Source organism: Leucoraja erinacea, unplaced genomic scaffold, assembly GCF_028641065.1.
Source record: "Leucoraja erinacea ecotype New England unplaced genomic scaffold, Leri_hhj_1 Leri_230S, whole genome shotgun sequence".
NCBI lineage: Eukaryota > Metazoa > Chordata > Chondrichthyes > Rajiformes > Rajidae > Leucoraja > Leucoraja erinaceus.
In genome coordinates, this window is record NW_026576131.1 from 35,062 (window position 1) to 107,150 (window position 72,089).

The 72,089-nt window shown below is 48.8% G+C and overlaps 2 protein-coding genes across 2 annotated transcripts in view; one reads left to right on the forward strand and one right to left on the reverse strand.

Annotated features, from left to right (window-relative positions):
• The window catches only part of LOC129716414 (olfactomedin-like protein 2B), a 12,276-nt gene extending 10,013 nt beyond the window's left edge, over nt 1-2,263 (forward strand). The window contains exon 6 of the mRNA XM_055666287.1: nt 1,429-2,263. Within this exon, the coding sequence (XP_055522262.1) occupies nt 1,429-2,030 (602 nt within the window). The 3' untranslated portion in view covers nt 2,031-2,263. The remainder of the gene's footprint in view (nt 1-1,428) is intronic.
• An 8,993-nt stretch (nt 2,264-11,256) lies between these two features.
• On the reverse strand, nt 11,257-58,414 carry atf6b (activating transcription factor 6 beta). Its single transcript, XM_055666288.1, is given in 16 exon segments — nt 11,257-16,300; nt 17,840-17,924; nt 18,776-18,887; nt 22,132-22,199; nt 28,700-28,799; nt 31,614-31,724; nt 36,824-36,970; nt 41,119-41,210; nt 42,939-43,124; nt 46,504-46,703; nt 49,156-49,350; nt 52,499-52,667; nt 55,244-55,338; nt 56,358-56,433; nt 58,332-58,366; nt 58,369-58,414. Coding segments are annotated over 16 exon segments (1,977 nt in total). The 3' UTR covers nt 11,257-16,040.
• Nucleotides 58,415-72,089: the final 13,675 nt, after the last annotated feature.

Genomic DNA, 72,089 nt, shown 5'->3' on the forward strand with positions numbered 1-72,089 from the left:
CCTGTTATCAGGCAACTGAATCATCCTACCACAATCAGAAAGCAGTTGTGAACTACTGAGTTGGATGATCAGCCATGATCATATTGAATGGCGGTGCAGGCTCGAAGGGCCGAATGGCCTCCTCCTGTACCTATTTTCTATGTTTCTATGTTTACTGTCTACCTCATTGGTGACCCTCAGACTATCCTTAGTTTGAGAAAGAACTGCAGATGCTGGAAAAACCTCTCTACATCGGTGAGATCAAGCACAGGTTCGGCGATCGCTCAACTCCCCCTCCCATTCCCAATCCCACCTTTCTGTCCTGGGTCTCCCCCATGGCCAGAGTGAGTCCCACCGTAAATTGGAGGAGCAGCACCTCATATTCCGCTTGGGTAGTTTACACCCCAGCGGTATGAACATTGACTTCTCCAGTTTCAGGTAGTCCCTGTTTTCTCCCTCTTTCCCCTCCCCTTCCCAGCTCTCCCACAGCCCACTGTCTCCGCCTCTTCCTTCCTTTCCACCGCCACCGCCCCAACCCCCCCGCTCCCCCCCCCCCCCCCCCCACATCAGTCTCGACCCAAAACGGCGCCTATTCCTACTCTCCATAGATGCTGCCTCACCTGCTGAGTTTCTCCAGCATTTTTGTCTCCCTCAGACTATCCTTGATCGGACTTTGCTGGCATTACCTTGGACAATAGACAATAGACAATAGATGCAGGAGTAGACCATTTGGCCCTTCGAGCCAGCACCGCCATTCAATGTGATCATGACTGATCATCCCTAATCAGTACCCCGTTCCTGCCTTCTCCCCATATCCCCTGACTCCGCTATCTTTAAGAGCCGTATCTAGCTCTCTCTTGAAAGTATCCAGAGAACCTGCCTCCACTGCCCTCTGAGGCAGAGAATTCCACAGACTCACCACTCTCTGTGAGCAAAAGTGTTTCCTCGTCTCCGTTCTAAATGGCTTACCCCTTATTCTTAAACTGTGTGTGGCCCCTGGTTCTGGACTCCCCCAACATCGGGAACATAATTCCTGCCTCTAGCGTGTCCAAACCCTTAACAATCTTATATGTTTCAATGAGATCTCTCATCCTTCTAAACTCCAGAGTGTACAAGCCCAGCTGCTCCATTCTCTCAGCATATGACAGTCCCGCCATCCCGGGAATTAACCTGGTGAAGCTACGCTGCACTCCCTCAATAGCAAGAATGTCCTTCCCCAAATTAGAGGACCAGAACTGCACACAATAATCCAGGGGTGGTCTCACTAGGGCTCTGTACAACTGCAGAAGGACCTCTTTGCTCCTATATTCGATTCCTCTTGTTATAAAGGCCGACATGCCATTCGCTTTCTTCACTGCCTGCTGTACCTGCATGCATAGCTCGATTGTAATGATGTATTGTCTTTCTGCTGACTGGAACACATGCAATGTATATGTGCTGTCCTTACAGGTCGCTGGTTACACTGCTACAAACTGCCCTACAGCTGGACAGGGACAGGCCACGCGGTCTACAATGGCTCCTTCTACTACAACCAGGCATACACACACAACATCATCCGCTATGACCTGGCCAAGCGGGCTGTAGCCAGCTGGGGCTTGCTGGACGACCTGACCATCGGCTCAATGGCGCTGGCCGGCTGGAAGGGCTACTCCGAGGTGGACTTCTTGGCTGATGAGGGTGGGCTTTGGGTCACCTACTTCTCCGATGACTTTGGCTACCTGCACGAGGAGGTCCTGGTCCTCAGCCGCCTGGATCCCGTCGATCTGACCATCAGGCAGGAAACCACTTGGAAGACCAGACTCCACCGGGCTTCCTACGGGAGATCCTTCCTCATCTGCGGGGTCTTCTACGCCATGGACCGGCAGAGGCAGGGGGATGGCATCGTCACGTACGCCTTCGACACGCACACGGGCTTCCAGTCAAACCCAGGGCTCTCGATCCAGATCCAGTACAATCTCCTCACTCAGTTAGACTACAATCCAACTGATAGGCTACTGTATGCCTGGGATAATGGACATCAAGTTACCTACAACATAAGGTTCGCCAACTGACTCGCTGCTTCCTGCCCATCCCTTCCCATCTCCATCTCCTCGTGTGGAGGCAAGGAACTGCAGCTGCTGCTTTACCAAAAAAAACAAAGGAACGGGTGGTGGTTTGGAGGATCTTCAAACATACACAGAGTGCTGGAGTCACTCAGCGAGTCAGGCAGCAACTAACCCTGACCCTAACCCATGGATAGGTGATGTTTCACAGAGTGCTGGAGTAACTCAGCGGGTCAGGCAGCATCTGTGGAGAACATGGATAGGTGATGTTTCACAGAGTGCTGGAGTCAACGGGTCAGGCAGCATCTGTGGGGTCAGGCAGCATCTGTGGAGAACATGGATAGGTGATGTTTACGAGGTTGTGGGGGGGGGGGGGAGCTGGATAGGGGAATGAGCAGTATGAAGACTGGTGGATATTACTGGTGAATACAAGGAGCTGGAGCAACTTAGCGGGTTTGTGGGTTAATTGGCTTCTGTAAAAATTTGTAAATTGTCCTCGGTATCATAAGGTCATAAGTAATAGGAGCGGAATTAGGCCATTCGGCCCATCACGTCTACTCCGCCATTCAATCATGGCTGATTTATCTCTCCCTCCAAACCCCATTCTCCTGCCTTCTTCTCATAACCTGTTACAACCACACTAATTAAGAATCTATCTATCTCTGCCTTAAATATATCCACTGACTTGTGGCCTCCACAGCCATCTGTGGCAATGAATTCCACAGATTCACCACCCTCCGACTAAAGAAATTCCTCCTCATCTCCTTCCTTAAGGAACGTCCTTTAATTCTGAGGCTGTGACCGCTAGTCCTAGACTCTCCCACTAGTGGAAACATCCTCTCCACATCGACTCTATTCAAGGCTTTCACTATTCTCGACGTTTCAATGAGGTCCCCTCCCCCCTCATTCTTCTAAACTCCAGCGAGTACAGGCCCAGTGCCGACAAACGCTCATCATAGGTTAACCCACTCATTCCTGGGATCATTCTTGCAAACCTCCTCTGGACCCTCTCCAGAGCCGGCACATCCTTCCTCCGATACGGGGCCCAGAATTGCTCACAATACTCCAAATGCGGCCTGACCAGCGCCTTGTAGAGCTTCAGTGTGTAGGATAGTGCGAGTGTACGGGGTGATCGCTGGTCGGCTTACGTGCTAATTCTGTGGAAGAAATTAATTCAGAGGGAAATTAAAAGAAAATGAAAAGCTGGACAAGACTTCATTACACGATACCATGGAGAGATGGCGGCTGTCAACTGCCCACCAGTTCTCTGGATTCACCACAGAATTAGCCGACAGTTATACTGTTTGTTAGATACTACTCTACGAAAATATTCTATCAACTACAGGGGCACCAATTATTTCATTAGTCATAACATACTTTTCGCTTATGTTAATCTTATTCAACAACAGACGGTTATTACAAGTCAAACACATTACGAAGGCATCTTGACATTATTCTATCTCACCTTTTAGGCAGCCATCCCCTCTCCGAGCCAGTCGCAAGTCCCCCGCACATTTACAGCAACATTCCTATGCCACTAGCGGTAGGGGGCGTGGGTGGTGGACTGTAACTTCTCACAATGGAAAAACAAGCTTTGTTATCTCCTCTACAATTTCATGTTTGTAGTTACAATCCACCCTTCAACACATTCCCAGACAATAGACAACAGGTGCAGGAATAGGCCATTCGGCCCTTCGAGTCAGCACCGCCATTCAATGTGATCATGGCTGATCATCCCCAAATCAGTACCCTGTTCCTGCCTTCTCCCCATATCCCCTGACTCCGCTATCTTTAAGAGCCCTATCTAGTTCTCTCTTGAAAGTATCCAAAGAACCCGCCTCCACCGCCCTCGGAGGAAGAGAATTCCACAGACTCACAACTTACTGTTTCCTCGTCTCCGTTCTAAATGGCTTACTCCTTATTCTTAAACTGTGGCCCCTGGTTCTGGACTCCCCCCTACGTCAGGAACATGTTTCCTGCCTCTAGCGTGTCCAAACCCTTAACAATCTTTTATGTTTAAATGAGACCTCTCTCATTCTTCTAAACTCCAGAGTGTACAAGCCCAGCCGCTCCATTCTCTCAGCATATGACAGTCCCGCCATCCCGGGAATTAACCTGATGAACCTACGCTGCACTCCTTCAATAGCAAGAAAGTCCTTCCTCAAATTAGGGGACCAAAACTGCACACAATACTCCAGGTGTGGTCTCACTAGGGCTCTGTACAACTGCAGAAGGACCTCTTTGCTCCTATATTTGATTCCTCTTGTTATAAAGGCCAACATGCCATTGGCTTTCTTCACTGCCTGCTGTACCTGCATGCTTACTTTAATAGACTGATGTATAAGGGCCCCCAGATCCTGTTGTACTTCCCCTTTTCCCAACTTGGTGCCATTTAGATAGTAGGTGATGCAGCTAATCTTACTTTGCCGATTCACACGAACCACTTCTGCACCTGGTCAAGCGAGAGATGGCGATTGTCACATCCAAAACCACCCTTCCGTTACCTTGTTCACGTCAAAATTAAGTAAGGAAGGATATTAATTTTTCTTCCACAGTATACTCTAAAGTATAATAGTCTAAAAGAGAGCTGGGGATGAGATTGGCTATATACTCAATATAGACAAAATATCAAAGAGAGATACAAAGTGCTGGAGTAACTCAGTGTGTCAGGCAGCATCTTTGGAGAAAAAGGAATAGGTGACATTTCTGGTCGAGACCCTTCTTCAGATTGAGAGTCTAAATGTCCACATCTTGTCTGCAATAGAGAATATATCTCAGGGATTTCCAGAGGTGGTGTTTAATATTTTTTTTCAGATCAGAACTGGTTTCTAATTTTACATTTATAAAATAAATATACTCTAGTGTGAATTGAATGCCTGTGAACAGAATGGTTGTTTGTAGATCTTTGGAGTCCAAGACTGGACATTTCAACTAAGGTTAGTTCCAACTTGCACCCACCTAGTCATGGGGCTTCCATATGCGTTATCCGCATTGAATTTAGATAATAGTCAATAGGTGCAGGAGTAGGCCGTTCGGCCCTTCGAGCCAGCACCGCCATTCACTGTGATCATGGCTGATCATCCCCAATCAGTACCCCGTTCCTGCCTTCTCCCCATATCCCCCGACTCCGCTATCTTTAAGAGCTCTTGTGCCCCGGTCCCACTTAATAAACCTGAACGTAAACCTTTGGAGACTTTGCGCCCCACTCAAGGTTTCCGTGCAGTTCCCGGAGGTTTTTGTCAGTCTCCCTACCTGCTTCCACTACCTGCAACCTCCGGGAACCACCTGCAATCTCTGGGAACCGCACGGAAACCTTGGGTGGGGCGCAATGTCTCCAGAGGTTTCCGTTCAGGTTTCCTAAATGGGACAGGGGCATTTTTAATCTCTCTTGAAAGCATCCAGAGAATCAGCCTCCACCCTTCTGTGGGAGAGAATTCCACAGATTGACAACTCTCTGGGTGAAAAAGTTTTTCCTCATCTCCGTTCTAAATGGCCAACCCTTTATTCTTAAACTGTGGCCCCTGGTTCTGGACTCCCCCAACATCTGGAATTATTAATAACATCCAGGAATTATTTACTGGTACATAATGAAAAGGAACTACAGATGTTGGTGTAAGCCAAAGATAGACACCAAATGCTGGAGTAATTTGTGTACAAAATCACGAGAGGAATAGATCGGGTAGATGCACAGAGTCTCTTGCCCAGAGTGGGGGAATCGAGGACCAGAGGACATAGGTTGAAGGTGACAGGGGAAAAGATTTAATAGGAATTTAATAAGGGCAACTTTTTCCACACAAAATAGTGGTGAGTGTATGAAACAGCTTTCTGGAGAAACATAGAAAATAGGTGCAAGAGTAGGCTATTCAGCCCATCGAGCCAGCACCGCCATTCAATATGATCAAGATTTAATGTAATTGTCACATATACCAATTAGGTAAAATTTGAGTTGCCATAATTACGGGCCTTCCCACTGAGGCGATATTTCAGCGGACTGCTGAACACACACACGCACACACACACCGCACACACATGCACGCACGCACACACGCACACGCAACGCACACACAGCAAAGGCGGGGGACAGGGCAAGCGGGGGGAGCGCTGTCTGAAATACACACGGTGCAAAGACAAGGTGATACCGACACACACCGCGATGAACAGGAAGGTTAAGATGGCTAGCACAGTGTACGATAAGTCCTTTAAGAGAGGAGAAGAGGGGAGAAGGGGGGAGAAGGAGTGGAGACACTTTTAAGAAGCCAGCCACTATTTAATAAGCCAGAGATACACAGCTGTGAAGTTCGGCGGACATTTAACATTACCGGTCGGTTATCCTTGGTTCTGAAAACTCGTGCTTACGTTTTTTTCCCCCAATGAGCCAATGAAAATGCAAAGTCTATTAACTAAAAAGTACCGACGACTACAGGATTATAGATTTTCTCCATGAGGACCAATTTTTGGCCGCAGAATATCTTTTGGCATGTTGAAAAATTAGCGGCGACCTTACTGAGGCCGTGACTAGTTCCCAGAATGCGGGAACTCTTCGCGACCATGAAGGAGACTCACCAGAGACCACGTGGCGATCGCAGAGTCTCCCGTACTCGCTTAAAAAGTCGCCTAAGTGGGACAAGCCCTTAAGTGAGAAAAGCAACACCACACAATCCAGCCGCATAAAATTAAATTTAACATAAACATCCACCACAGTGGAATCCAACATTCCCCACTGTGATGGAAGGCAATAAAGTTCAATCATCTTCCTCCATTGTTCACCTGTGGTCGGGGCTGTTGAACCCGCCGCAGCCGACGGCCCGCTGTTCAAGCCCTCTCGTCGGGATGATGGAAACTCCGGCATCGGGACGGATCGGGAACAGGGAACTCCCGAGTCGGCCTCTTCCTAACGGGGACCGCGGGCTTCACGGTGTGCAAGTCCACAGGCACCTTCGGTCGGAGCTCCTACACTGGCGATCCATGGCAAAAGATCCCAGGCTCCGCGACGGTAAGTCCGTACCGTGCCCACGACTTGATAGAAACATAGACAATAGGTGCAGGAGAGGGCCATTCGGCCCTTCGAGCCTGCACCGCCATTCAATATGATCATGGATGATCATCCAACTCAGTATCCTGTACCTGCCTTCTTTCCATACCCCCTGATCCCTTTAGCCACAAGGGCCACATCTAACTCCCTCTTAAATATAGCCAATAAACTGTGGCCTCAACTACCTTCTGTGGCAGAGAATTCCACAGATTCACCACTCTCTGTGTGGACATTTTTTTCTCATCTCGGTCCTATAAGATTTCCCCCTTATCCTTAAACTGTGACCCCTTGTTCTGGACTTCCCCAACATCGGGAACAATCTTCCTGCATCTAGCCTGTCCAACCCCTTAGGAATTTTGTAAGTTTCTATAAGGTCCCCCCTAAATCTTCTAAATTCTAGCGAGTACAAGCCGAGTCTATTCAGTCTTTCTTCAAGTGAAAGTCCTGCCATCCCAGGAATCAGTCTGGTGAACCTTCTCTGTACTCCCTCTATGGCAAGAAATTCCTTCCTCAGATTAGGAGACCAGAACTGTACGCAATACTCCAGGTGTGGTCTCACCAAGGCCCTTGAAGCTCCGGGCCGGTCTCCAGATTCAGATTCAATTTTAATTGTCATTGTCAGTGTACAGTACAGAGACAACGAAATGCATTAGGAACTCCAGGAAAGGCCGCACCATTCAAAGTCAATTTTATTCATCACATGCAACCGAAGGTGCAGTGAAATGAATTTGCCAGCAGCGATACACGTTGTAGGCCGCAGGGGGGTGGGGGAAATGGAGATGCGACATGGAGAAAAATCGCAATCTCCGTCGAGGTAAATGATCGGAAAAGGTCCCCCCCCCCCCCCCCCCCCGTACCCACCACATAAAACGTACCGAGAGACATTAAAACAAACATAGAAACATAGAGACATAGAAAATAGGTGCAGGAGTAGGCCATATGCAATACTCCAGGTGTGGTCTCATCAAGACCCTGTACAACTGCAGTAGAACCTCCCTGCTCCTATACTCAAATCCTTTTGCTATGAATGCTAACATACCATTCACCATCACGACATATTTCAAATAATGAAAACAAGAGTAGGGAGATGGCTGACGAGGCGGCCATTACAGGAATCACCTCGTGGTTCAAATTTTCCTGCATCATCCATCATCCTGTTTTCTCCCCATATCCCTTGATTCCTTTAGCCCTTACAACTAAATCTGACTAAATCTATTGAAAACATCCAGTGAATTGGCCTCCACTGCCTTCGGAGTCAGAGAATTCCACAGACTCACAACTCTCTTGTTGAAAAAGCTTTCCCTCATCTCCGTTCTAAATGGCCGACCCCTTATTCTTAACCTGTGTGATCCCTGGTCCTGGATTCCCCCAACATGGGGAACATTTTTCCTGCATCTAGCCTGTCCAATCCTTTAAGAATTGTATATGTTTCAATAAGAATCCCTCTCATCCTTCTAAATTCCAGGAGGATCCAGAACATTTGGACAGGCACATGGATAGGACAGGTTTAGAGGGAGATGGGCCAAACGCAGGCAGGTGGGACTAGTGTAGATGGGACATGTTGGTCGGTGTGGGCAAGTTGGGCCGAAGGGCCTGTTAACACTCTGTGACGATCAACTCAGTGGATAGGGCAGCTTATCTGGAGAAAATGGATAGTGAAGAAAGTCCCCAATAAAGGTGGTTGATGCAGGGACTATTGTGACGTTTAAGAAACAATTAGACAGGTACATGGATAGTATAGGTTTAGAGGGATATGGACCATATGCTGTAAGACTATGATTCTATGCTGTTTAAACTACATAAGGTCACAGAGTGCTGGAGTAACTCAGCAGGTCAGGCAGCATCTGTGGAGAACATGGATAGGTGACGTTTCACAGAGTTTATGCATCTTTAAGTCATCAACAACAGCATGGCATAAGGATGCAGTGTCCTCAGCTGCTCCAAGCTGTGGTTACCCACAGACCCGCATGTTGAATCCAAAAACCCACTCTTGAAAGAGCAGAAATATTTTCAGAAAAGACGGCAGGGAAGCAGATGCCTTGGCAGGACGGAGGTGAGGTTATAAACATTGAGGCTGTCGCGAGAACCAGCTATCACAGTTGGAGCATGGTTATGGACCCAGAGCTGGGAATACCGGAATCAAATCCGGCAAAGGGCACAGTTGTAATCAAAAGAAAATAGGTGCGGGAGTAGGCCATTCGGCCCTTCAAGCCAGCACCACCATTCAATGTGATCATGGCTGATCATCCACAATCAGTACCCCCGTTCCTGCCTTCTCCCCATAGCCCCTGACTCTGCAATCTTTAAGAGCCCGATGTAGCATGGCTCTCCCATGTCCATATCCCTAGTTACATCCTCAAACAATTCCTTAAAATTAAATCCAACTCTCTCTTGAAAGCATCCAAAGAATTGGCCAGATTCACAACTGTCTGGGTGAAAAAGTTTTTCCTCGTCTCCGTTCTAAATGGCATATCCCTTGTTCTGGACTCCCCCAACATCGGGAACATGTTTCCTGCCTCTAGCGTTTCTAAACCCTTATTAATCTTATATGTTTCAATAAGATCCTCTATCATCCTTCTAAACTATACAAGCCCAGACGCTCCATTCTCTCAGCATATGACAGTCCCGCCACCCCGGGAATTAACCTAGTAAATCTACGCTGTACTCCCTCAATGGCAAGAATGTCCTTCCTCAACTTAGGGGACCAAAACTGCACACAATTCAGTGAGCTTTGACATTAGGTTTGCCTCCCTAGTGCCACGTGTGCACGATGACAGCCTCGCCAACAGTCTATCTGTCTTTTTTGTTATTTTTATTGTGTTTTTAAACTTTGTGTTAAAGTTCTCTGGTTTGTTTTATGTGGGTTGGCGGTCGTGGGGAAACTATTTTTCAATCTCTTACCTTGCTGGAGATGCGGTTGTTTTCCGGGTCGTATCTCCGGTCGCTCTGCGGCCTACCATCGATGGATCTGGAAGCCTCGCTCGGGACTGGCTTTGAGCCCCACCGCGGGGCGTGGACTTAACATCGGAGCTGATTCCTTGCCTGGGATCGCTCCGACAGCAGTCTGCAGATTTCACCATCAAGAGCTCGCAGTCTCGGGAGAGGCCGAGTCTGGCAGCTCCAATGATGCAGAGGTTCGACAAGCCCCGACGCGGAGTCCAATCGCCCAGCATGGGGGAGTTGACATCCCCCCGATGCAGGAGCGGAGGGCCCAAACGCCACTGGCAACCGGAGCCAAGATCGCCCCATCAACGGAGGGCTTGTGGCCCCCGATGGCGGGAGAACAAAGTAGGGGAGAGATTTAACTTTTTTTCGCCTTCCATCACAGTGAGGAATGTGGAGGAGTTGGTGGTGCAGCGTAGAGTTGCTGCCTTACAGCGAATGCAGCACCGGAGACCAGGGTTCGATCCTGACTACGGGTGCTGTCCGTAACGGAGTTTGCACATTCTCCCTGTGAACTGCGTGGGTTTTCTCCGAGATATTCAGTTTCTTCCCACACTCCAAAGATGTACAGGTCTATAGGCTAATTGACTTTTTAAAATGTAAAAATTGTCCCCATTGTGTGTAGGATAGTGTTAGTGTGCGGGGATCGCTGGTCGGCGCGGACCCGGTGGGCCGAAGGGCCTGTTTCCGCGCTGTATCTCTAAACTAAACTGAAAACAAGTCACTGTCGTGGATGTTTATGTTAAAATGGTTTTTGTGTATATTTTAATGTACATGTTGCATTTTATTTGTGTCACTGACTTGGCAAATGAAATTCCTCGTATGTTGCAAGACGTACTTGGCTAATAAAGCATGATTGTGATTGTATTTTTCTTTCCCAGATGTAGGAATCAGCAGCCCGGCCAGTAGTCCGACTTTCGCTTACCGCTGACACCACCACCACCCCACCCTCTCGTGGCCGATCATCAGTTCATGAGTTGGATGCACGGCCCCCGTGTCAAAACTCCTCAGCTGGCCCGCCACCCGGTCCAACTGATCATTCACCCAGCCACTGCCGAGTCGGTCAATGAATTGCTGTGGGGAATTTGTCCCTTATTTTGACCTCTTGTCCCTTATTTGGGAGTGGGAAAGTTGGCAAGCCTACTCCCGGCACACCCGCGACCCCCCTCCACCTCCCCACACCGACCCAAACACAATGGGGTCGGAGAGCAACCACATTCCCTTCAGACGGGGGAAGGCGAGGATCGAGAAGCCATCTGATCTCTCCCATACTTTTATTACAAACAGCAATGCAATCCATGGCAATGAAAACATAATTACTATGGATAAAAATAACCCCCAACAGAACATATGGATGTTGGATCAGAAAGAAACTGTGGTGGTCTTGGCAACTCTCTCACACGCACACACATACACTCACGCACCTAACCCAAACCCACCACCCTTCCCAATATCTAGTTAGACACAGAGAGCTGGAGTAACTTAGCAGGTCAAACAGCATCTCTGGAGAGAAGGAATAGGTGACGTCTCGGGTCGAGTGAAGAAAGCAAATGGCATGTTGGCCTTCATAACAAGAGGAGTTGCATATCGGAGCAGAGGTCCTTCTGCAGTTGTACAGGGCCCTGGTGAGACCACACCTGGAGTATTGCAGGTTTGGTCTCCAAATTTGAGGAAGGACATTCTTGCTATTGAGTGAGTACAGCGTAGGTTCACCAGGTTAATTCCAGGGTTGGCGGGATTGTCATTTTTTTTTTTATACAATAGGTGCAGGATTAGGTCATTCGGCCCTTCGAGCCAGCACAGTTATTCAATGTGATCACGTTGATAGAATGGAGCAACTGGGCTTGTACACTCTGGAATTTAGGATGAGAGGGTATCTTATTGAAACATAAGGGTTAAGATTATTAATAAGATTATTAAGGGTTTGGACACACTAGAGGCAGGAAAAATGTTCCCGATGTTGGGGGAGTCCAGAACCAGGGGACCCAGTTCAAGAATAAGGGGTAAGCCATTTAGAACGGATATGAGGAAAAACTTTTTCACACAGAGAGTTGTGAGTCTGTGGAATTCTCTGCCTCAGAGGGCGGTGGAGGCCGGTTCCTGTATGCTTTCAAGAGAGAGCTAGATGGAGCTCTTAAAGATAGCGGAGTCAGGGGATATGGGGAGAAGGCAGGAACGGGGTACAGATTGTGGATGATCAGCCATGATCACAATGAATGGCGGTGCTGGATCGAAGGGCAGAATGGCCTCCTCCTGCACCCATTGTCCACTACAGTGTAGGAAGAAACTGCAGATGCTGTTTTATAATCAAAGACAGACACAAAGGGACTTTATCCAGCAGTAAATGTTATTCACTTTTCCCCCTTTATCATGTATCTGTACACTGTGGGCTGGTTAGCACGCAACAAAAGCGATTCACTGTACCTCGGTACGTGTGACAACGAACTAAACTCAAAGTGCTGGAGAAACTCAGCGGGTGAGGCAGTATCGATGGAAAATAAGAATGGGTGACATTTTCGGAGCCGGTCCCACCTGTTCCTTCTCTCCAGACATGCTGCCCATCTCGCCAAGTTACTCCAGCTCTTTGTGTCTATCTTCGGTGTAAACCAGCATCTGCAGTTCCTTCCTGCACATCTCAAAAGCAACAACAGCCCTGGTTTGTAAACTCCTCACCATCCAGAGGTCTACAAGTTGTTGAGGAATTTGGAATGGCAACCAAAGTGACCCAATTAGCGACGTGAAACACTTCAACAAGATTACAACTCCAAACCCAATATTGAATCTCAACTTTGGAGTTTAGAAGTATGCGAGGGCATCTTATTGAAACATATAAGATTATTAAGGGTTTGGACACTTAAGAGGCAGAAAACATGTTCCCGATGTTGGGGAAATCCAGAACCAAGGGCCACAGTTTAAGAATAAGGGGTAAGCCATTTAGAACGGAGATGAGGAAACACTTTTTCACCCAGAGAGATGCGAGTCTGTGGAATTCTCTGCCTCAGAGGGCGGTGGAGGCCGGTTCTCTGGATACTTTCAAGAGAGAGCTCGATAGGGCTTTTAAAAATAGCAGAGTCAGGGGATATGGGGAGAAGGCAGGAACGGGGTACTGATTGTGGATGATCAGCCATAATCACATTGAATGGCGGTGCTGGCTCGTAGGGCTGAATGGCCTCCTCCTGCACCTATTGTCTATTGTCTATTGTCACACCCTCATAAATAAGACCGTACAAATAAGGGCCTTGTATAGGAAGGGCAAGTTTGGTTTAAGTGCATGAATACAACATCTTCAATATTACCTCCATGGTCAAGTGGACCTGAGGTGCACCCTGCACTGTCATTCCACACTTCACGCACATCTTAAGAAAGAAAACTCATTGGATTGATCCCAAGTCAGGCTTCAGAATTGTGAGCAATTTTGGATGCTGGATCTGGAGAGGGTGCAGAGGAGGTTTACGAGAATGATCCCAGGAATGAGTGGGTTAACCTATGATGAGCGTTTGTCAGCACTGGGCCTGTACTCGCTGGAGTTTAGAAGAATGAGGGCGGACTTCATTGAAATGTACAGAATAGTGAAAAGCCTGGATAGAGTGGATGTGGAGAGGATGTTTCCACTGGTGGGAGAGTCTAGGACCAGAGGTCACAGCCTCAGAATTAAAAAGCGCTCTTTTAGAAAGGAGGTGAGGAGGAACTTCTTTAATCAGAGGGTGGTGAATCTGTGGAGCTCATTGCCACAGAGGGCTGTGGAGGCCAAATCAGTGGATATTTTTAAGGCAGAGATAGATAAATTCTTGATTAGAGTGGGTGTCAAGGGTTATGGGGAGAAGGCAGGAGAATGGGGTTAGGAGACAGAGATCAGCCATGATTGAATGGCGGAGTAGACTCGATGTGTGGTCTAGGCCTCTGGTTACAGAGTCTTTTACCCAGAGTAGGGGAATCGAGGACCAGAGGACATCGGTTCAAGGTGAAGGGGAAAAGATTGAATAGGAAGCCGAGAGGTCATTTCTCCACACAGAGGGTGGTGGGTGTATGGAACAAGCTGCCGGAGGAGGTAGTTGAGGCTGGGACTATCCCATAGTTTAAGAAACAGTTGGACAGGTACATAGATAGGACAGGTTTGGAGGGTTATGGGCCAAATGCAGGTAAGTGGGACTAGTGTAGCTGGGACATTGTTGGCCGGTGTGGGCAAGTTGGGCCTGTTTTCGATGCTGTATTCACTCTATGACTCTATAACACTAAACGCTGGAGAAACTCAGCAGGCCAGGCAGCATCTCTGGAGAAGAGGGAAACATGTGACGTTTCTGGTTGAGACCCTTCGTCAGATCATACCATAACATTCTGCACAAACCAACATGGTAGATAATAAATTACATATTTTAAAAAAGAGAAAAAAACAACTTTAAGCTTATATACACGCACGCACACACACACACACACAGGCCAGTGAGCTATATTATCACACTTGCACCTTGCTCTTTGATAATCCTATTACGGTGACTTAGGTAGTAAACTTGACTTGGCGCCGACTTTATAAACACTGGTGCATAAAGTGAGCTCATCAAGCTCCCTTGTCTGCCCACCGTCGCTCAGTTGAAATCGGCCGATCCAGCCCTTCCCCTGATGCTCACAGCAAATGCTTCAGGATGCAGCGGGTCCGATGCTCAGCCCACTGGCCGTCAGGGAAGGGCGCTTCCTTGCACCCCACTGCCCAGCGCTGAGGGGTGCAGCAAGGTCCCCCTCGTCTCAACATCAAAGACCAAACGGAACGTGACAAAAACAGCGAGCAAAACGCACCCTCCAAGCCCACACGAAACGGCCGATGAACCGCAGAGAAACCAAAACTCACAGATGGACACAGAGTGCTGGAGTAACTCAGCGGGTCAGGCAGCACCTGTGGAGAAAGGAATGGGTGACGTTTCACACAGAGTGCTGGAGTAACTCAGTGGGTCAGGCAGCATCTGTGGAGAACATGGATGGGTGACGTTTCACAGAGTGCTGGAGTAACTCAGCGGGTCAGGCAGCATCTGTGGAGAACATGGATAGGTGACGTTTCACAGAGTGCTGGGGTAACTCAGCGGGTCAGGCAGCATCTGTGGAGAACATGGATAGGTGACGTTTCACAGAGTGCTGGAGTAACTCAGCGGGTCAGTGGGGAACATGGATAGGTGGTGGTGCAGGCAGATACAATAGTGGCATTTATGAGACTATTGAATGGACACAAACAAGGCCATGTAGGGAACAGAGGGATGTGGATTAATGCAGGAGGATACGAGATGGCCTAGGCTTCATGTTCGGCACAGACATCGTGGGACCGAAGGGCCTGGTCTAGTGCTGTACTCTTAGATGTTCACTCGGCCCATCCGACAGTGGCGTCGAGACTGGCCCCCTCTCAACAACCCACCTGGGAACAGGAGCCCCGGCCATCATGAAGCCAACACAGCGTGTCCAAACCAGGCTAAAGGGGGCCAGAGTAGTGAGCGCAGGGTGAAGATAAACACAGGGAGCGTGCGAAGGGGCAGAACGATTAAATGTACAAGCCCTTCTTCCCTCATGTTCCCAGTAAACAGTGTTGGCTCCTTGTCCCAGGGAATATTTCTCACCCCCCTCCATCACACTCAGGGCTGCTCAGAACATAAAGTCAACAGTGAGAGAATTGCCTGGAATCAGCCCAGCCTCTTGGAATGTGTGTCTCACTGCCCCTCCCCCCCCAATATCCAGAGTCCAGACGACGGGCTGGCGGTGGTGTCTAGACGGCTGGACTGCATTTGGATTTCCCCATGGCGGGGTCTTCTGGAAACCAGGCGGTCTTTACCCTTCCGACACAAGACCCCCTCCCCGCACACAGTGCGAAAGTCAGTAGTAATTTATACACTTTTCGGGAGGGGGAGGGGGAGGGGGGAGGGGGGAGGGAGCTGAGGGGGTAGGGAGGGAGGAGCAGAGGGAAGGATGGACCACAGTGTATCGAGCCCCACCCCCCCCGTGTGTGTACTTGCTTGGGGAGGGGGGAGGGGGAGAGTGGGGGACCCCCCTCCCCCCCCCACCTGATGCTACACCCCACCTTCTGCCGAGAGATAGAGGGGGTCTTTGGAGGAGGGTGCAGTGACAGTGTGAGGCTGTAGACCCCCGGGGGTGGGGGGTCTGCTGGCACCCCCAGCGTGGGGGTGGAAGGGACTGGTCCGGTTGTCCTGGGGGTGCCGCAGCGAGGGGGGCACTGAGGAGCTCTTGATCTGGATGATCCTGGTGTCCATCACCTCGCAGTCAATCTGCATCATCACCTCGTAACCCCGCGTGCTGTTGTACAGGCTCTCTGCAGGAGAGGGGGCAAACACAAACAGCTCACGTCACACACACACACACACACACACACACACACTGATCCCGACTCACACTGATCACAGTGCTGGAGTAACTCAGCGGGTCAGGCAGCATCTGTGGAGAACATGGAAAGGTGACATTTCACACAGTGCTGGAGTAACTCAGCGGGTCAGGCAGCATCTGTGGAGAACATGGAAAGGTGACGTTTCACACAGTGCTGGAGTAACTCAGCGGGTCAGGCAGCATCTGTGGAGAACATGGATAGGTGACGTTTCACAGAGTGCTGGAGTAACTCAGCGGGTCAGGCAGCATCTGTGGAGAACATGGATAGGTGACGTTTCACAGAGTGCTGGAGTAACTCAGCGGGTCAGGCAGCATCTGTGGAGAACATGGACAGATGACGTTTCGAGGTGAGACCATTCATCATTCCTTCTCTCCACAGATGCGGTGGAGGCAGGTTCTCTGGATGCTTTCAAGAGAGAGCTAGATAGGGCTCTTAAAGATAGCGGAGTCAGGGGCTACGGGGAGAAGGCAGGAACGGGGTACTGATTGGGGATGATCAGCCATGATCACATTGAATGGCGGTGCTGGCTCCAAGGGCAGAATGGCCTCTACTCCTGCACCTATTGTCTATTGTATGTTTCTATGCTATAACATTGAGCGAGTTATGGAGGGAGGCAGGGGGGTGATTTGAGTACTCTGTCAGGCGTGGGAATACCAGACAAAGGTAGGCAACCCATTACCTGTCCCGACAGGTTGGCGAGCTCGTGTGTGTGTGTGTGCGTGTGGAATGTGTAGGCCGTTATTCTGGGCTGCCACAGATACTGCCAGCTACATGTCACCCCAGTGTGTACACCATCCCTGGACCCCAACAACACAGACCGCCAGCCAGCAACAACTCATATTGAAACACACACAATGATGAAAGGCATAGATAGAGTGGATGTGGAGAGGATGTTTCCAATAGTGGGAGAGTCTAGGACCAGAGGACACAGCCTTGGAATTAAACTGCGTCCTTTTAGAAAGGAGGCGAGGTGGAATTTCTCTAGTCAGAGGGTAGTTAATCTGTGGAACACAGACGGCTGTGGAGGCCAAGTCAGTGGATATTTTCAAGGCAGAGATAGACAAATTCTTGATTATTAAGAGATTGGACACGCTGGAGGCAGGAAACATGTTCCCGATGTTGGGGGAGTCCAGACCCAGGGGCCACACACAGTTTAAGAATAAGGCGTAAGCCATTTAGAACGGAGACGAGGGAACACTTTTTCACACAGGGAGTGGTGAGTCTGTGGAATTCTCTGCCTCAGAAGGCAGCGGAGGCCAGTTCTCTGGATACTTTCAACAGAGAGCTAGATAGGGCTTTAAAGATAGTAGAGTCAAGGGGATATGGGGAGAAGGCAGGAACGGGGTACTGATTGTGGATGATCAGCCATGATCACATTGAATGGCGGTGCTGGCCCGAAGGGCCGAATGGCCTACTCAGCACCTATTGTCTATTGTATCTAAACTAAACTTGTGCACTTGCACTTACCATTGACGGGCATGGCTGGCATTACCAGGGACATCTTTGGCCTGTTGGTCTTGTTGTGACTTATGGCTGGTAACAGTAGATGGTCCTGTGGGGAACAAGGATCACAGAAAGCACAATGTCAGTGTGAGAAAGAGCTGCAGAAGCTGGTTTAAATCGAAGGCAGACACAAAATGCTGTAGTAACTCAGCGGGACAAGCAACGTTTCTGGAGAGAAGGAATGGGCGACGTTTCAGACTTATGTCGGGAAGGGGCGGGACAGAGATAGAATGTAGTCGGAGACATTAAGACCGGTGGGAGAACTGGGAAGGGGAATGGGATGGAGAGAGAGGGAAAGCAAGGGCTATCTGAAGCAGAGAAGTCAATGTTCATATCGCTGGGGTGTAAACTACCCAAGCGGAATACGAGGTGCTGCTCCTCCAATTTGCGCTGGGCCACACTCTGACAATGGAGGAGACCCAGGACAGAAATGTCGGATTGGGATTGGGAATGGGAGGGGGAGTTGAAGTGCTGAGCCACTGGGAGATCAGGTAGGTTATGACGGACCAAACGGAGGTGTTGGGCGAAGCGATCACCAAGCCTGCGCTTGGTCTGGCCGACGTGGAGAAGTTGACACCTGGAACAGCGGATGCAGTAGATGAGGCTGGAGGAGGTGCAAGGTCCAAGGTGCCGGTTCTTTGGATAATTTCAAGAGAGAGTTAGATAGGGCTCTTAAAGATAGCAGAGTCAGGGGATATGGGGAGAAGGCAGGAACGGGGTACTGATTGGGGATGATCAGCCATGATCACAGTGAATGGCGGCGCTGGCTCGAAGGGCTGAATGGCCTCTACTCCTGCACCTATTGTCTATTGAATGAATATGAAGCTGAAAGTTCTGGTGTGAATGGACAACCTGACCCCCCCACCCGCAGACGGAAGCAGCTGGACTGGCGATAGTTACCCTTCGGAATGAAACAACATAAAAGGTGTCCTCCCTCCTGTCGAAGGCATCCATGAAGTCAGTGTAGCTCTGCTCAGGGCTCTGGTACACCTGTAGCTGGCTGGAGATTAACCTGTCCAAGCACAACAAGGAGACAGTGAGACATCGCAACATGGCTCGCAGGCAGGTGGTAGCAGGACAGCAGAGGGGAATATAGCACTTTGCTGCTTCACAATATGCTTTATTTACTAAAGGGCCTGTTCCACTTACGCTATTTTTAGGTGACTGTCATAGGACTCAGTACAACTGCAGAAGGACCTCTTTGTTCCTGTACTCAACTCCTCTTGTTATGGCCAACATGCCAAAACTCAACACAATACTCCAGGTGTAGTCTCACAAGCGCCCTGTACAACTGCAGAAGGACCTCTTTGTTCCTATACTCAACTCCTCTTGTTATGAAGGCCAACATGCCAAAACTCAACACAATACTCCAGGTGTGGTCTCACTAGGGCCCTGTACAACTGCAGAAGGGCCTCTATGCTCCTAAACTCAACTCCTCTTTTTATGAAGGCCAACAGGCCATTAGCTTTCTTCACTGCCTGCTGTACCTGCATGCTTACTCTCAGTGACTGATGAACAAGAACTTGAAATACAGCACGGAAACAGGCCCTTCGGCCCATCGAGTCCACGCCGACTAGCGATCCCCGGACACTAACACCACCCTACACACACTGGGGACAATTTACATTCATACCAATCTAATTCACCTACAAAATTGTACGTCTTTGGAGTGTGGAAGGAAACCGAAGATCGCGGAGAAAACCCACGCAGGTCACGGGGAGAACATAGAACATAGAAAATAGGTGCAGGAGGAGGCCGTTCGGCCCTTCGAGCCAGCACCGCCATTCATTGTGATCATGGCTGATCGTCCACAATCAATAACCCGTGCCTGCCTTCTCCCCATATCCCTTGATTCCACTAGCCCCTAGAGCTCTATCTAACTCTCTCTTAAATCCATCCAGTGACTTGGCCTCCACTGCCGTCTGTGGCAGGGAATTCCACAAATTCACAACTCTGTGGGTGAAAAAGTTTGTTCTCATCTCAGCCCTAAATGGCCTCCCCTTTATTCTAAGACTGTGGCCCCTGGTTCTGGACTCACCCAACATTGAGAACATGTTTCCTGCATCTAGCTTGTCCAGTCCTTTTATAATTTTATATGTTTCTATAAGATTCCCCCTCATCCTTCTAAACTCCAGTGAACACAAGCCTAGTCTTTTCAATCTTTCCTCATATGACAGTCCCGCCATCCCAGGGATCAATCTCGTGAACCTACGCTGCACTGCCTCAATCACAAGGATGTCCTTCCTCAAATTAGGAGACCAAAACTGGACACAATACTCTAGATGTGATCTCACCAGAGCCCTGTAGACTGTGAAAAGAAAGAGATTAGTTAAAACAAATGTAGGTCCCTTGCAGTCAGAAACAGGTGAGTTGATCATGGGGAACAAGGATATGGCGGACCAATTGAATAACTACTTTGGTTCCGTCTTCACTAAGGAAGACATAAATAATTTGCCGGAAATAGCAGGGGACTGCGGGTCAAAGGAGTTGGAGGAATTGAGTGAAATTCAGGTTAGCCGGGAAGTGGTGTTGGGTAAATTGAATGGATTAAAGGCCTATAAATCCCCAGGGCCAGATAAGCTGCATCCCAGAGTACTTAAGGAAGTAGCTCCAGAAATAGTGGATGCATTAGTAATAATCTTTCAAAACTCTTTAGATTCTGGAGTAGTTCCTGAAGATTGGCGGGTAGCAAACGTAACCCCACTCTTTAAGAAGGGAGGGAGAGAGAAAATGGGGAATTACAGACCAGTTAGTCTAACATCGGTAGTAGGGAAACTGCTAGAGTCAGTTATTAAAGAAGGGATAGCAGCACATTTGGAAAGTGGTGAAATCATTGGACAAAGTCAGCATGGATTTACGAAAGGTAAATCATGTCTGACGAATCTTATAGAATTTTTCGAGGATGTAACTAGTAGCGTGGATAGGGGAGAACCAGTGGATGTGGTGTATCTGGACTTCCAGAAGGCTTTCGACAAGGTCCCACATAAGAGATTAGTATACAAACTTGAAGCACAAATTGCATTGGGGGTTCAGTATTGATGTGGATAGAGAACTGGCTGGCAAACAGGAAGCAAAGAGTAGGAGTAAACGGGTCCTTTTCACAATGGCAGGCAGTGACTAGTGGGGTACCGCAAGGCTCAGTACTGGGACCCCAGCTATTTACAATATATATTAATGATCTGGATGAGGGAATTGAAGGCAATATCGCCAAGTTTGCGGATGACACTAAGCTTGGGGCAGTGTTAGCTGTGAGGAGGATGCTAGGAGACTGCAGGGTGACTTGGATAGGCTGGGTGAGTGGGCAAATGTTTGGCAGATGCAGTATAATGTGGATAAATGTGAGGTTATCCATATTGGTGGAAAAAACGGGAAAGCAGACTATTATCTAAATGGTGGCCGATTGGGAAAGGGGGATATGCAGCGAGACCTGGGTGTCATGGTACATCAGTCATTGAAGGTAGGCACGCAGGTGCAGCTGGCAGTAAAGAAAGCGAATGGTATGTTAGCTTTCATTGCAAAAGGATTTGAGTATAGGAGCTGGGAGGTTCTACTGCAGTTGTACAGGGTCTTGGTGAGACCACACCTGGAGTATTGCGTACAGTTTTGGTCTCCAAATCTGAGGAAGGACATTATTGCCATAGAGGGAGTGCAGAGACGGTTCACCAGACTGATTCCTGGGATGTCAGGACTGACTTATGAAGAAAGACTGGATAGACTTGGTTTATACTCTCTAGAATTTAGAAGATTGAGAGGGAATCTTATAGAAACTTACAAAATTCTTAAGGGGTTGGACAGGCTAGATGCAGGAAGATTGTTCTCGATGTTAGGGAAGTCCAGGACAAGGGGTCACAGCTTAAGGTAAGGGGGAAATCCTTTAAAACCGAGATGAGAAGAACTTTTTTCACACAGAGAGTGGTGAATCTCTGGAACTCTCTGCCACAGAGGGTAGTTGAGGCCAGTTCATTGGCTATATTTAAGAGGGAGTTAGATGTGGCCCTTGTGGCTAAGGGGATCAGGGGGTATGGAGAGAAGACAGGTACGGGATACTGAGTTGGATGATCAGCCATGATCATATTGAATGGCGGTGCAGGCTCGAAGGGCCGAAGTCCTCTACTCCTGCACCTAAATGTTTCTATGTACAATCTCCGTTCAGACAGCACCCGTAGTCGGGATTGAACCCGGGTCTCTGGCGCAGTGATGCAGCAGCAGCGCCGGCCGTGCTGCATACGAGGTAAATAACGCGCAAGTGAGCTCACCTTGCGTAGCTGTCTGAAGACTGGACCGGGAGAAAGCGTGACAGGTTGATTTTCCTCTGTTGTGTCCGCTGTGAAAAAGAATGCAATTGTGATTAACAGACAGCACGTTTGATGAAGACCGGCCATGATCTCTGGGGAAGACAATCACAATAGACAATAGGTGCAGGAGGAGGCCATTCGGCCCTTCCAGCCAGCACCGCCATTCAATGTGATCATGGCTGATCATCCACAATCTGTACCCCGTTCCTGCCTTCTCCCCATATCCCCCGACTCCGCTATCTTTAAGAGATCTATCTAGCTCTCTCTTGAAAGCATCCAGAGAACCGGCCTGCACCACCCTCTGAGGCAGAGAATTCCACAGACTCACCACTCTCTGGGTGAAAAAGTGCTTCCTCATCTCCGTTCTGAATGGCCTACCCCTTATTCTTAAACTGTGGCCCCTGGTTCTGGACTAGCCACAAGCCCCTAGAGCTCTATCTAACTCTCTCTTAAATCCATCCAGTGATTTGGCCTCCACTGTCCTCTGTGGCAGGGAATTCCACAAATTCACAACTCTGTGGGTGAAAAAGTTTGTTCTCATCTCAGTCCTAAATGGCCTCCCCTTTATTCTAAGACTGTGGCCCCTGGTTCTGGACTACCCCCAACATCGGGAACATGTTTCCTGCCTCTAGCGTGTCCAAACCCTTAACAATCTTATATGTTTCAATAAGATCCCCTCTCCTTCTAAATTCCAGAGTGTACAAGCCCAGCCGCTCCATTCTCTGAGCATATGACAGTCCCGCCATCCCGGGAATTAACCTTGTAAACCTTCAGAGTCCTGGTGAACGACCATGTCAAAGCGTGCAGGAAGGAACTGCACATAATTGTTTAAACCAAAGGTAGACACAAAATGCTGGAGCAACTCAGCGGGATATGCAGCATCTCTGGAGAGAAGGAATATGTGACGTTGGTGTTCGAGACCCATCCTCAGACCAAAGGGCCTGTCCCACTTAGGCTATTTTTAGGTGACTGCCGGCGACTGTCATAGTCGAAGTAGGTTGCCGAAAAACCGGCGACTGGATCCCCCATTTTGGCATAAAATTTGAAATAGAATCATTATTTTAACAAAAAAAAACCGAAGTCAGCAACGGCGCCAACCTACGTTAACCTGGCGACATCCATTACAGCATCTACATCAGGTGAAGTCAAGCTACACTCATTGGCATCAAGCCCACTGTCGCCCGCTGTCTCCGAAACTGTTTCAACATGTTGAAAATCCAGCGGTGACCAGAAAGACGCTACGACTCTTTGGGCGACTGAGGAGACGACTCATGACCATACAGGCAACACACCAGCGACCATGTGGAGACAGCCTAGTCGCCTGAAAAATCGCCTAAGTGGGACAGCCCCTTTACAGTGCCAGAGACCCCGGTTCGATCCCAACTATGGGTGCTGTCTGTACGGAGTTTGTACGTTCCTCCTATGACCCTTTTGGAGCTGAGGGGAAAAGGAAACAAGAGATACAGACAGACATATAGAGAGAAATAGAACAAATGAATGAAAAATTTGCAAACATGAAACGATGATAAAGGAAACAGGCCATTGTTAGCTGTTTGCTAGGTGAGAACGAGAAGCTGGTGCGACTTGGGTGGCGACTGGATGGCTGGGGCCAGTGGTATGAATATTGATTTCTCTAACGAAGTAACCCTTGCACTCCCTCTCTCTGCCCCAATGGACTATCTGTAATCAGACTTTACTGAACCTTATCTTTCCCTTATCCTGTATCTGTAGATGGCTTGACTGTAATTGTGTATGGTCTTTCCACTGAATGGATAGCATGCAACCAAAAAGCTTTTCACTGTACATGTGGCAATGAACTAAACTACAAACTAAACAAGAAATAGTGTAGGAAGGAACTGCAGATGCCAGTTTACACCAAAGATTAGACACAAAATGCTGGAGTAATGTTGAAGAAAGATCTGCAGATGCTGGTAAATCTAAATGAGTCATACTTACACCCGCTGAGTTACTCCAGCATTCACTGTGATCATGGCTGATCATCCCCGATCAGTACCCCGTTCCTGCCTTCTCCCCATATCCCCCGACTTCAGTGATCATACACGGAAGTGGGAGATTCAAGAGATTCAAGTGAGTTTATTGTCATGTGTCCCTGTATAGGACAAATGAAATTCTTGCTTTGCTTCAGCACACAGAACATAGTTGGCATTTACTACAAAACAGATCAGTGTGTCCATATACCATAATATCATATCATATATACACACACACATGAATAAATAAACTGATCAAGTGCAAATAAACGGATAATGGGCAATTAATGTTCATAGTTTTGTCCGAGCCAGGTTTAATAGCCTGATGGCTGTGGGGAAGTAGCTATTCCTGAACCTGGTCGTTGCAGTCTTCAGGCTCCTGTACCTTCTACCTGAAGGTAGCGGGGTTCTGACATGGAGGTGGAAGGTACTTGGTGAAGCTGGTTTATGGTGGGCTGTGGGGAAGGTGAGATTATTCCCTGCTCGGTCCTCTCAGCGTTGACGTGCAGCGGTGTGATTTATCTATGCTCCTTGGTGCGTGGTATAGACTTCAGACCTTGCCCAGGTAGGGCTGGGAGAGGCAGATCTTTGATCGAGTGTTATGGCAAGCAGCCAGGAATGATCAGCTCAGTGCTGAGGAGCAGAGCAGGTCGGGGCAACCCAATCCTGCTCCAATGTCTACATTCTCACAGAGGGCAACAGAGCAAAGAAGCGACAATTTCAAAAATCTCTTTAGTCACTGGTTTTACTTTGGGGCTCAATATATCTGGTCAGAATCCCAGTTTTTGAGAGTGCTCGGGAAATAAGTTGCTTGATAGTTTGGCAGTATCGCTTTATATGACACTAACGATATATGAGATAAGGGTCAGGAGAGTATACTTGTTACATGTGCCAAAATGGAACAATAACATTCTTACTCTCAGCAGCTCAACAGGCCTGTAAACACAAAATGCTAGAGTAACTCAGCGGGTCAGGCAGCATCTGTGGAGAACACGGAGAGATACATAGAAAATAGGTGCAGGAGTAGGCCATACGGCCCTTCGAGCCTGCACCGCCGTTCAATGTGATCATGGCTGATCATCCAACTCAGTATCCCGCACCTGCCTTCTCTCCATACCCCCTGATCCCTTTAGCCACAAGGGCCACATCTAACTCCCTCTTAAATATAGCCAATGAACTGGCCTCAACTACCCTCTGTGGCAGAGAATTCCAGAGATTCACCACTCTCTGTGTGAAAAATGTTTTTCTCATCATCTCGGTCCTAAAAGACTTCCCTCTTATCCTTAAACTGTGACCCCTAGTTCTGGACTTCCCCAACATCGGGAATAATCTTCCTGCATCTAGCCTGCCCAACCCCTTAAGAATTTTGTAAGTTTTTATAAGATCCCCCCTCAATCTTCTGAATTCTAGCGAGTACAAGCCGAATCTATCCAGTCTTTCTGCATATGAAAGTCCTGCCATCCCAGCAATCAGTTTGGTGAACCTTCTCTGTACTCCCTCTATGGCAAGAATGTCTTTCCTCAGATTAGGAGACCAAAACTGTACGCAATACTCCAGGTGTGGTCTCACCAAGACCCTGTACAACTGCAGTAGAACCTCCCTGCTCTTATACGCAAATCCTTTTGCTATGAATGCTAACATACCATTTGCTTTCTTCACTGCCTGCTGCACCTGCATTCCTACTTACAATGATTGGTGTACCATGACACCCAGGTCTTGTGTACCACGACACCCATCTCCCCTTTTCCTAATCGGCCACCATTCAGATAATAGTCTGCTTTCCTGTTTTTCCACCAAAGTGGGTAACCTCACATTTATCCACATTATACTGCATCTGCCATGCATTTGCCCACTCACCCATTTTCGGGTCGAGACCTTTCTTCAGACTGATGTCAGGGGAATGGGCGGGACAGAGACATAATGTAGTCGTAGACAGTCAGACTGGTGGGAGAACCTCACATTTATCCACGTTAAACTGCAGGATGGATGTAGACTTTCATCAAGACATGATTACAGGACATGGTTATGTCGAGCCATTTACAGTGTATAGATACATGATAAGGGGATATCACAGTTCAAGTAAGAAATGGTGCTGAAGGTCGAGAGAGAGTTAAACGTGTGGAGCAATTGTAATATCTGATTGTGGATCAGCTTCTGTGGCTAGCACGCAAATAGTCTCCCGAGTTGGGCAACATCTTGATGGCATCTTGTTCACTGGGACACAACTGCATTGTCAGAACTTGCTGTTCCCACTACCAAGCTGTGACAATTAACAACAGACCACTTAACCACAGACAGAAGATCACATGAAAGTACAAAATAAATAAAAGCACTCACTACTTCCAACAAAACCACTCAATGAAGCTTAGTTGAGTTTCTTAGTTTAGAGATACAGCGCGGAAACAGGCCCTTTGGCCCACCGGGTCCATGCCGATCAGCGACCCCCGCACGTTAACACTATCCTGCACACACTAGGGACAATTTTTACATTTACACTAAGCCAATTAACCTACAAACCTGCACGCCTTTGGAGCGTGGGATGAAACCGAAGATCTAGGAGAAAACTACCTCGCCCACCTGGGGCTTGGACATCGGGAGAGACATGGAGAACAGGGGAGAGAAAAGACTTTGCCTTCCATCACAGTGGGTTCACTGTGATGGATGATTGTGTGAATTAAATTGTGTGTATGTCTGTAGGAAATTGTCTTTGTTTGTATGGCTGTGGAAACGGAATTTCGTTTGAGCCTCACTGAGGTTCAAATGACAATAAATATTGTATTGTATTGTATAAAACCCAAGCAGGTCACGGGGAGAACGTGCAAACTCGGTACAGACAGCATCTGTAGTCGGGATGGAACCCGAGTCTCCGGCGCTGCATTTGCTGTAAGGCAGCAACTTTACCGGCAGCTGCACCACCGTAGAATAATTTTTCCAATATACAGTGTAGAAACATAGACAATAGGTGCAGGAGGAGGCCATTCGGCCCTTCGAGCCAGCACCGCCATTCATTGTGATCATGGCTGATCGTCCCCAATCAATAACCCGTGCCTGCCTTCTCCCCATATCCCTTGACTCCACTAGCCCCTAGAGCTCTATCTAACGCTCTCTTAAATCCAGCCAGTGACTTCACAACTCTCTGGGTGAAACCATTTTTTCTCACCTCAGTCTTACATGACCTCCCCTTTATTCTAAGACTGTGCCCCCTGGTTCTGCACTCGCCCAACATTGGGACCATTTTTCCTGCATCTATCTTGTCCAGTCATAATTTGATATGTTTCTATAAGATCCCCCTCATCCTTATAAACTCCAGTGAATACAAGCCTATATATATTCTGGTGGGGAATGCTGGGGCTATTGAATGAATGAATGAATAAGTTTGTTGGCCAAGTATTCACATACAAGGAATTTGCCTTGGTGCTCCGCCCACAAGTGACAACATGACAGACAGTGACAGTTACGAATGACACATAAACCATTATACATTGTAAAGACAATTTGACAGGTATATAGGTTTAGAGGGATGGGCCAAACATGGGCACATAGTTCTTGAGCATCTTGGGGTGCATGGACAAGGGCTGAAGGCCCCGTTTCCTGGCCTTAGTAACACAATGCCGGAGTAACTCAGCGGGTCAGGCAGCATCTCTGGAGAGAAGGAACGGGTGAAGTTTCGGCTCGACTAATCAGCCTGAAGAAGGGTTTCCACCCAAAATGTCACCCATTCCTTCTCTCTGGAGATGCTGCCTGTCCCGCTGAGTTACTCCAGCATTTCGTGTCCATCTTCAGTTTAAACCAGCATCTGCAGTTCCTTCCTACAAATTCTCTGTGGCTATTTTAATGAAGGGACTTCAATTGTTATTTAAACAGAAAGATGAAATCCAAGTGCGCATCTCTAAAGATGACGGAAGACAGACCCAACATGCTGGAGTAACTCAGCGGGTTAGGCAACCTCTCTGGAGCGAAGGAATGGGTGACATTTCTGGTCCAGCCATACAATAGACAATACACAATAGACAATAGCTGCAGGAGAAGGCCATTCGGCCCTTCAAACAGGCACCACCATTCAATGTGATCAGGGCTGATCATCCACAATCAGTACCCCGTTCCTGCCTTCTCCCCTGACTCCGCTATCTTTAAGAGCCCTCTCTAGCTCTCTCTTGAAAGTATCCAGAGAACCGGCCTCCACCGCCCACTGAGGCAGAGAATTCCACAGACTCACCACTCTCTGTGAGAAAAAGTGTTTCCTCGTCTCCGTTCTAAATGGCTTACTCCTTACTCTTAAACTGTGGCCCCTGGTTCTGGACTCCGCCAACATGTTTCCTGCCTCTAGCGTGTCCAAATCCTTAATAATCTTATATGTTTCGATAAGATGCCCCCTCATCCTTCTAAACTCCAGAGTATACAAGCCCAGCCGCTCTATTATATCAGCATATGACAGTCCCGCCATCCTGGGAATTAACCTAGTAAACCTACGCTGCACTCCCTCCTTTAGACGGACTGGCCACAGTCTTAGGTATAAACGCTGACTAACTGCTACTTACCGCACCCTGCTTAAATTTCTTCTGCCGCTTTGGTTTCTCGTTAGACTTGGTCCTGCCGATTTGGTGCCGGTGTACCCAGCCCCGCAGTTCATCAGCCAACCTGCAGTGAGAACACAACAATATCAGACGTCAGTCAAAATTACTGTATTGGCCAAGTATGGCCTCGTTTTTACCAGAATGTTGCCAGGACTAGAGGGTGTGAGCTATAGGGAGGGGTTGCCGTGGGACTGCCCAGTCCATCATCGGCTCTGACCGAGACAAAAATGCTGGAGAAACTCAGCGGGTGCGGCAGCATCTATGGAGCGAAGGAAATAGGCAACGTTTCGGGCGGAAACCCTTCTTCATCCAACGTTGCCTATTCCTTCGCTCTATAGATGCTGCTGCACCCGCTGAGTTTCTCCAGCACTTCTGTCTACACTCGATATTCCAGCATCTGCAGTTCCTTCTTGAACATCGGCTCGGACATCCCTACCATCGAGGGGATTTATCGCAGTCGCTGCTTCAAAAGCCTGGCAGTATCATCAAGGACCCACACCATCCTAGCCACACACTCATCTCCCCGCTACCTTCAGGTAGAAGGTACAGGAGCCTGAAGACTGCAATGTCCAGGTTCAGGAATAGCTACTTCCCCACAGCCATCAGGTTATTAAACCTGGCTCGGACAAACTCTGAACTATAACAGCCTATTGCACTTTGTCTGCTTATTTATGTGTGTATATATGGTCTTATGGTATATAGACACACTGATCTGTATTAATATTTTGTTGTGCTGAAGCAAAGCAAGAATTTAATTGTCCTATCTGGGGCACATGACAATAAATTCTCTTGCCTTGACTTGAGTAGGCTGGGTCTCTATTCCATGGAGCGCAGGAGGATGAGGGGAGATCTTATAGAGGTGTATAAAATCAAGAGAGGAATAGATCGGGTAGATGCACAGAGTCTCTTACCCAGAGTAGGGGAATCGAGGACCAGAGGACATGTTCAAGGTGAAGGGGAAAAGATTTAATAGGAATCCGAGGGGTAGCCTTTCCACACAGAGGGTGGTGGGTGTATGGAACACGCTGCCAGAGGAGGTAGTTTAGGATGGGACTATCCCATCATTTAAGAAACAGTTGGACAGGTACATGGATAGGACGGGTTTGGAGGGATATGGACCAAGCGCGGGCAAGTGGGACTAGTGTAGCTGGGACATTGTTGGCCGGTGTGGGCAAGTTGGGCCGAAGGGCCTGTTTCCACACTGTATCACTCTGTGACTCAATGCATTTCGTTGTCTCTGTACTGTACACTGACAATGACAATTAAAATTAAATCTGAATCCGACTAGTGTAGATGGGGCAGGTTGGCCGGTGTGGGCAAGTTGGGCCGAAGGGCCTGTTTCCACACTGTATCACTCTGTGACTAGTGTAGATGGGGCAGGTTGGCCGGTGTGGGCAAGTTGGGCTGAAGGGCCTGTTCTATAACTTTGCACACATACAAGGAATTTGACTTGTTGCTTTGATCGCACATGGTAAAAACACGACACACAACGGACAATTTAAAATAAAACATAATTTAAACATGTGAAGATTAAGTACCAGAGTAAAAAAGAGGCTACAGATTTTTGGCCGTTGAGTAGAGCTACTGCTCGTGGATAAAAGCTGTATTTTTTATGTTTGGCTGTGCCAGCTTTGACAGTCCGGAGTCGCCTTCCAGAGGGAAGTGATTCAAAGAGTTTGTGGCCAGGGTGAGAGGGGTCAGAGATGATCTTGCCCGCTCGTTTCCTGGCCCTTGTAGTTAAACAAGTGAGGACACATCGAAACCGCCACAGAATAAGAGGACGGGGTTGAGAGGGAGAGATAGAGCAGCCATGATTGAATGGGACAGTAGACAGGATGGGTCAAATGGTCGTATTCTGCTTCTAGAACGTGTGAATTTTTGAAAAGCGACAAATTTGTGAATTGTTTTTCACTTGAGCTTCATCTCGTAGTGCTCTGTCCGCGGGTCTCTGACCATTCCCCACCCTTCTAGTCATTCTGAATCCAATCTCCAGTGAAAATTGAGAAACAGCTACCAGCCTTGGAGGGCATCTACCACACACGGTGCCTCAGGAAGGCCGTCAGCATCCATAAAGACTCCTCACACCCCTGTAACGGACTGCAGGGTTCGAACTACTTCCCTCCTGCAGATGTTACAAGGCCTTCTACGCCCGAACCTCCAGACTCAGAAACAGTTTTTATTCCCAGAGCTATAGCGGCTCTGAACCGGCCCTGCTGAGTGCCCCCCATCCCCACCCCCCCTGGACTGTCTCCCTCGGATGGTCCCATCGCACAGTTTATTTATTTATTTATTTATTTATTTTGACATCCGTTGGAAGCTGCAAACTAAATCTCGTTGCACTGACATGCAATGACAATAAAATATATTATTATTATTATTATTATTATTATTATTATATTATTATTCAGCCGAATAGCAACAAGCACAAATTGCTGGAGTAACACAGCGGGTCAGGCAGCATCCGAAGAAGGGTTCAGACCTGAAACGTCGACCATACATGATCTGCCTGACCCGGCACTCCAGCACTCTGTGAAACGTCACCTATCCATGTTCTCCACAGATGCTGCCTGACCCGCTGAGTTACTCCAGCACTCTGTGAAACGTCACCTATCCATGTTCTCCACAGATGCTGCCTGACCCGCTGAGTTACTGCAGCACTCTGTGAAACGTCACCTATCCATGTTCTCCACAGATGCTGCCTGACCCGCTGAGTTACTCCAGCACTCTGTGAAACGTCACCTATCCATGTTCTCCACAGATGCTGCCTGACCCGCTGAGTTACTCCAGCACTCTGTGTCCTTTTCTCCTCCTGCCCCGGGTCAGGGAGAAGCTGGATGTGGGTGGAGTGGAGACCCAATGTTTTCCCCCAATAACCTACCTCAGCGACTCTGTCTTATTGAACTGACGGCAATCTGAAGAGGGGAAGAGGATGCGGTCAATGTCACGAAGTACCAGTTCGTTCACTTCGGTGTAGGCCATCGTAATGTTGCTGAGAGTGAAAGGAAGACAAGATGGCAGTCAGCAGAGTCCAGACCTGCACAAGTCCCACCGCGCATGTCTGGACCGTCAGATGAGCCACTGCCCCAAAGGTTGGGGGAGTGGGCAGATGCATGACGGATACAGTTTAATGCGGATAAATGTGAGGTTATCCACTTTGGTGGTAAACAAAGGAAGGCAGATTACTATCTAAATGGCGTCAAATTGGGAAAAGGGGAAGTACAACGGGATCTGGGGGTCCTTGTTCATCAGTCACTGAAAGTAAGCATGCAGGTACAGCAGGCAGTGAAGAAAGCCAATGGCCTGTTGGCCTTCATTACAAGAGGAGTTGAGTATAGGAGCAAAGAGGTCCTTCTGCAGTTGTACAGGGCCCTAGTGAGACCACACCTGGAGTATTGTGTGCAGTTTTGGTCTCCAAATTTGACGAAGGACATTCTTGCTATTGAGGGAGTGCAGCGTAGGTTCACCAGGTTAATTCCCAGGATGGCGGGACTGTCATATGCTGAGAGAATGGAGCGGCTGGGCTTGTATGTTCTGGTGTTTAGAAGGATGAGAGGGTATCTTATATAAGATTATTAAGGGTTTGGACACTCTCGAGGAAGGAAACATGTTCCTGATGTTGGGGGAGCCCAGAACCAGGGGCCACAGTTTAAGAATAAGGGGTAGGCCATTTAAAACGGAGATAAGGAAAAACGTTTTCATTCAGAGAATTGTGAATCTATGGCATTATCTGCCTGAGAAGGTGGTGGAGGCCGGTTCTCTGGATACTTTCAAGAGAGAGTTAGATAGAGCTCTTAAAGATAGCAGAGTTAGGGGATATGGGGAGAAGGCAGGAACGGTGTACAGATTGGGGATGATCAGCCATGATCACATTGAATGGCGGTGCTGGATCGAAGGGCCGAATGGTCTACTCCTGCACCTATTGTCCATTGTCATATCACACCGAGCACAATTTACAATTTTACCGAAGCCAATTAAGCCCTTGGAAGTGTGGAAGGAAACCGGAACACAGGGAGGAAACCCACACAGGTCACGGGGAGAATGTACAAACTCTTACAGACAGCACCCGTAGTCAGAATGGAACCCGGGTCTCTGGTGCTGTGAGGCAGCAACTCTACTGCTGCACCACTTTGTACTTCTTAGAAATACAAAGCTTCAAAGAATTTCAGACGCCAATCCTGAAGTAATATAAGCAATAAATAGGTGAGGGGCCATAATGCAAAGTTTCTGCAATGTCACCATGGAAACCTGAGCAATTAAAATACACAGTGGCCTAACCCTGGGAAAGTTGGCAGCAGCTGCCAGATCCACTAAAGATTAAAGAGTAGAATTCCAAAGTCAGATTTAACTCGTTCATTGGATGTCTGAACATATACACTGGATAAAAGTTACATTGAATAGAGGCAAATCTGCACAATCCCAGTTCAGAATGTTGGACTCCTGGTCCCAGAACACTGATGCTACATTTAAAGAAAGCACATCAGCGCCTCTACTTCCTGAGAAGATTACGGAGAGTCGGTTTGTCAAGGAGGACTCTCTCTAACGTCTACAAGTGCACAGTAGAGAGCATGCTGACCGGTTGCATCGTGGCTTGGTTCGGCAACTTGAGCGTCCAGGAGCGGAAAAGGATGCAGAAAGTTGTGACCACTGCCCAGTCCATCATCGGCTCTGACCTCCCCACCATCGAGGGGATCTATCGCAGTCGCTGCCTCAAAAAGGCTGGCAGCATCATCAAGGACCCACACCATCCTGGCCACACACTCATCTCCCCGCTACCATCAGGTAGAAGGTACAGGAGCCTGAAATCTGCAACATCCAGGTTCAGGAATAGCTACTTCCCCACAGCCACAGTCACAATTACAATTAAATTCTGAACTATAACAGCCTATTGCACTTTATCTGTTTATCTGTGTGTGTATATATATATTCTCTGCTATATAGACACACTGATCTGTTCAAGAAGGAACTGCAGATGCTGGAAGATCGAAGGTACACAAAAGTGCTGGAGAAAATCAGCGGGTGCAGCAGCATCTATGGAGCGAAGGAAATAGGCGACGTTTCGGCCCGAAACGTCGCCTAGTTCCTTCGCTCCATAGATGCTGCTGCACCCGCTGAGTTTCTCCAGCATTTTTGTGTACCCACACTGATCTGTTCTGTGTTTATGCCTACAATATTCTGTTGTGCTGCAGAAAGCAAGAATTTCATTGTCTTATCTGGGACACATGATAATAAACTCTCTTCACTCTTGACTTGAAGCAACTTTACGAACTCCGAGTTTAGAGACCTCTATGTATAGACATAGGTGCAGCAGTAGGCCATTAGGCCCTTCGAGCCATATTCAATGTGATCATGGCTGATCATCGCCAATCAGTACCCCGTTCCTGCCTTCACCCCATATCCCCTGACTCCGCTATCTTTAAGAGCCCTATCTAACTCTCTCTTGAAAGTATCCAGAGAACCTCTGTGCTCCTGTCCGCGGATCCCCCCCTCCCCATCTGACCTGTGACCCCCTCGCACCTTGTTCTGGTCGACGCTGGATTTTCAACATTCTGAACATTTCTGGCGACCTGAAACGACCTATGACGGGTGCCGGCAGTCACCAAAAACGATTATTATCTCAATGGGGTTAGGTTAGGTAAGGGGGAGGTGCAGCGAGATCTGGGTGTCCTTGTACACCGGTCACTGAAAGTTGGTGTGCAGGTACAGCAGGCAGTGAAGAAAGCTAATGGAATGTTGGCCTTCATAACAAGAGGATTTCAGTATAGGAGTAAAGAGGTTCTTCTGCAGTTGTACAGGGCTCTGGTGAGACCACATCTGGAGTATTGTGTACAGTTTTGGTCTCCTAATTTGAGGAAGGACATCCTTGTGATTGAGGCAGTGCAGCGTAGGTTCACCAGATTGATCCCTGGGATGGCGGGACTGTCATATGAGGAAAGATTGAAAAAAAGACTAGGTGGAGTTTAAAAGGATGAGCGGGCATCTTATAGAAACATATAAAATGATTAAAGGACTGGACAAGCTAGATGCAGGAAAAATGTTCCCAATGTTGGGTGAGCCCAGAACCAGGGGCCACACTCTTAGAATAAAGGGGAGGTCATTTAGGTCATCGAGTTAGATATGGCCCTTGTGGCCAAGGGGATCAGAGGGTATGAAGAGAAGGCAGGTACGGGATACTGAGTTGGATGATCAGCCATGATCATATTGAATGGTGGTGCAGGCTCGAAGGGCCGAATGGCCTACTCCTGCACCTAATTTCTATGTTTCTATGTTTCTATTTAGAAACATAGATAGAAGCATAGAATTTAAGACTGAGGTGAGAAAAAACTTTTTCACCCAGAGAGTTATGGAATTTATGGAATTCCCTGCCACAGAGGGCAGTGGAGGCCAAGTCACTGGATGGACTTAAGAGAGAGTTAGATAGAGCTCTAGGGGCTAGTGGAGTCAAGGGATATGGGGAGAAGGCAGGAACGGGGTACTGATTGGGGATGATCAGCCATGATCACAATGAATGGTGGTGCTGGCTCGAAGGGCCAAAGGGCCTCCTCCTGCAGCTATTGTCTATGTTTCTATGAGACGGGAAGTTCATAGTTGCGCGGATCCTTGAGCAGGAATCAACAGGTACGGATGAATGAAAAGATGTGCATCGGTTTACAGGCAGAGCAATTAAACAAAGTAGATTTAAGGATTTGGATGAAATCCTTCTAAGCCATTTAATCTCATTCATCCGTGAAGAATGGAGTGAACAATCACGGTTACAGGCTTCAGCTTGACTACCCGTCCCCAGCTCCCTCTGTCTGCAACTTTACCCCCACAATTATTATTCATCACCATGCCCTGAGGGAGAGACATTCTGCCGTTTCCTGCTTTAATCAGAAAAAAACCCTGCTGTGCCCTGTGGTTTCGTTCATGTCAAATGAGGAACTATCAACTGTGTAGAGATACAGCGTGGAAACAGGCCCTACGGCCCACTGAGTCTGCACCGACCAGTGAATCCCCGCATACTGATGGGCCTGTCCCAATTAGGCGATTTGTTCAGCGACTGTCACAGTCGTAGCAGGTCGCTGAAAAACCAGCGACTGGACCCCCCCCACGACAATGTCTACGACAACCTACCACCTAGTCGACATCAATAGACAATAGGTGCAGGAGGAGGCCATTCTGCCCTTCCAGCCAGCACCGCCATTCAATATGATCATGGCTGATCATCCACAATCAGTACCCCGTTCCTGCATTCTCCCCATATCCACTGACTCCGCTATCTTTAAGAGTCCTATCTAGAGGCCGGTTCTCTGGATACTTTCAAGAGAGAGCTAGATAATGCCCCTGTCCCACTTAGGAAACCTGAACGGAAATCTCTGGTGACCTTGCCCGCGACACAAGGTTTCCATGAGGTCGTCGGAGGTTTTGCTCACTCACCTGGAAAGCCTCGAGCTGGATCGACTGAAGCGTGAGCTGCATCTACCGACCAAAGATCCTATAGGATCCTTGCTACCAACCACATGCACGCACAGTCGCGCACGCACACACACACACACACACGCACACGCACAGAGAGAGTGAGAGAGAGAGAAAATAGGTGCAGGAGTAGGCCATTCGGCCCTTCGAGCCTGCACCATTCACCATTCAATATGATCATGGCTGATCATCCAACTCAGTATCCTGTACCTGCCTTCTCTCCATACCCTCTGATCCCTTTAGCCACAAGGGCCACATCTAACTCCCTCTTAAATATAGCCAATGAACTGTGGCCTCAACTACCTTCTGTGGCAGAGAATTCCACAGATTCACCACTCTCTGTGTTAAACACACACATCGTGAAGGTGGGGGCTATGGAGAGCGGAGGAGCGCTGTCTGCGCGATGAAGAGGAAGGTAAACGGTTGCCACAGAGTACGTAAGAACTTTAGAGAGAGCGGGGGGGGGGGGAGAGAAGGGGGTAGAAGGGTGAGAAGGGGAGAGAGAAGTGGGGGAGAGAAGGGAGAGAGAAGGGAGAGAGAAGTGGGGGGAGAAAAGGGTCTCTGGCATTGTGAGGCGGCATCTCTACCACTCTGTGCCGCCTCCTACCGAGGAGAGGACAAATGGGCTGAGTCTACCTGAATTTCTCCTGCAGCTTGTAATCTGTTGCCGCCTGCTGTGTTGTGCTCTCCGTGGCCCGCTCCTCTTTGAAAGTCAGAAGATGCCGCCGCAGGTAGGTATCATCCGCCTGGGTCTCGAAGATGTCCGTCTTCTTCTCTATGATACTGTCATGGCACAGGCACACGCAAACATGAGCAAGGTCAACAGTACAAGATGCCCCGTCCTGTCTGACTCAGTGTTGATTTACAGTCGGCATGGTGGCGCAGTGCTGGAGTTGCTGCCTCCCACCGCAACAAGAGGAGTTGAGTCTAGGAGCAAAGAGGTCCTTCTGCAGTTGTACAGGGCCCTAGTGAGACCACACCTGGAGTATTGTGTGCAGTTTAGGTCTCCAAATTTGAGGAAGGACATTCTTGCTATTGAGGGAGGCCCAGCGTAGGTTCACCAGGTTAATTCCTGAGATGACACAAAGCTGGGTGCAGTGTTAACTGTGAGGAGGATGCTATGAGAATGCAGGGTGACTTGGACAGGTTGGGTTAGTGGGCAGATGCTGGGCAGATGCGGTTTAATGTGGATAAATGTGAGGTTATCCACTTTGATGGCAAGAACAGGAAGGCAGATTACTATCTGAATAGTGTCAAGTTGGGAAAAGGTGAAGTACAACGGGATCTGGGGGCCCTTGTTCATCAGTCATTGAAAGTAAGCATGCAGATACAGCAGGCAGTGACGAAAGCAAATGGCATGTTGGCCTTCATAACAAGAGGAGTTGAGTATAGGAGCAAAGAGGTCCTTCTGCAGTTGTACAGGGCCCTAGTGAGACCACACCTGGAGTATTGTGTGCAGTTTTGGTCTCCAAATTTGAGGAAGGACATTCTTGCCATTGAGGGAGCCCAGCGTAGGTTCACCAGGTTAATTCCCGGGATGGCGGGACTGTCATATGTTGATAGAATGGAGAGGCTGGGCTTGTATAGTCTGGAATTTAGAAGGATGAGAGGATATCTTATTGAAACATATAAGATTATTAAGGGATTGGACACGCTAGAGGCAGGAAACATGCTCCCGATGTTGGGAGTCCAGAACCAGGGGCCACAGTTTAAGAATAAGGGGTAAGCCATTTAGAACGGAGATGAGGAAAAACCTTTTCACCCAGATAGTTGTGAGTGTGAAATTCTCTGCTTGAAGGCAGTGGTCGCCGGTTCTCTGGATACTTTCAAGAGAGAGCTAGATAGGGCTCTTAAAGACAGCGGAGTCAGGGGATATGGGGAGAAGGTAGGAACGGGGTACTGATTGGGGATGATCAGCCATGATCACATTGAATGGCGGTGCTGGCTCGAAGGGCCGAATGGCCTCCTCCTGCACCTGTTGTCTATTGTCTATTGTAAAAACAGTTCTGTTGACGGAGGTCGGGCCAAGGAAAAACTGCCTTTTTTCCTCATGAGTAGTAGCTTTACTCAATAACCCAAAATCTGTAGCCTCCCTTTGCTCTGGTATTTTATTTAATTCACATGTTGATCGATAATGTTTTATTGTTGATGTTTAGTGTTTTATGTTTCATTCTTAACTGTCACTGTATGTCATGTAAACAAAAATGCTGGAGAAACTCAGCGGGTGCAGCAGCATCTATGGAGTGATGGAAATAGGCAACGTTTCAGGCGAAAACCTTTCTTCAGACCTTATCGGCCCGAAACGTTACCCATTTCCTTCGCTCCATAGATGATGCCGCACCCGCTGAGTTTCTCCAGCAATTTTGTCTTCCTTCGATTTTCCAGCATCTACAGTTCTTTCTTGAACACTGTGTGTCATGTTGTCACTTGTGGGCGGAGCACCAAGGCAAATTCCTTGTATGTGAATACTTGGCCAATAAAGGCCTGCAAAGTGCTTCTGCTTGGTGGGGGTTAATTATGGGGATTTGCATAATAGCAAGCAGTGTTGTGACAGGTGAGATTTGTTCTGAATCTTAAACTACGTGTTGAATGGTGCAGTCTCCAGACACAGATCAGATGAGGACAAGTCTGAACACAGGACTGTGCGCTGGCCCTGCGTCATCCTTGAGAGGATTCAGACAGGGAAACAACAACAAACGTTCCAGAGGATTAGGAAAAGGGGAGATGCAACGAGACCTGGGTGTCATGGTACACCAGTCATTGAAAGTAGGCGTGCAGGTGCAGCAGGCAGTGAAGAAAGCAAATGGTATGTTAGCATTCATAGCAAAAGGATTTGAGTATAAGAGCAGGGAGGTTCTACTGCAGTTGTACAGGGTCTTGGTGAGATCACACCTGGAGTATTGCGTACAGTTTTGGTCTCCAAATCTGAGGAAGGACATTATTGCCATAGAGGGAGTACAGGGAAGGTTCACCAGACTGATTCCTGGGATTTCATGACTTTCATATGAAGAAAGGTTGGATAGACTCGGCTTGTACTCGCTAGAATTTAGAAGACTGAGGGGGGATCTTATAGAAACTTACAAAATTCTTAAGGGGTTAGACAGGCTAGATGCAGGAAGATTGTTCCCGATGTTGGGGAAGTCCAGAACAAGGGGTCATAGTTTAAGGATAAGGGGGAAGTCTTTTAGGACTGAGATGAGAAAAAAAATGTTCACACAGAGAGTCTTGAATCTGTGGAATTCTCTGACACAGAAGGTAGTTGAGGCCAGTTCATTGGCTATATTTAAGAGGGAGTTAGATGTGGCCCTTGTGTCTAAAGGGACCAGGGGGTATGGAGAGAAGGCAGGTACAGGATACTGAATTGGATGATCAGCCATGATCATATTGAATGGCGGTGCAGGGTCGAGGGGGTGAATGGCCTCTACTCCTGCGCCTATTGTCTATGTTTCTATGAATGGCCAGGCCTCTGGGGAGTGTTGTAGAGCAGGTGCGTGGTTCCTTGAAGGTCGAGTCGCAGGTAGATAAGGTGGTCAAAAATGCTTTTGGTACATTGGCCATCATCAGTCAGAGTATTGAGTATAGACGTCGGGAGGTCATGTTTCAGTTGTGTAAGATGTGGTGAGGCCGCATTTAGAATATTGTGTTCAGTTCTGGGCACCATGTTATAAAAACATAGGCAGAGGAGTAGACCATTCGGCCCTTTGAGCCTGCACCGCCATTCAATATGTTCATGGCTTATCTTCTAAATCAGTTCCCCATTCCTGCTTTTGCCCCATATTCCTTGATTCCGTTAGCACTAGGAGCTAAATCTAACTCTCTCTTGAAAAATGGGTGCAGGAGGAGGCCATTCGGCCCTTCGAGCCAGCACCGCCATTCAATGTGATCATGGCTGATCATCTAAAATCAATACCCCGTTCCTGCTTTTTCCCCAGATCCCTCGATTCCTTTATTCCCAAGAGCCAAATCTAACTCTCTCTTGAAAGCATCCAGCGAATCGGCCTCCACTTCCGTCTGTGGCAGAGAATTCCACAGATTCACAACTCTCTTGATTAAAAAAATGTTTTCCTCATTTCAGTCCTACATGGCCGACCCCTTATTGTTAAACTGTGTGACCCCTGGTTCTGGATTCGCTCAACTTGGAGACATTTTTCCAGCATCTAGCCTGTCCAATCCTTGACCTTTATCCACCCTGAATGATAAGGCTTGGAGTGTGTAGGAAATGTGTTGTCAAGCATTTAAGAAAGTTAGACAAGTACGTGGATAGGACAGGTGTGGAGGATACGGACCAAACGTGGGCAGGTGGGACTAGTGTAGCTGGGACATTGTTGGCCGGTGTGGGCAAGTAGGGCCGAAGGGCCTGTTTCCACACTGTATCACTCTGTGACTAGTGTAGATGGGACATTGTTGGCCGGTGTGGGCAAGTTGGGCCGAAGGGCCTGTTTCCACACTGTATCACTCTGTGACTAGTGTAGATGGGGCATGTTCGCCGGTGTGGGCAAGTTGGGCCGAAGGGCCTGTTTCCACACTGTATCACTCTGTGACTAGTGTAGATGGGGCATGTTGGCCGGTGTGGGCAAGTTGGGCCGAAGGGCCTGTTTCCACACTGTATCACTCTGTGACTAGTGTAGCTGGGACATTGTTGGTCGGTGTGGGCAAGTAGGGCTGAAGGGCCTGTTTCCACACTGTATCACTCTGTGACTAGTGTAGATGGGACATTGTTGGTCGGTGTGGGCAAGTAGGGCCGAAGGGCCTGTTTCCACACTGTATCACTCTGTGACTAGTGTAGATGGGGCATGTTGGTCGGTGTGGGCAAGTAGGGCTGAAGGGCCTGTTTCCACACTGTATCACTCTATAACAGGTTCCACCAACTTCAGCAAGAGTATATAGAGGTTGGGAGGTCATGTCATAGTTGTGTAAGCCACATGTCTCACCTGGCTGGTCCGAAGGTGAAGGCGACGAAGAGCAGGAAGCCCATCACGCAGGCTGCTTTGCGGTTTCCTGAGCCCAGCTTCAGCCCGGTGTTCTGGAGTAGTGGGGACACACAGGGTGCTCATCAGTACAACACAGCAGTACAAACCAGACCCTGCAACCCTCTCCTCACACGCTCTCTATAGAAACCAACCTCCCTTCCACTCACCCCATCTACACATCATGCTGCCTCAGCAAGGCCAGCAGCATCATCAAGGACCAGTCTCACCAGTCTCAGTAGACAACAGGTGCAGGAGTAGGCCATTCAGCCCTTCGAGCCAGCACCGCCATTCACTGTGATCATGGCTGATCATCCACAATGAGTAACCCATTCCTGCCTTCTCCCCATATCCCCTGACTCCACTATCTTTAAGAGCCCTATCTAGCTCTCTCTTGAAAGCATCCAGAGAACCGGCCTCCACCGCCCTCTGAGGCAGACAATTCCACAGACTCACAACTCTCTGTTAGAAAAAGTCTTTCCTCATCCCCGTTCTAAATGGCTTACCCCTTATTCTTAAACTGCGTGCGGCCCCTGGTTCACAAGTCTCACCTCCCTCTTCTCCCCTCTCCCATCGGGCAAGAGGTACAGAAGTGTGAAAACGCACACCTCCAGATTCAGGGACAGTTTCTTCCCGGGACAGTTTCTTCCCGGCTGTTATCAGTCAACTGAACCATCCTCTCACCAACTAGAAAGCGGTCCTGACCTCCCATCTAACTCATTGTTGACCTTAAAACTACCTTTCATGGAACTTTACCCCTCACTAAACATTATTCCCGTTGTCCTGTATCTGTACACTGTGGACAGCTTGATGTAATCATGTATAGTCTTGCCACTGACTGGATAGCAGGCAACAAATAAAAGCTTTTCACTCTACTGAAGTTTCCCATAACTTCGAGAGCAACTTTGAAATCCTAACTTGATTTTACCTCTGCTATCCCTTACACATTTCAGTAACAATCCCTGAACAAAATAACACCATACGACTTGAAACAGTGGAGATATGACATGGTTAATGTTCGGTGCTGAAATTTCTCTGGTATTGTACAAATACACTTATGATCGGAGAAGAATTAAGCCATTTGGCCCATCAAGGCAGGAGAATGGGGATAGGAGGAAGAGATCCAGAGGCCACAGATTAAGAATAAGGGGTAAGCCATTTAGAAAGGAGATGAGGAAATACTTTTTCACACAGAGAGTTGTGAGTCTGTGGAATTCTCTGCCTCAGAGGGCAGTGGAGGCCGGTTCTCTGGATGCTTTTAAGAGAGAGCTAGATAGGGCTCTTAAAGATAGTCAGGGGATATGGGGAGAAGGCAGGAACGGGGTACTGATTGTGGATGATGAGAAAAAAAATATTCATACAGAGAGAGGTGAATCTGTGGAATTCTCTGCCACAGAAAGTAATTGAGGCCAGTTCATTGGCTATATTTAAGAGGGTTAGATGTGGCCCTTGTGGCTAAAGGGATTAGGGGGTATGGAGAGATGGCAGGTATGGGATACTGAGTTGAATGATCAGCCATGATCATATTGAATGGCGGTGCAGGCTCGAAGGGCCGAATGGCCTACTCCTGCACCTATTGTCTATGTTCCTGTTTCTATCACATTGAATGGCGGTGCAGGCTCGAATGGCTGAATGGCCTACTCCTGCACCTATTGTCTACTGTCTATTGAAAAATCAGCCATGATTGAATGGCGGAGTAGACTTGATGGGCCGAATGTCCTAATTCTACTGCTATTTATTCTGAGGTGAGTGACAATACAGTGCAGAAGTATGTGTGTCCTTGCCTCAGTCACAATGCTGTCCAGCCTCTTCTTCAGCAGCGTGTTCTCCCGTTTCAGCTTCTCGTTCTCGTTGAGGGCCTCCCGCAGTTTGCCCTCCAGCCCCTGCAGGTATTCCTTCTTCTTCTTGCGGCTCTGGCAGGCCGACTCCCGGTTCTTGATCATCCGCTGCTGCCGCTTCAGCAGCTTGATCTGAGGAGAGGGGGGGGGGGGGAGGAGAGTCCGTTAGCGGAGCGTGCTAAGGCTGAATTATGTTAAAAATATAAGAAGATATTAAATTGGTTCCTGGGCTAGCTGAGAGCTTATATTTAGTCTCAAATCAGGCTTTTCTCCAGTAGATTAATACAGAAAGGCAAGTCTAGGTTTGCCTCAGGTTGCTGTAAATTGAGATAATGAATGACTATAACATGTGTCTACCATTTGACGAGGGAGAAAGCAGAGATAAAGCTAGATTGATCTCACTAAGAGGTATTGACAAATGGCCGATGTCTTTAATATGTAAAATACCTTGCACCAATGTCTGATGCCTTTACTATGTTCGGGGCAGTGGAATGAGGACAGGGAAGTGTCGGTATTGTTCACTTGGCTGGAGTTCCTTACCACTTCCATTGGCCGATAATAAGTAAAGTTTTGAACTGGTCTACCAAATGTTTGTGAGTTGTCTGTTTTTTAAGCAGTGAAACTGTTTGATTGCAATCATGTTTTAGTTTAGAGATACAGCACGGAAACAGGCCCTTCGGCCCACCGGGTCCGTGCCGACCACCGATCCCCGCACACTAACACTATCCTACCCCCACTCGGGAAAATTTTTACATTTACTTCAAGCCAATTAACGTACAAACCTGTATGTCTTTGGAGTGTGGGAGGAAACCGAAGATCTCGGAGAAAACTCACGGGGAGAACGTGCAAATTCCGTACAGACAGCACCCGTAGTGGGGATGGAACCCGGGTCTCCAGCGCTGCAAGCGCTGTAAGGCAGCGACTCTACCGCTGCGCCACCATGACTGCTCTTCAATTAGTGCCTTTCCCAATCCACACCTTGTTAGCACCAGACTAAGGAACAACTTCAACCCCCCTGCTTTAACCCCATCCAGAGATGCTGCCTGTCCCGCTGAGTTACTCCGGCATTTTGTGTCTACCCCTGTCCCATTCACTCACCCACCACCCATGCACTACCACTCCCGAACCATTGAATGAATGATTGAATGAATGATTAAGTTTATTGACCAAGTATTCGCATTCAAGGATTTTGCCTTGGTGCTCCGCCCGCAAGTAACAACATGGCATACAGTGACAGTTAGCAATCACACATAAAAAACTAAACATTAGTAATAAAACATTATTGATAAAACATGGGAATTAAATAAAATTCCAGAGCAAAAGGAGGCTAGAGACTTTTGGTTATTGAGTAGAGCTACTACTTGTGTCTGGCTGTGGCAGCTTTGACAATCCGGAGTTGCCTTCCAGAGGGAAGTGATTCAAAGAGTTTGTGGCCAGGGTGAGGGGGGTCAGAGATGATCTTGCCCGCTCGTTTCCTGGCCCTTGTAGTGTACAGTTCGACAATGGAGGGAAGGTTACAGCCAACAAACTTCTCAGCTGATCGGACGATTCGCTGCAGCCTCTGGGTGTCGTGCTTGGTGGCTGAGCCAAACCAGACCATGATGGAGAAGGTGAGAACAGACTCTACGATGGCCGTGTAGAATTGGACATCATTGCCTGTGGCAGATTGTGTTTTCTCAGCTGCCGAAGGAAATACATCCACTGTTGGGCCTTTTTGGCTGTGGAGTAGATGGCCTTCATAACAAGAGTAGTTGAGTATAGGAGCAAAGAGGTCCTTCTGCAGTTGTACAGGGCCCTAGTGAGACCACACCTGGAGTATTATGTGCAGTTTTGGTCCCCTAATTTGAGGAAGGGCATTCTTGCTATTGAGGGAGTGCAGCGTAGGTTTACAAGGTTAATCCCCGGGATGGCGGGACTGTCATATGCTGAGAGAATGGAGCGGTTGGGCTTGTACACTCTGGAATTTAGAAGGATGAGAGGGCATCTTATTGAAACATATAAGATTATTAAGGGGTTGGTCACACTAGAGGCAGGAAACGTGTTCCCGATGTTGGGAAGTCCAGAACAAGGGGCCACAGTTTAAGAATAAGGGGTAAGCCATTTTGAACAGAGATGCAGAAACACTTTTGCACACAGAATTGTGAGTCTGTGGAATTCTCTGCCTCAGAGGGCGGTGGGGGCCAGTTCTCTGGAAAATTTAAAGAGAGAGCTAGATAGAGCTCTTAAAGATAACGGAGACAGGGGATATGGGGAGAAGGCAGGAACGGGGTACTGATTGTGGATGATCAGCCATCATCACGATGAATGGCAGTGTTGGCTCGAAGGGCCGAATGGCCTACTCCTACTGTCTATTGATGGTGGCCCCCCATTTAAGGTCCTTGGAGATGATGGTTCCCAGGAACTTAAAAGACTCCACAGATGTGACTGTGGTGTTGTTGATGGTGAGTGGGGTGAGGGGAGGGGTGCCTCTCCAAAAGTCTACTATCAATTCCACTGTCTTAAGAGCATTGAGTTCCAGGTTGTTGCTACTACACCAGGATGCCAGCTGTATACATACTTGGCTAATAAAATGTATTAATTCAATGATTCAATTCCCTTCAATAGACAATAGACAACAGGTGCAGGAGTCGGCCATTCGGCCCTTCGAGCCAGCACCGCCATTCAATGTGATCATGGCTGATCATCCCCAATCAGTACCCCGTTCCTGCCATCTCCTAATAATCCCCCGACTCCACTATCTTTAAGAGCCCTATCTAACTCTCTCTTGAAAGCATCCAGAGAACCGGCCTCCACCGCCCTCCGAGGCAGAGAATTCCACAGACTCACCACTCTGTGAGAAAAAGGGTTTCCTTGTCTCCGTTTTAAATGGCTTACTCCTTATTCTTAAACTGTGGCCCCTGGTTCTGGACTCCCCCAACATCGGGAACATGTTTCCTGCCTCTAGCGTGTCCAAGCCCTTAACAATCATATATGTTTCAATGAGATTCCCTCTCCTCCTTCTAAACTCCAGAGTGTACAAGCCCAGCCGCTCCATTCTCTCAGCATATGACAGTCCCACCATCCCGGGAATTAACCTTGTAAACCTACGCTGCACTCCCTCAATATCAAGAATGTCCTTCCTCAAATTAGGGGACCAAAACACCACACAATGCTCCAGGTGTGGTCTCACTGGGGCTCTGTACAGCTGCAGAAGGACCTCCTTGCTCCTATATTTGATTCCTCTTGTTATAAAGGCCAACATGCCATTCGCTTTCTTCACTGCCTGCTGTACCTGCATGCTTACTTTCAGTGACTGATGAACAAGGACCCCCCAGATCCTGTTGTACATCCCCTTTTCCCAACTTGAGATAGTAATCTGCCTTGCTGTTTTTGCTACCAAAGTGGATAACCTCACATTTTATCCACATTAAACTACATCTGCCATGCATCTGCCCACTCCCCCAACCTGTCCAAATGCAGAAGGAGACCGGTGGATATTAACCCGTGCGGGGACAAACTCGGCAGTACTCACGTCGATCTCGGACGAGCCGTGCCCCGTGCGTGCGGGCGCCGGTACGATGGCTTTGGCGGGAAGTTTGGTGATGGTCAGCCCGTTGCCGTTGACGAGCGGCCGCTTGCCGTTGACCGCCCCGTTCACTGCCGACACCTTCATCAGTCCCTCCACGGGGATCCTCACCAGGTCCGACTGCGACACCACTGACTGCCTGCACACTGGCCCAGAAACATCACACTCAGCCGAGGGAGCAACTGCAGATGCTGCTTTACACCGGCGAGCCACACACGGAGAGCTGCAGTAACTCCAGCACCAGAATGACACCATTCAGCCCATCTAGTCCACTCCACCATTCAATCATGGCTGATCTATCTATAGACAATAGGTGCCGGAGTAGGCCATTCGGCCCTTCGAGCCAGCACCACCATTCAATGTGATCATGGCTGATCATCCCCAATCAGTACCCCGTTCCTGCCTTCTCCCCATATCCCCTGACTCCGCTATCTTTAAGAGCCCTATCTAGCTCTTGAAAGCATCCAGAGAACCGGCCTCCACCGCCCTCTTAGGCAGAGAATTCCACAGACTCACAACTCTCAGGGAGAAAAAGTGTTTTTTCGTCTCCGTTCTAAATGGCTTACCCCTTATTCTTAAAATCCCTAGTGGGTGTAGGATAGTGTTAGCGTGTGGGGATCGCTGGTCGGCGGGGATCCGGTGGGCTGAAGGGCCTGTTTGTGCGCTGTATCTCTAAACTAAACTGTATCTCTAAACTAAAGAACAACAAGTGCTGTAAAATGGGGTTAGTGTCAGGGCTACACAAAAAAGCTGGAGAAACTCTCGGGTGGCAGTGCGAAGGAAATAGCAACGTTTCAGCATCTCTTGGAGCGAAGGAAATAGGTTAGGAAACGTAGATTCACACAGGAGCCGAAATCTCTTCTTCAGAGGGTACTTGAGGTGTCAGGGGTATATTGAGGGGGAGGCTAAAATCAGGGGGTTAGGAGAGAGGATACCGAGTTGGATCAACCATGATTATATTGGCGGTGAATGGCGAAGAGTGGATGGCCTACTTGATGGGCCGAATGGCCTAATGATCTACCCCCTAATTCTACCCCTATCGTGCCCTTGCTAGACCATAGACAAAATGCCATTAGCCTGTTCTGTGCTGCTTGGATCTATGAAGCCTGCAGTTGATGTTGTTCTCCGGCACCATCCAGTGGCTAAAGTAATTAGTACACCACAACACTGTGGTAGTGTTGCAGCTGCTGGAGCTGCTGCTTCACAGTACCAGAGACACAGGTTCAATCCTGCCCTTGGGTGCTGTCTGTGTGGAGTTTGCACGTTCTCTCTGTGACCGTGCGTGGGTGTGTGGGTGCATGCGCGCGCGTGTGTGTGTGTCTCTCTCTGTTTGTGTGTTTGTCTCCCCCTTCTCTCTCTCTCTCTCTCTCTCTGTCTCTGTCTCTGTCTCTCTCTCTCTCTCTCTCTCTCTCTCTCTCTCTCTCTCTCTCTCTCTCTGTCTCTCTCTTTCTCTCTCTCTCTCTCTCTCTCTGTCTCTCTCTCTCTCTCTCTCCTCTCTCTCTCTCTCTCTCTCTCCTCTCTCTCTCCCTCTCCCTGTCCCTCTCCCTCTCCCTCTCCCTGTCCCAATGTGTCTCTCTCTCTCTCTGTCTCTCTCTCTCCCTCTCTCTCTCTCTCTCCCTCTCTCTGTCCCTCTCTCCTCTCCTCTCTCTCTCTCCTCTCTCTCTCTCTCTGTCTCTCTCCCTCTCTCTCTCTGTCTCTCTCTCTCTCTCTCCCTCTCTCTCTCTCTCTCTCTCTCTCTCTCTCTCTCTCTCCCTCTCTCTCCCTCTCTCTGTCCCTCTCCCTGTCCCTCTCCCTGTCCCTCTCTCTGGATCTCCCTGTGTATGTGCATCTGCGTGTCTCTCTCTGGTGGTCTCAGATACTTCGTGTGTCTCTCTCCCTTCCTGGCTCCAATCCTAACTACAGGTGCTGTCTGTACAGAGTTTGCATGTTCTCCCTGTGACCGTGTAGGTTCACTCCGGGTGCTCCGGTTTCCTCCCATATCCAAAAGACGTGGGAGGAAACCCAGGTCAATGGGTTCATTGGTCTGTGTAAAACTAACCCCAGAGCTGTATATTGTTATAGGCAATAGGTGCAGGAGGAGGCCATTCGGTCCTTCGAGCCAGCACCGCCATTCAATGTGATCATGGCTGATCATCCACAATCAGTACCCCGTTCCTGCCTTCTCGTCATATCCCGACTCCACTATCTTTAAGAGCCCTATCTAGCTCTCTCTTGAAAGTATCCAGAGAACCGGCCTCCACCGCCCTCTGAGGCAGAGAATTCCACAGACTCACCACCCTGTGTGAGAAAAAGTGTTTCCTCGTCTCCGTTCTAAATGGCCGACCCCTTTTTCTTAAACTGTGTGTGGCCCCTGGTTCTGGACTCCCCCAACATCGGGAACATGTTTCCTGCCTCTAGCGTGTCCAAGCCCTTAATAATCTTATATGTTTCAATTAGAATCCCTCTCATCCTTCTAAACTCCAGAGTGTGCAAGCCCAGCCGCTCCATTCTCTCAACATATGACAGTCCCGCCATCCCGGGAATTAACCTGGTGAACCTACGCTGCATTCCCTCAATAGTAAGAATGAGTAAATATTTAGTATGTGTCGATGGTCATACCTGGAATGGTTTGCTTGAGAGGCAGAGCCTGTGGCTGGGACACAGGGAGACTGGTCTGCACAGACTGCAGGATGATGGTCTTTGCAGGGCTGCTGCCGGGAGGGGCGGGCAGGATGGTCACCACCTCTGGCTTGGGCTGGAGGGTGGGTCTGCTGCACACAATGCTGCTGGCCTTGACGCTGGTGGCAGCTTGTACTGGAGCAAGGAGGAAAGAGCAAGGTTACCTCAAACCACATGGCCAGATATTACAGAGACGACGCCTTGTGATAGTGTCAATAATCAATAGACAATGGGTGCAGGAGTACGCCATGCGGTCTCTCTTGAAAGCATCCAGAGAACCTGCCTCCACCGCCCTCTGAGGCAGATAATTCCACACACTCACCACTCTCTGTGAGAAAAAGTGTTTCCTCATCACCGTTCTAAATGGCTTACCCCTTATTCTTAAACTGTGGCCTCTGTTTCAATGAGATCCCCTTCCATCCTTCTAAATTCCAGAGTATACAAGCCCAGCCGATCCATTCTATCAACATATAACAATCCTGCCATCCCGGGAATTAACCTGGTGAACCTACGCTGGGCTCCCTCAATAGCAAAAATGTCCTTCCTCAAATTTGCGGACAAAACTGTACATAATATTCCTGGTGTGGTCTCACTAGGGCCCTGTACAACTGCAGAAGGACCTCTTTGATCCTGTACTCAACTCCTCTTGTTATAAAGGCCAACATGCCATTCGCTTTCTTCACTGCCTGCTGTACCTGCATGCTTTCTTTCATAGACTGATGAACAAGGACCCCCAGATCCCGTTGTACTTCCCCTTTTCCCAACTTGGCATTCAGATAATAATCTGCCTTGCTGTTTTTGCCACCAAAGTGGATAACCTCAGATTTATCCACATCAAACTGCATCTGCCATGCATCTGCCCACTCACCCAACCTATCCAGGTCACCCTGCATTCTCATAGCATCCTCCTCACAGTTCACACTGCCGCCCAGCTTTGTGGTCATCTGTAAATTTGCGAATGTTACTTTGTGGAGTGATACAGCGTGGAAACAGGCCCTTGGGCCCAATTTGCCCACACCAATCAACATGCCCCATCTACAGTGCCCTCCATGATGTTTTGGCCAACACCCCATAATTTATTTGTTTACCTCTGTACTCCACAATCTGAGATTTGTCAGATTTTAATAAAGGCCATTTTTATACATTTTGGTTTCACCAAGTAGAAATTACATGCAAAAGATATGCAACAAAACACTAAACATGACTACTTTCATTTACATGATATTGCTGTCCCAAAATGGTGCCCTGAAATGGGGAGACTATGTATAAACACAGCTGTAGTTTCAACATGGTGAAACCAAAATGTATAAAAATACCCTTTAATAAAATCTGACAATGTGCACTTGGTGGGCTGCGCGGCTCTGGCCAGCAGCGGCCTCTGCAGTCTGTCCGCGTTTTATTATTTTTCTGTCTGTGTTTTAATGTAGTTTTTGTTATTTTTTGTTGGGGTGTGTGTGTGGGGGGGTGGGAGGCGGGGGGGAAACTTTTTAAATCTCTCCCTGCACTGGAGACCCGACCTTTTCTCGTCGGGTTTCCGTTGTCGTTGGGGCCGCAACGAGGATCGGCCTCCAACAGGAAGAGACCGGGGACTCTGGTGCTACAACTCACCGTCGCCGTTGCGGGGGCTGGCCGAGTCCGGAACGGGTGGAGCGGTGGAGGAGCGCTGCTGCTGCTGCGGCCCGACCGGAGAGTCGGAGGCTCCAACGACAGGTCTGTGGACGGCGGCACCGGGAGCCCGCGGCTCCCTGGAGGGAGACCGCTTTTCAGGGCTCTCGCAACAGCGACTTCTCCCGCCCGAGTTGCGGGGTTGAAGAGCTCCTGGAGCGGGGCCTAACACCACTGCCCCGCGCGGCTTGGAATGGCCGCGGGACTCTGCGAGCGTACACCGGGGGCTCTAACATCAAGACCCGGTGTGCGACCTCGCACCACCCGGCGTGGCTTTAATGGTCGCGGGACAATTGCCATCGCCAGCCGGGGGGCTTTGACTTTGACTCTGACATCGGGGGGGGGGGGGGGGAGTGCAGTGGAGAGATAAGTTTTTTTGGCCTTCCATCACAGCGATGTGATGGATGTTTATGTAAACTATGTTGTGTCTTGGGTCTATGTGTTTGTAATGTATGGCTGCAGAAACGGCATTTCGTTTGGACCTCAAGGGGTCCAAATGACAATAAATGTATCTTATTATCTTATTATTATTATTATTATCTTTACCCACATGTGATTTGATTTCTATTACAAATCTCAAATTGTGTAGAGACAAATTAATAATAATAATATATTTATATACTCTAATCATAATATAATTATGATTATATACTCTAACCATAATATAATTATATACTCTAATCCAAGATGGTGTCGCGTGCACAACGCGAGGCTCTGCGTCTCCGTAGTTTTTGCAATTTAGTTTTTTTCGGTTAATTTTCTGAAAACCTTAGTTTTCGCCCGGAGCACTGGAGCGAAGACTCTGTACGGCCGTCAGGAGCTACTGGAGCTCGGCCGTCTCTACACAACGAGCCCCAGAAGCGACTTCCAACTGCCGCCGGAGATCGCCAGGACACCGTGGTCTAGCGGGCCAGCTCACCCGACAGGAAGTGCCCGGAGGCGGCGCAGAGACCGCAAACAAAGACGTGGGAAGCGGGGAGGCTATCGAGCTAGGCTGAAATCAAATCCTCACCAGCCAGCTCTGCCCGGCATTTTCCTCGCGAATGTCCGGGCCCTGGTGAGTAAAATCGACGCACTACGGCTGCGGATCACCACACACAGAAGGATCGCCGACTGCAACGCCATGGTATTCACTGAAACATGGCTCAAGGACAACATCCCAGACAACGCCATTGAGCTGGAGGGACGCACTGTCTTCAGGGCCGACAGAACAGCGGAGGACTCCGGTAAGACCAAGGGCGGCGGACTGTGCATTTATGTGAATAACACATGGTGTACGCACGTTGTTAGGATTGGTAGTCACTGCTCTGCTGACCTGGAATACCTGATGATAAAGTGCAGGCCCTTCTATCTGCCCAGATAATTCACATCGACTGTTATCACTGCAATCTATGTTCCCCCGGACGCTAATGTCAGGCTAGCAATGGAAGAGCTGCAAGCTGCTATCAGCAAACATCTATCTGCTCACCCAGAGGGGGCATTTATTGTTGCGGGTGATTTTAACCTCTCCTCTACTCCCTCTTCACCCACGACTGCATCCCTAAGAATGGCTCCAACGCCATTATTAAATTGTGTGATTTCTGTGCTTGGAGCTGCACCTTTGGAGAATGCCACTTACTTGCTGGCTCTTGCTTGAGCATTGAGGTCCCGAGCTCTGTCTTTACCACATTGATCTGAATGATATTCAGTGGTGGGTTCAGGACATCACCAAAGGTACACGGAGGCGTGGGAGGGTCCTCTGTTTTCACCACAGGCCACGTTGTCTCTGTGTGTAGGGTCTCGTGAACCTTGGGGGGGGGGGGGGGGGGGGGGGGGGTTGGGAGAAAAGGAGACAATTTCATTCATTGTGCTGAGAGTAAGCATGCAGATACAGCAGGCAGTGAAGAAATCAAATGGCATGTTGGTCTTCAAAGCGATAGGATTATCAATTCCCGGGATGGCGGAACTGTCATATGCTGAGAGAATGGAGCGGCTGGGCTTGTACACTCTGGAGTTTAGAAGGATGAGAGAGAATCTTATTGAAACATATAAGATTATTATCTGAAGAAGGGTTTCAGCCCGAAACGTTGCCTATTTCCTTTGCTCCATAGATGCTGAGTTTCTCAAGCATTTTTGTCTACCGAAGAATATTAAGGATTTGGACACGCTAGAGGCAGGAAACATGTTCCCGATGTTGGGGGAGTCCAGAACCAGGGGACACAGTTTAAGAATAAGGGGTAAGCCATTTAGAACGGAGACGAGGAAACACCTTTTCTCAGAAAAAGGTATGAGTCTGTGGAATTCTTTGCCTCAGAGGGCAATGGAGGCCTATTCTCTGGATACTTTCAAGGGAGAGATAGATAGGGCTCTTGAAGATAGCGGAGTCAGGTGTTATGGGGAGGAACAGGGTACTGATTGTGGATGATCAGCCATGATCACACTGAATGGCAGTGCTGGCTCGAAGGGACAAATATCCTACTCCTGCATCTATTGTCTATTGTCTACTTCCCACCCCTAACTACATTCTGATTTTAATTGAATTGAATTGAATAAATGTTATCAGCCAAGTATGTTCACATACAAGGAATTTGCCTTGGTGCTCCACTCGCAAGTAACAACATGACATACACTAGACGATTAAAAATAAAACATTATAATTTAAACATGAGAAGAATTAAATAAAATACCAGAGCAAAAGGGGCTATAGATTTTTGGTTATTGAGTAGAGCTACTACTCGTGGAAAAAAAGCTGTTTTTATGTCTGTCTGTGGCAGCTTTGACAGTCCGGAGTCGCCTTCCAGAGGGAAGTGATTCAAAGAGTTTGTGGCCAGGGTGAGGGGGGTCAGAGATGATCTTGCCCGCTTGCTTCCTGGCCCTTGCAGTGTACAGTTCGACAATGGAGGGAAGGTTACAGCCAACAAACTTCTCAGCTGATCGGACGATTCGCTGCAGCCTCCAGGTGTCGTGCTTGGTGGCTGAGCCAAACCAGACCATGATGGAGAAGGTGAGGACAGACTCTACGATGGCCGTGTAGAATTGAACCATCATTGCCTGTGGCAGATTGTGCTTCCTTTGCTGCCGCAGGAAGTACATCCTCCGTTGGGCCTTTTTGATTGTGGAGTGGAGAAGGGTCCCAAACCGAAACGTCACCTATCCGTCTTCCTCTGAGTTATGCCCGTGTCCCACTTAGGTGATTTTTTAGGCGACTACAGGCAACTAGGGTGTCGTCTGTATGGTCAAGTCAAGAGAGTTTATTATCATGTGTCCCAGAAAGAACAATGACATTCTTGCTTGTTGCAGCACAACAGAATATTGTAGGCAGAAATACAGAACAGATCAGTGTGTCCATATACCATTGAATATTTATATATACACACATAAATAAACAGAGAAAGTGCAATAGGCTGTTATGGTTCAGAGTTTGTTTGAAGTTGTGTTCAATAGCCTGATGGCTGTGGGGAAGTAGCTATTCCTGAACCTGGTTGTTGCAGATTTCAGGCTCCTGTACCTTCTACCTGAAGATAGTGGAGAGATGAGTGTGTGGCCAGGATGTTGTGGGTCTTTGATGATGCTGGCAGCCTTTTTGAGGCAGCGACTGCGATAGATCCCCTCGATGGTGGGGAGGTCAGAGACGATGATGGACTGGGCAGTGTTTACAACTTTTTGTATTCTTTTCCTCTCCTGGACGCTCAAGTTGCCGAACCAAGCCACAATGCAACCGGTCAGCATGCTCTCTACTGTGCACCTGTAGACGTTTGAGAGACCCCTCCTTGACAAACCGACTCTCCGTAATCTCAGGAAGTAGAGGCGTTGATGCGCTTTCTTTATGATTCCTCAGTCGCCCAAAGAGTCGTACCCTTTTTCTGGTCGCCGCTGGATTTTGAAATGTCCAAAACCTTTTGCCGACAGTCGGCGCCCGTGTGCCTGGCGCCAACGATTGTAGCCTGACATAGGTGCTGTCGCCAGGATGACGATGGTTGTCGCTGGTGCTGACTTTGGTGAATTCCATTGGCGACTACCTACGTCAACCAACGACAGGTACCGGCGACTGAATTATCTTACCTTATCGTAGCTTGTGGACGTCCTAATGAGTCGTCGGTAGCTTGACATCGACTAGGTGGTAGGTTGGTGTAGACATTGTCGTAGGGGGAGGTTCAGTCGCCAGTTTATCAGCGTCCTGCTACGACTGTGACAGTAGCCGGCAAATCGCCTATCTGGTACAGGCCCATTACTCCGGCACTTTGTGTCTTTATTTTACTCGCCTAGGCTCTCCCAAACACACAACCCACCTCTCCCAAAAGGCAAGGACAGCAAAGGGCAACGCACCTCTTGTAGCCACACCTCATCACGCACATTATAGACATTATAGGTTGTAGCGGCTTACCTGCGGTATCAGGGGAATGTCACACGAGGACGAGAGAGAGGAATCGGAACAGCGGGAAGATGCAGGCGACAGTGGTTCCAATTTCACTTGCAGATCTGTAGCAGAAGGAACGGTGTCAAGATACCAGACCACCAGGTGGCGCCGCACGATTGGCAGCCCTGCCAACAGTCTGTTTTATTAATACCCCGCAACATTGCTCTCTCCCCCCATCCCCCCACTTGTAGCAAGGGTAGAGTTCCCCTTGTCCTCACCTTCCACCCCACCAGCCGTCACATACAATAATCCTCTGACATTTTCGCCACCTCCAACATGACCCCACCACTCGCCACATATTCCCATCTCCTCCCCTGTCTGCTTTCCGCAAAGACCGCTCCCTCCGTAACTCCCTGGTCAATTCTTCCCGCCCCCCCACCCCCTCTCTGGGCACTTTCCCCTGCAAATGCTACACTTGTCGCTTTACCTCCCCCCTCGACTCCATCCAAGGACCCAAGCTGTCGTTCCAGGTGAGGCAGAGGTTCACCTGCACCTCCTCCAACCTCATCTACTGCATCCGCTGCTCTAGATGTCAGCTGCTCTACATCGGTGAGACCAAGCGCAGGCTTGGCGATCGCTTCGCCCAACACCTCCGCTCGGTCCGCAATAACCAACCTGATCTCCCAGTGGCTCAGCACTTCAACTCCCCCTCCCATTCCCAATCCGACCTTTCTGTCCTGGGCCTCCTCCATGGCCAGAGTGAGTCCCACCGTAAATTGGAGGAGCAGCACCTCATATTTCGCTTGGGCAGTTTACACCCCAGCGGTATGAACATTGACTTCTCCAATTTCAGGTAGTCCCTGCTTTCACCTCCACCTTCCCAGCTCTCCCACCGCTCCCCGTCCCCGCCCCCTCCTTTCTTCTTCCCGCAACCCCCCCCCCCCCATCCCAACCCCCACATCAGTCTGAAGAAGGGTCTCAACCCGAAACGTCACCTATTCCTTCGCTCCGTAGATGCTGCCTCACCCGCTGGGCTTCTCCAGCATTTTTGTCTGCCTTCGATTTTTCCAGCATCTGCAGTTCTTTCATAAACACCACATACGTGTACAAGGAGACGAGAGGATCGTCAGCGAGTGCTTACCTGAGCAACTATCACAATTCATCGGGTTCCAGGGAGAGTAGGGCAGGCCGATTTCCATGTTCAAATCCAGTTCGAACTGCAACGGTGAAACAGGCAGTCAACTTCACAGCAAACTCAACACACCAAAGGCTATCTGTCTCTGGCGCAGCGGTAGAGTTGCTGCCTCACATAGAAAATAGGTGCAGGAGTAGGCCATTCGGCCCTTCAAGTCTGTACCGCCATTCAATATGATCATGGCTGATCATCCTCAATCAGTATCCCGTACCTGCCTTCTCTCCATACCCCCTGATCCCTTTAGCCACAAGGGCCACATCTAACTCCCTCTTAAATATAGCCAATGAACTGTGGCCTCAACTACTTTCTGTGGCAGAGAATTCTACAGATTCACCACTCTCTGTGTGAAAAAACATTTTCTCATCTCGGTGCTAAAAGACTTCCCCCTTATCCTTAAACTGTGACTTCTTGTTCTGGACTTCCCCAACATCGGGAAAATCTTCCTGCATCTAGCCTGTCCAACCCCTTAAGAATTTTGTAAGTTTCTATAAGATCCCTCCTCAATCTTCTAAATTCTAGCGTGTACAAGCCGAGTCTATCCAGTCTTTCTTCATATGAAAGTCCTGCCATCCCAGGAATCAGTCTGGTGAACCTTCTCTGTACTCCCTCGATGGCAAGAATGCCTTTCCTCAGATTAGGAGATCAAAACTGTACGCCATACTCCAGGTGTGGTCTCACCAAGACCCTGTACATCTGCAGTAGAACCTCCCTGCTCCTCACAGCGCCAGAGACCCAGTTGTACCCTGTCTACGGGTGCTGTCTGTACGGAGTTTGCACGTTCGCCTCCGTGACCGCCTGGGTTTTCTCCGGGTGCCTCCGGTTTCCTCCCACACTCTACAGACTTGCAGGTTTGGAGGTTGACTGGCTTTGGCCAAATTATAAATTGTGCCCTGGTGTGTGTAAGATAGTGCTAGTGGACGGGGTGGTAGCAGGTCGGCGCGGACTCGGCGGGCCCAAGGATTTATTTCCGCGCTGAATCTCTAAAGTCTCAACATAAATGGGATGACAGCGATATGTGGGATTGAGGATTGAGAGTTGAGCATGCAAGAGAGGGTGAAGAGGCAGGGTGATTTGGGTAGTGGGGCACTGGGGTGACAACAGACAATAGACAATAGGTGCAGGATTCAGCCCTGTGATCCAGCACCGCCATTTAATGTGATCATGGCTGATCATCCCCAATCAGTACCCCGTTCCTGCCTTCTCCCCATATCCCCTGACTCCCGCTATCTTTAAGAGCCCTATCTAACTCTCTCTTGAAAGCATCCAGAGAATTGGCCTCCACTGCCTTCCGAGAATTCCACAAATTCACAACTCTCTGGATAAAAAAGTTTTTTTTTCATCTCCATTCTAAATGGCCTACCCCTTATTCTTAAACTGTGTGGCCCCTGGTTCTGGACTCCCCCAACATCGGGAACATGTTTCCTGCCTCCAGCGTGTCCAAACCCTTAATAATCTTATATGTTTCAATAACATATCCTCTCATCCTTCTAAACTCCAGAGTGTACAAGCCCAGCTGCTCCATTCTATCAACATATGACAGTCCCGCCATCCCGGGGATTAACCTTGTGAACCTACACTGCACTCCCTCAATAGCAAGAATGTCCTTCCTCAAATTTGGAGACCAAAACTGCACAAAATACTCCAGGTGTGGTCTCACTAGGGCCCTGTACAACTGCAGAAGGACCTCTTTGCTCCTATACTCGACTCCTCTTGTTATGAAGGCCAACAGGCCATTGGCTTTCTTCACTGCCTGCTGTACCTGCATGCTTATTTTCAGTTACTGATGAACAAGGACCCCCAGCTCCCGTTGTACTTCCCCTTTTCCCAACGTCACGGGGAGCGGGGAAAATAGGAGGAGGGGGGGGGGGGGGGGGGGGGGGGGGGATAGTGCGGGGGCATTTTAAAACTCTGGTTTTATACCTGTGAGGTGTTATCCAGGTGGTGAAAGAGATCAACAGAGTCATCCATCTCCTCCATTGTTTCACAGTTGTACAGGCACGCATCTGGAGAGAAGGGAAGATGGACGTTAGAAACATAAACAATAGGTGCAGGAGGAGGCCATTCGGCCCTTCGAGCCTGCACTGCCATTCATTGTGATCTAAGCTGATCATCCCCTATCAATAACCCGTGCCTGCCTTATCCCCATATCCCTTGACTCCACTAGCCCCTAGAGCTCTATCTAACTCTCTCTTAAATCCATCCAGTGTCTTGGCCTCCACTGCCCTCTGTGGCAGGGAATTCCACAAATTCACAACTCTCTGGGTGAAAACGTTTTTTCTCATCTCAGTGTTAAATGGCCTCCCCTTTATTCTAAGACTGTGGCCCCTGGTTCTGGACTCACCCAACATTGGGAACATTTTTCCAGCATCTAGCTTGTCCAGTCCATTAATAATTTTATATGTTTCTATAAGATTCCCCCACATCCTTCTAAGCTCCGCCTAGTCTTTTCAATCTTTCCTCATATGACAGTCCCGCCATCCCAGGGATCAATCTCATGAACCTACGCTGCACTGCCTCAATCACAAGGATGTCCTTCCTCAAATTAGGAGAATAAAACTGTACACAATACTCCAGATGTGGTCTCACCAGAGTCCTGTACAACTGCAGAAGAACCTCTTTACTCCTATACTGAAATCCTCGTGTTATGAAGGCCAGCTTTCTTCACTGCCTGCTGTACCTGCACGCCAACTTTCAGTGACCCCAGGTGTACCTCCTAACCTAACCCCATTGAGATAATAATCTGCCCCCTTGTTTTTGCTGCCAAAGTAGAACCTAGAACAGTATAGGAATGGGCCCATCGGCCCACAAGGTCTATGCCCAACATGGCGCCAAGACCAACTCTTATCCAGAATCCATTCCCCTATCCAAAAGTCTCTCGAATGCCACTATATAAGATTATTAAGGGCTTGAACACGTTAGAGGCAGGAAACATGTTCCCGATGTTGGGGGAGTCCAGAACCAGGGGCCACACAGTTTAAGAATGAGGGGTAAGTCATTTAGAATGGAGACAAGGAAACACTTTTTCTCACAGAGAGTGGTGAGTCTGTGGAATTCTCTGCCTCAGAGGGCGGTGGAGGCTGATTCTCTGGATGCTTTCAAGAGGGAGCTAGATAGGGCTCTTAAAAATAGCGGAATCAAGGAATATGGGGAGAAGGCAGGAACGGGGCACTGATTGTGGATAATCAGCCATGATCACTGGATGCTTTCGTAACAAATTCACAATTCTCTGGATATGACAGTCCACAAATTCACAATTCTCTGGATAAAATAGTTTTTTTTTCATCTCCGTTCTAAATGGCTTACCCATTATTCTTAAACTGCGTGGCCCCTGGGTCTGGACTCCCCCAACATCGGGAACATGTTTCCTGCCTCTAGCGTATCCACTCCCTTAATAATCTTATATGTTTCAATAAGATTCCCTCTCATCCTTCTAAACTCCAGAGTATACAAGCCCAGCCGCTCCATTCTATCAATATATGACAGTCCCGCCATCCCGGGAATTAACCTGGTGAACCTACGCTGCACTCCCTCAATAGCAAGAATGCCCTTACTCAAATCATTCCTGCCTCTGGCGTCTCCAACCCCTTATATAATTCCTAACTGTCACTGTGTGTCATGTTGTCACTTGCGGGCGGAGCAACAAGGCAAATTCCTTGTATGTGAATACTTGACCAACAAACTTATTCATTCATTCATTCATTCAAGATCCCCTCTCATCCTTCTAATTTCCAGAGTGTACAAGCCTAGCCGCTCCATTCTATCAACATGTGACAGTCCATCCATCCAGGGAATTCATCTGGTGAACTTATGCTGCACTCCCTCAAGAGCAAGAATGTCAAGTCCAGTCACTTTTATTTCTCTAGCACATTTAAAAACAAGTCTCGTTGACCAAAGTGCTTAACATCAGTGCAGGTACTAACATGCTACATACAATGGTACATAGATCTAACAATACATACATAAATACATACATACAGTGCTCCCTCAGAGGACCTCAAGAAACGCTTGTGAGTAGAAATAAGTTTTAAGTCTCGACTTAAAGGAGTCGATGGAGGGGGCAGTTCTGATGGGAAGAGGGATGCTGTTCCACAGTCTAGGAGCTGCAACCGCAAAGACGCGGTCGATCGCCCCTGAGCTTATGCCTAGACCGCGGGATATTCAGCAACCCTAAGTCGGCCGATCTGAGGGGCCTGGAGGTGGAGTGGTGGGTGAGAAGACTTTTGATGTAGGTGGGGGCAAGCCTGTTAAGGGCTTTGTAGACATAGAGGAGGATCTTGAAGTTTATACGGACCCACACAGGGAGCCAGTGGAGAGAGTTTCGCCAGGATCGGGGTGATGTGGTCCCTTTATCGGGTGCCCATCAGGAGTGTCGCTGCGGCGTTTTGGACCAGTTGCAGGCGGGACAGGGAAGATTGGCTGATGCCAATCTAGGCGGGAGGAGATAAATGTGTGGATGATCTTTTCCAGGTCATCAAATTGGAGGAATTGTTTTATTTTAGCTATCGTCCGACGATATGAGAGCAAAGATGAGTTTGAAGTCTAGACTTAGAGTCGATGGAGGGGCAGTTCTGATGGGAAGAGGGATGCTGTTTCAGCAAAGGTGCGGTCGCCCCTGTGTTTTTGCCTAGACCACTTGTTCAGTAACCCCAGGTTTTTGGGCTTCAGGGTTGTGTATCGCCTGCATAGCAATGGAAGGAAATGCCATGCCTTTACATGAACCCTGGGCATAACACACTGCCACTACAACTTCCTTCAACGATCAGCTCTGGGTCTGAATGTGGAATTCTGCGAGTGCCACGTACGCAAATTACAAATACAGCTTGCCCGTGCAGGAAGTTGAATCAGATTTCGGAATCAATTTCAAGCTCCACCTTTATGTTTACAAAGCCCTTAACGGGCTTTCCCCCTCCTACATCAAAAGTCTGCTCACCCACCACACCACCTCCAGGTCCCTCAGATCGGCCGACTTAGGGTTGCTGAACATCCCGCGGTCTAGGCATAAGCTCAGGGGCGATCGACCGCATCTTTGTAGTTGCAGCTCCTAGACTATGGAACAGCATCCCTCTTCCCATCAGAAATGGCCCCTCCATCAACTACTTTAAGTCGAGACTTAAAACTCATCTCTACTCCCAAGCCTTTCTTGACATCCTCTGAGCGAGGGCTATATGTATGTAGTGATGTTTGTATTTAATCTATGAACCACTGTTGTCTGTTATACTATTCTAATACCAATGCAAAGGACTTTGGCCAACGAGAGTTGCTTTATAAATGTGCTATACAAATAAAAGTGACTTGACTTCCACTGCACCTGGCCCGTTTCACTCCAGTTTCTCGCTTGATAGAGCTGCCAACATGTTTAAAACCAGTAAAGGGCCCGTCCCACTGAAGAGACCTTTTCCTCCCACTTGCCAGCACCCATCATCGTCGCCGAAAATGTTCGACATGTTGAAAGGCCAGCGGCGACCAGAAAAAGGTACGATTCTTTGGGCGACTACTCACGACCATACAGGCGACATGTCGGGGGGGGGGGGGGTGACGCCTGTTTGGCGGTAAGTAGTCGCCCAAAGAGTCGGAACTTTTTCTGGTCGCCGCTGGATTTTCAACATTTGGAAACATTTCTGGAAACCTGCTGCGACAATAGGCAATAGGTGCAGGAGGAGGCCATTCGGCCCTTCCAGCCAGCACGTGATCATGGCTGATCTTCCCCTATCAATAACCCGTGCCTGCCTTCTCCCTATATCCCTTGACTCCACTAGCCCCTAGAGCTCTATCTGACTCTCTCTTAAATCCAGTGATTTGGCTTCCACTGCCCTCTGTGGCAGGGAATTCCACAAATTCACAACTCTCTGGTTCTGGACTCGCCCAACATTGGGAACATATTTCCTGCATCTAGCTTGTCCAGTCCTTTAGAATTTTATATGTTTCTATAAGATTCCCCCTCATCCTTCTAAACTCCAGTGAATACAAGCCTAGTCGCCGAAAAAAATCTGGTAAGTGGGACAGGCCCTTAGAGAGTTAACAGTCGACTGTCAGAGGGGAGCAGGTTCAAAGGAAGCACCTGCTTGCTCTTCCTCCACATTTCCCCTGTAGCTAACCACTATTTACTTGATGTTTATGCAGCTAGCAGTCAGTGTTCTTCCCCTTTGCTCTATCACTGCCTGCCAACAGAGCATGTTGGCGAGCCCACTGGGTCGTTCCGCTCAGCTGAGTAACATTGAGCCCACTGGCTGCACAATAACATCTTCCCCCTAGTCACAGGCCAAGATTCTGTATAGAGATACTGCGCGGATACCGGCCCACTGACTCCGCACCCACCAGCGATCCCCGCGCATACAGGTACTGCAGGCAGTGAAGAAAGCCAATGGCCTGTTGGCCTTCATAACAAGAGGAGTTGAGTGTAGGAGCAAAGAGGTCCTTCTGCAGTTGTACAGGGCCCTAGTGAGACCACACCTGGAGTATTGTGTGCAGTTTTGGTCCTCTAATTTGAGGAAGGACATTCTTGCTATTGAGGGAGTGCAGCGTAGGTTTACCAGGTTAATTCCCGGGATGGCGGAAGTGTCATATGTTGATAGAATGGAGCAGCTGGGCTTGTACACTCTGGAGTTTAGAAGGATTGGAGGGGATTTTATTGAAACATATAAGATTATTAAGGGATTGGACATGCTAGAGGCAGGAAACATGTTCCCGATGTTGGGGGAGTCCAGAACCAGGGGCCACAGTTTAAGAATAATGGGTAAGCCATTTAGATAGGAGACAAGGAAACATTTTTTCACTCAGACAGTTGTGAGTCTGTGGAATTCTCTGCCTCAGAGGGTGGTGAAGGCCGGTTCTCTGGATGCTTTCAAGAGTTGGATAGGGCTCTTAACGATAGCGGAGTCAGGGGGTATGGGGAGAAGACAGCAACTGGGTATTGATTGTGGATGATCAGCCATGATCACATTGAATTGTGAAGGTTGAGAGTTGTGAGTTTAGAAGGATGAGAGGAGATCTTATTGAAACATATAAGATTATTATGGGTTTGGACACGCTAGAGACAGATCTTTGGTTTCCTCCCACACTCCAAAGACGTTCAGGTTTGTAGGATAAGTGGCTTGGTGTAAATGTAAAAATTGTCCCTAGTGGGTGTAGGATAGTGTTAGCGTGCGTGGATCGCTGGTCGGCGCGGACCCGAAGGATGGGCCGAAGGACCTGTTTCCGCACTATATCCCTAAAGTAAACTAAACTAAAATGCAGAGAGCAGTCTAGTGCAAAGATCCTATTGCGGAGCAAGATAGACCACTCCTGCTAAATGCAATGGGCTGACGTGTAGTACGCAAAGGAACGGAACTTGGGCCTTTTTTTCATCCATTTCAGTAACCCGACCCGACCCGCAGTGTAATCAACGTTGCGGGGGAACAGTTTGTGTTAATAAATTAACATTCTGAAAATGAGGAGAAGATTTTTACCAAATAACTTTTATTTTCACGAGGATGTTTCTGTCTCCGCACTAGTATCCAATGGGATCTTTGGTGCGGAGACGGAAGCCGGTTACGGAAATGGGGTCGAAAATTACCCACGAATCTGCCCATGACCGGACTACGTCTTTTTCGTCGAGTGATCGATCTTGCTCACTATAGGATCTTTGGTCTAGTTTATCGAGTATTACAACAATCTGTTCTCTTGAAATGCAGCCGTAACTGGTCTTGCCACTTTCACACAGGGTGTGTAGTTCTTGTCAATATGGGTTGGTTCTGATAATGATGTATTGCATCACATCACTGACTCATGAAGTGTAAAAAATCACAACGGCCAAAGCAAGGTGGAAGTCTGCTGGCCTTGCAAACATTATTGGAGTGGAGAGAGGGAGAGGGGAAGGAGAGAGAGGGAGGGGGAGAGAGGAGGAGGAGGAGAGAGAGAGGAGCGGAGGGAGGAGGGAGAGAGAGAGGGAGGGGGAGAGAGAGAGAGGGAGGGAGAGAGGGAGGGAGAGAGAGGGGGGAGAGAGAGAGAGAGAAGGGAGAGACAGAGGGGGGGTGGGGGGGGGGAGGAGGGGGGAGGTCTCTGCTAGAGAGAGGGAGAGGGGGGAGAGAGAGAGGGAGAGAGAGAGGGAGGGGGGAGGAGGGGGAGCGGGGGGAGAGAGAGGGGGGGGGAGAGGGAGGAGAGGGAGGGGAGAGAGGGGGGGAGAGAGAGGGGAGGGGGGGGAGAGGGGGGGGGGGGGAGAGAGGGGGGGAGAAGGAAGGGGAGGTGAGAGAGGGGGGGGGGGGAGAGAGGGGGGGGGGAGAGAGGGGGGGGAGAGTGGGGAGGGTGGGGGAGGGAGGGGGGGGAGGAGAGAGGGGGGGGGAAAGAAAGAGAGGGGGGGGAGGAGTGGGGGGAGGGGAGAGAGGGGGGGGGGATGCTGGAGAGATGGGGGGGGGAAGAGAGGAGGGGGGGGGGGGGGGAGGGTGGGGGGGGGAGCGGGGGGGAGAGGGGGAGTGGGGAGAGGGGGGGGGAGCGAGGGTGGGAAAAAGGGTAGCTCTTTTTTTCCCCTGAGCCTTTTTTTTTTCTCTTGGGGGCTGGGTGAAAAGTCCACCCTCCGCCACCTCCAGTTTAAATTCCATTTGGAATATTTTTGGAGGACCATGAAACCAAGAAGGGGAATAGATTCCCAATCTGCACACACACTCCCACACAGATGTGGACCACAAACAGGTACAATTCAGAGTGGAGCTCCAGAAAATAATATTAAAAATGTGGAAAATGTCAGGCCAGCAGCTGACATGGTGTCAGTTGCCAGAACAGTAACACATGAGGTTAAAGCCTCATTAATCTGCAGCATCTTGACCTCAGTCTGCCATTTCGGCAAAGCCAATAAGCACTTTGGAAATAAAGTCACCTCAGTAACACATGAAACACAACTGTAAAAACATAGCAGCTGGAAACTCCCACAACTCAATAATCTGCAGAAACTGCAGATGCTTTTTTACAACAAAAAATAAAGGCACAAAGTGCTGGAGTAACTGAGTAGGTCAGGCAGCAAGTCTGAAGAACATGGTTCACCGATCAGTCTGAAGAAGGGTCCCACCTGAAACATGACCTCTTTAGTTTAGGGTTAGGATTAAGAGAAGGGTCTCGACCCAAAACGTCACCCGTTCCTTCTTTCCAGAGATGTTGCTTGTCCCGCTGAGTTACTCCAGCACATAAACCAACCTCCCTTCTAATTTCTCCCCCTCGTATTCCCAATCCGACCTTTCTGTCCTGGGCCTCCTCCATGGCCAGAGTGAGTCCCAGCGTAAATTGGAGGAGCAGCACCTCATATTTCGCTTGGGTAGTTTACACCCCAGCGGTATGAACATTGACTTCTCCAATTTCAGGTGGTCCCTGCTTTCTCCCTCCTTCCCCTCCCCTTCCCAGCTCTCCCACAGCCCACTGTATCGCGCCCATCTTCCTTTCTTCTTCCCCCCCCCCCCCCCCCCCCCCCCCCCCCCCCCACCCCCCATCCCCACATCAGTCTGAGGAAGGGTCTCAACCCGAAACATTGCCTATTCCTTCTCTCCACAGATGCTGCCTCACCCACTGAGTTTCTCCAGCATTTTTGTCTACCTTCGATTTTTCCCGCATCTGCAGTTATTTCCTAAACATCCATTCTGTTTAGTTTAGTTTAGACATACAGCGCGGAAACAGGCCCTTCGGCCCACTGAGTCCGCGCCGACCAGCGATCCCCGCACATTAACACTATCCTACACACACTAGGAACAATTTTTACATTTACCAAGCCAATTAACCTACAAACCTGAACGTCTTTCGAGTGTGGGAGGAAACCGAAGATCTCGGGGGAAACCCACACAGGTCGCGGGGAGAACGTGCAAACTCCGTACACACAGCACCCGTAGTCGGGATCAAACCCGGGTCTCCGGCGCTGCATTCGCTGTAAGGCAGCTGCTATTCCGGTGTACCTTGGTACATGTGACAATAAGTTAAACTGAACTGAGCATTTTGTGTCTATTTTCGGTGTAAACCAGCATCTGCAGTTCCTTCCCACACAAGAAAATAGACCAAGTAACTCAATGGGTCAGGCAGCATCTGTGGCGAACATGGATAGGTGACGGTTTCACAGAGTGCTGGAGTAACTCAGCGGGTCAGGCAGCATCTGTGGAGAACATGGGATAGGTGACGTTTCACAGAGTGCTGGAGTAACTCAGCGGGTGGCAGCCATCTTGGAGAACATGGATAGGTGACGTTTTCACGGTGAATGCTGGAGTAACTCAGCGGGGTTCAGGCCCAGCATCGTGGAGAACATGGATAGGTGACGTTTCACAGAGTGCTGGAGTAACTCAGCGGGTCAGGCAGCATCTGTGGAGAACATGGATAGGTGACGTTTCACACAGATGCTGGAGTAACTCAGCGGGTCAGGCAGCATCTGTGGAGAACATGGATAGGTGACGTTTCACAGAGTGCTGGAGTAACTCAGCGGGTCAGGCAGCATCTGTGGAGAACATGGTTAGGTGACGTTTCACAGAGTGCTGGAGTAACTCAGTGGATCAGGCAGCATCTGTGGAGAACATGGATAGGTGACGTTTCACAGAGTGCTTGAAGCTAACTCAGCGGGACAGGCAGCATCTGTGGAGAACATGGATAGGTGACGTTTCACTGATTGCTGGAGTAACTCAGCGGGACAGGAAGCATCTGTGGAGAACATGTATTGGTGACGTTTCAGATCGGAACCCTATTCCAGATGTCACCTCTCCATGTTTTCCCAAAGATGCTTCCTGACCCACTGCTTTACTCCAGCACTATCTGGATTGATATGTTTTAATCTCCGTTGTGTAGCCAACTCAAATGAAACAATAGTGCTTAAACCTATTTATAACAGCATTTACCAAGAACTTCCAGCTATTGCCGAGCTGTTTGCAATTGCCTTTGGCAATATCTCAGATAAAATAAATAGTTACGTTGTATGTGCATTTTCCAGGACCGGGGCCATTGTTGGAAAGGTCAGCATTTATTGTCCATTTCTAACTGTGAGAAGTTCTCTTGAACTTGTGATTGAGGCAGTGCAGCGTAGGTTCACGAGAATGATCCCTGGGATGGCAGGACTATCATACGAGGAAAGATTGAAAAGCAGAGGCTTGTATTCACTGGAGTTTAGAAGGATGAGGGGGATCTTATTGAAACATATAAAATTATAAAAGGACTGGACAAGCTAGATGCAGGAAAAATGTTCCCAATGTTGGGCGAGTCCAGAACCAGGGGCCACAGTCTTAGAATAAAGGGGAGGTCATTTAGGTCTGATGTGAGAAAAAACTTGTTCACCCAGAGAGTTGTGAATTTGTGGAATTCCCTGCCATAGAGGGCAGTGGTGGCCAAGTCACTGGATGGATTTAAGAGAGTTAGATAGAACTCTAGGGTCTAGTGGAGTCAAGGGATATGGGGAGAAGGCAGGCACGGGTTATTGATAAGGGATGATCAGCCATGATCACAATGAATGGCGGTGCTGGCTCGAAGGGCCGAACGGCCTCCTCCTGCACCTATTTTCTATGTTCTACAGGTGCACAGTAGAGAGCATGCTGACCAGTTGCTTCGTGGCCCGGTTCAGCAACTTCAGTACCCAGGAGCGGAAAAGGCTGCAGAAAGTTGTGACCACTGCCCAGTTCATCACCAGCTCTGACCTCCCCACCATCGACTCCGCTATCTTTAAGAGCCCTATCTAGCTCTCTCTTGAAAGTATCCAGTGATCCGGCCTCCACCATCGAAGGGATCTATCGCAGTCGCTGCCTCAAAACATCATCAGAGACCCACACCATCCTGGCCACACACTCATCGCACCACTGCCATCAGGTAGAAGGTACAGGAGCATGAAATCTGTAACGTCCAGGTTCTGAAACAGCTTCTTCCCCACAGCCATCAGGCTATTAAACACAACAGCGAATGAGCTCTGAACTACAACAGACTATTATGTACAAGTGTTTAAGAAGGAACTGCAGATGCTGGAAAATCGAAGGTAGACAAAAATGCTGCAGAAACTCAGCGGGTGAAACAGCATCTATGGAGGGGAGGAAATAGGCAACGTTTCGGGTCCAGACCCTACTCCAGACTATTATGTACTATGTTTACATGTTCTGTTGGCTGCAGCAAGTAAGAATTTCATTGTTCTATCGGGCATATGACAATAAAACACTCTTGCCTCTTGAAGCCATTGTATAGACGGCTGGTGTAGTTACTCCCACACTGTGGTGGCTCAGTAGTTCCAGCATTTAGATTATAGACAATAGACAATAGGTGCAGGAGTAGGCCATTCGGCCCTTCGAGCCTGCACCGCCATTCAATGTGATCATGGTTGATCATCCCCAATCAGTACCCCGTTCCTGCCTTCTCCCCATATCCCCTGACTCCGCTATCTTTAAGAGCCCTAGCTAGCTCTCTCTTGAAAGCATCCAGAGAACCGGCCTCCACCGCCCTCTGAGGCAGAGAATTCCACAGACTCACCACTCTTTCCTCGTCTCCGTTCTAAATGGCTTACTCCTTATTCTTAAACTGTGTGGCCCCTGGTTCTTGACTCCCCCAACATCGGGAACATGTTTCCTGCCTCGAGTGTGTCCAAATCCTTAACAATCTTATATGCTTCAATAAGAACCCCTCTCATCCTTCTAAATTCCAGAGTGTAAAAGCCCAGCTGCTCCATTCTCTCAGCTTTAGACCATTAGACTCAGCGATATAGCTCAGAACAGGCCCTTCGGCCCACTGAGTCCGTGCCGACCAACAATCATCCTTTCACACTGGGGACAATTTACTAGAGGCAAGGATAACCTATAAACCTGCACATCTTTTGGTAAGTGAGAGTTAAACCGGAGCAACCAGAGAAAACTCACGCAGTCACGGGGAGAAGGTACAAAAGGTATGAACAGACAGCACCCCTGGTCGGGATCGAACCAAGGTCCCTCGCTTTGTAAGGCAGCAACTCTACCGCTGCACCACTGTAATTGGCCAGTAAAAATAGTCCTGTGTGAGTGTGTGTGATTGAACGAGTGTGCAAGTGATCGCTGGTCGGCACAGACTCGGTGGGCCAAAGGGCACTGTATCTCTAAACTAAACTAGACCAGTGAGTACACAAATCCGGGAAGCTCCACTCTTTCTTTCTAACCATCGAATTTTCCTGATAATTCTGAATAAAAGGGGTCCAATAATATCGGGGATGATCACAGGTGATTTTACATCAGATTTGGGGAAATATCAAGCAGGTTTATTTGCGTGTGCATTACTGCCATGGTCCGGTTCAATTCCTGATCCTAATCGCAGTGTCCATAGCTCCTGACATTGACTAGGCTCTTAACATCTGGACAGCTCGTCAGTACAACTGTGGTACTTGTTAGACAATAGGTGCAGCAGTAGACCATTCGGCCCTTCGAGCCAGCACATCCATTCAATGTGATCATGGCTGATCATCCACGATCAGTACCCCGTTCCTGCCTTCTCCCCATATCCCCTGACTCTGCTATCTTTAAGAGCCCTATCTAGCTCTCTCTTGAAAGTATCCAGTGATCCGGCCTCCACCGCCCTCTGAGGCAGAGAATTCCACAGACTCACAACTCTCTGGGCGAAAAAGTGTTTCCTCATCTCCGTTCTAAACGGCTTATCTCTAATTCTTCAGCTTTGGCCCCTGGTTCTGGACTCCCCAAACATTGGGAATATGTTTCCTGCCTCTAGTGTGTCCAAGCCTTTAACAGTCTTATATGTTTCAATAGGATGCCCTCTCATCCTTCTAAACTCCAGAGTGTACAAGCCCAGCTGCTGCATTCTCTCAGCATCTGACAGTCTCGCCATCCCGGTAATTAACCTGGTGAACCTACGCTGCACTCCCTCAATAGCAAGAATGTCCTTCCTCAAATTAGGGGACCAAAACTGCACACAATACTCCAGGTGTGGTCTCACTAGGGCCCTGTACAACTGCAGAAGGACCTCTTTGCTCCTATATTCGATTCCATTCTGTCACTGAAGCTAACACCTGCACTCGACGTTGATGCAAATATAGCTCGTCAGTATTTAAAATCAACGTGTGGTTTTTGCTCAGGGCTTTGATCCGCGCACTATGAAAATAGCACCTTGGTTTACGTGGGTGGCTTTGGTATGTTGAACAAATATAGCGACACTTCCCAGGTAACAAGGTACCTGTTTAATAAGTACCACGTGTTTAAGAAAGAACTGCAGATGCCGGCAAATCGAAGGTAGACACAAAATGCCGGAGAAACTCAGCGGGTGTGGCAGCATCTATGGAGTGAAGGAATTGGCGATGTTTTGGGTCGAGGACCTTCTTCGGACGCCCGAAACGTCGCCAATTCCTTCCCCCCATAGATGCTGCCTCACCCGCTGAGTTACTCCAGTATTTTGTGTCCACCTAATGTGGAAGTCTGTGGAATTCTCTGCCTCGGAGGGCGGTGGAGGCCGGTTCTCTGGATACTTTCAAGAGAGAGCTAGATAGGGCTCTTAAAGTGCAGCGTAGGTTCACAATGTTAATTCCGGGATGGCGGGACTGTCATATGCTGAGAGAATGGAGCGGCTGGGCTTGTATACTCTGGAATTTAGAAGGTTGAGTGGGGATCTTATTGAAACATGTAAGATTAATCCTAAGATTATTAAGGGTTACACGATTATACGTTTCTATAAGATCCCACCTCATTCTTCTAAATTCCAGTGCCTAGTCTTTCCAATCTTTCCACATATGACAGTCCCGCCACCCCGGGGGATTAACCTTGTAAACCTACTCTGCACTCCCTCAATGATAGATACTTGATTAGTGCGGGTGTCGGGGGTTTTGGGGAGAAGACAGGAGAATGGGGTTAGGAGGGTGAGATAGATCAGCCATGATTGAATGGCGGAGAAGACATAGAAAATAGGTGCAGGAGTAGGCTATTCGGCCCTTCGAGCCTGCACCACCATTCAATATGATCATGGCTGATCATCCAACTTAGTATCCTGTACCCGCCTTCTCTCCATACCCCCTGATCCCTTTAGCCACAAGGGCCACATCTAACTCCCTCTTAAATATAGCCAATGAACATGATGGGCCGAATGGCCTAATTCTGCTCCTATAACTTATGACACGACACTAGGGCCTTAAATGATAATTTTAGGGGGCGTCATGGTGGGGCAGCGGTAGAGTTGCTGCCTCACAGCACCGGAGACCCGGGTTCAATCCCGACTACAGGTGCAGTCTGTACGGAGGTTGTACGTTCTCCCCGTGACCTGCATGGGCTTTCTCCGGCTGCTCCGGTTTCCTCCCACACTCCAAAGACGCGCGGGTTTGTAGGTTAATTGTCAAATTGCCCTTCGTTTAGGTAGTGTCTCCCGCGGTTACACTGCCTCCCCCTCTTCCTCCTCTTTTTCTATTTCTCCTCCCCTCCTCTCTTCCTTTCCTCTCTCCCTCTCCCCTCTCTCCCCTTCCTTCCCCAATCCCCTCCCCTTCTCCTCTCCCCTCCCTCCTCTCCCCCTCCCCTCTCTTTCCTCCCCCCCCCCTCTTCCTCTTTCTTCTCCTCCTCCTCTCCTTCCCCTTTCTTCTCTCTCCTTCCTCTCCTCCCTTCTCCTCTCTCTTCTCCCCCTTTCCTCTCCTCCTCCTCCCTCTCTCCCTCTCCTCTCTCTCCCCCCCCCTTCCCTCCTTTCCTTCCCTCCTCTCCCCTTTCTTTCTCTCTCTCCCTCTCCTTCCCTTTCTTTCTCTCTCTCTCTCTCTCTCTC